The sequence below is a fragment of the Arachis stenosperma genome, chromosome 9 (assembly GCF_014773155.1).
Source record: "Arachis stenosperma cultivar V10309 chromosome 9, arast.V10309.gnm1.PFL2, whole genome shotgun sequence".
Lineage (NCBI taxonomy): Eukaryota > Viridiplantae > Streptophyta > Magnoliopsida > Fabales > Fabaceae > Arachis > Arachis stenosperma.
Window position 1 is genome coordinate 92,199,432 of NC_080385.1, and position 72,089 is coordinate 92,271,520.

Genomic DNA, 72,089 nt, shown 5'->3' on the forward strand with positions numbered 1-72,089 from the left:
GTCGATTCCTTTGCAGCAGCTTTTGAATGTAGAACATTTCCTCTAAAGGCGCGCGCTTTTATATCGGCATTTTGGGAACGTGCGAGGGTTTAATGCTTTCCTTAATTTTAGCATTAATTGCCCCGTTTCCTTTTGGCTCTTTTTTTCGATTTTTGAAAGCCCAGAAATGGTTTCTCTTTTTTTGCCCTTTTCATAACTTCTCTTCTCCGTTCTCTCCACTCTTCTATTTTTTTGTTTTGCGCCTCTCCTTTTCTGGCGTTTCTGGAGCTTCTGTTTTCGCCTGGAGTTTTACGTTTCTCCCTGCGACATTGCTCTTTGTTCGCGTTCTTTGTGAGAAGGTGTTCCCAGATTTCCATCTTCAGTTTCTTTGAAGCTCGCTGCCCTTTCCAGGTTGGTACTAGCTTTCTTGCTTCTTTCGTAGCTTCGTCTTTAGTTTTTTGGTGAAGTTCTATTTTTGCATGTTTGAAAGCTTTGAACCTTTTTGTGATCTTTGCTTTTGTTTCCTTCGCTGTAAACGTGTTTTCTTTCTTTCATCCTCTTTTTGGCATTTTCGTTGAGGCTTTTCTAGGGTTTTGTTGCTTCTGACAAAGAATCTGCATCTGTTCCTTGCTTTTGGAGGTTTGCTTTTTGCCTGATCTTTGAAAAAACGTTGCATCTTTAATGGTCTCTGCTTGGCGTGTTTGATGTTTGGGATTGCTTGGCAGGCTTGTAATGATTTGCTGTGTTTTTCTTTGGTGAAAAGCGTTTGTTGTTTTGAATCCTTTTTGAGAAATGCTAGGATGTGAGCTGTAGAGTACTTCTGGAAACCTGGCTTTGTTACTGCCTCCAAAGGATGCCCCAGGACTTTTGGTTTGAGTCCTGGGGTTTTCCTTTTCGCTATTTTATCTACTTGACCGAGTTGTTTTCTCCCTTTGTCCGAGATGTTTGTAGTAACCCTTATCTTCTTTTCTTACTTTGAAGGATTAGTTGGCCTCGTGTCTTCTCGCAATAACATTGCAGAGATGTCTTCCAGAGTTCCCGAGGGGATGTCTAATTGGCTGGACTCCCTTGTTTTGTTGTGTGTTTCTGTTGTGGATGCTGAATTTTGCACAGAGCTGAGGAAGCGCCATAGGATTTGTGGTAACATTGCCCGTGAGGAGGATTACGAGCTTGTTGCCCCTGATTCTGACGAGGGAGTGTGCTTTCCGACATCTTTTGAGGGAGAACGCCCCTTCTTTTATGCTTATGAATACTTTTTTAGCCAGTTGAACGTTTCTTTTCCTTTTACTGCTTTTAAGACTGATCTGTTGTGATCGTGTAACATTGCTCCATCCCAGTTTCACCCCAATTCCTGGGATTTTATTAAAATTTTCCAACTTCTCTGTAGTGAACTAGATGTAACACCTTCCCATACTCTTTTTCTTTACTTGTTTGTTTCTGCCAAGCCTGGCGGTTCTTCAAAAAAGAAAGCTTCTTGGGTTTCTTTTCGGTCCGCCCAGGGCCATAAAGTGTTTGCAATGTATGATGAGTCTTTTAAGGACTTCAAGAACTACTTTTTTAAAGTTCGAGCTGTTGAGGGGGCCCGCCCCTTTTTTCTTGATGAAAATGACGAGCCTGCATTTCCTCTAGAGTGGCAAAAGAATGTAAGAGTGCCACGTTACACATGGGAAATGCTTAGTGAGGTTGAGCGGGCTTTTGTAGTTGTTCTTGAAGATTTGTGGGGGAAGCCTCCCCATCTGGATACGAAGAGATTTTTGAATGATCCGTCCTTGGTTCGGCCTGCTTTGGGTATTTGTTTGTCTATTGGTCCGACTTGCCTCTATATTTATTTCCTTTTTTGTTCCTCTTTTGTAACTCTTTGTCGTGGTTGTTTTTGTGTTTGTAGAGATGTCTAAGAACAATGACTCCATGAAGGCCTTCAAGAAGGCGAAGAAGGCAACTGCTGCTTTAAACATTTCGGCCAAAGTGGTCGGCGAGGGGTCTTCCCAAGCTCCAGTTAAACCTCCTATTCCGAATTCTCCCGGGCCGAGGAAAGTAATTCCTATTCCTCGGGTTCGTCTGGTTGATCCTCTACAATCTTCTACAGCAGCTCCTGGTGCCCCTCCTAGCAAGAAGCAAAAAACATCCGAGCCTTTTAACTTGGATGCCCCAGACTTTGATGCCATTGAGTTTGTTGACCAGCAAATTGTCCCCTATGGTGGGTTTTCCATGGACGATGTGTCTCTTCTAAAGCATTTGTATTTTATTACCCAAAATAGTGTGAAGATGGCCCATATGGGTGCGGCTATTTTTCGAACAATTCAGGGGATTCCGGTTCATGGTACCAAATCTTTTATGGAGGAGGCCAAGTCAGAATTTGATCAAATCAAGGGTCTAAAGGAGGAGTTGGAGGTGAAGTTGGCCAAGGTGGAGAAGGAACTGGAGGGTGAGAAGGCCAGCTCTATTGCCCTTGCTGCTTCTCTAAAGCTGGCCGAAGACATGGCTTTGAAACACAAGGATAGCTATGTCTCGGCTTATAGGGAATTGATGCGTCTTCGGGAGGATTTGGAAATAGCTCGGGTTAATTATGGTGAGCTCAGGGTCACCTTGTGGGTAGCGTAACTGTTGCCTCTGAGAATCTGATAGAGCAGTTCCGGGTTGTAGCTCCTGATGCCGACTTGACTCTCATCAGTTTGGACAATGTTGTGAGAGATGGTAAGATTGTCCCTGATGACCAGGATGATGATGAGACTGATCCTCCTCCAGTGCCTTCTCTTAAGGTGTCGACCTCCTCTGTTCCTCCTGTTCCATCTGATCTGGATTGCCAGGTCCTGAACCGGGATGATGGAACTGTAGATACTGTGCCCCTGCAGACTCGTCCTCTTTCTCCCCATACTGATGCTGCTGGGAAGGCCTCTGATCTTAGTTGATATTTTTTCTTGGATATTTGTGTATATGGCCCGTTTTGTGGGTTTTTTGAACTGTTTATTATTTTGTTTGATTACTGACACTTTTCAGTTGCCTGCTTGGCAACTTTTACAAAAACAAAAGTAGCTTTCTGAGGTTGGCTTTTGGTGACCCCTTGAAGCTTTATCGTATTATGCATGATATCTTTTGGAATTTTACTGTCTGGCCCCTTTTAGGCTGCTTTCGTGCTTGTTGCTTGTAGCTTGGATCCTTTTGAGGCCGTGTATGTGGGGGGTCCAGCTTGTTTCTCGGTTTCCTTGCTCTTGTTTGTATTTTTAGTGCCTCGTAACCGATTTCTTTATGTTGGTCCCCTTTTAAGTTATTTTGTAATCCTCGTTCTTGGACCTTTATCAGATCTCTTCCAGGGACTATTTGTATAACTTTTTAGTAGCAGGAGTCCGACTTCGTTATGTCGGTCTCCTTTAAGTTATAGCGTAATCCTCTTTCTTGGATTTTTATCAGATCACTTTCAGGGACTACTTGTATAACTTTTTTAATGGTAGGAGTCCGACTTGGTTATGTCGGTCTCCTTTAAGTTATAGCGTAATCTTCTTTCTTGGATCTTTATCAGATCTCTTTCAGGGACTACTTGTATAACTTTTTTAATGGTAGGAGTCCGACTTGGTTATATCGGTCTCCTTTAAGTTATTTTTTGTAGTCCTCTTTCTTGGACCTTTATCAGATCTCTTTCAGGGACTACTTGTATAACTTTTTTAATGGTAGGAGTCCGACTTGGTTATATCGGTCTCCTTTAAGTTATTTTTGTAGTCCTCTTTCTTGGACCTTTATCAGATCTCTTTCAGGGACTACTTTTATAACTTTTTAGTTTGGTTGGCAGACCTCTTTCCAGGGTTTACTTATAACTTGGGTTGACTTGGTCCGACTTCTGAACGTCGGCCAGTCTTTTAGGTTATTATTAGCTATCCGTAAGACCTCGTCAGGTTCTTTTTTGGATTGCTTTCGATAACTTCTTACATTATTTGTGTTCATCTTTGCCGATTTGTAGAAAATGGTTGGCGTCTTAGATCGTTTTAGGTGAATCGCGTTTTCACCTTTATCGGACGATTGTCTTTATCGTGGTCGCATAGTGAATTTGTTTTTCACTTTCTGCCGACCTGTTGCTTTATAATCGGACGATGAATACTTCAGATTAATGCGTCTTGGATTCTTGTAGAATATCTAAGTAAACTTTATTCAAAGAAAAATGCAATATATACATGTGGGATTTCCTTGTCCCTTTAAGTCGGGTATGAGGTTCTACATGGTGCCTCATTAAAAAACCTTTTCAGGAAAAAGAGCGCATCCATTTAGTGAGATCCTTTACCTTTTCTAACTGTAGTACCTTCTTAGGTTGCAGGCGTGCCATGATCGATGAAGCTCTCGTCCATCAAGCTCGGACAGTTGTAGTAGCCCTTCCCAGTACTTCAATGACTCGGTAGGGCCTTTCTAGTTGCTGCCAGCTTTCCTTCTCCGGGTCGAGCTGTTCCAATGTCATTTCTGATTAGGATGAGATCATTCTCTGTAAAACTTCTCGGCACAACCTTTAGATTATATCTGGAAGCCATTCGTCGTTTTAGAGCTTCTTCCCTGATTCGAGCTCTTTCTTGGATTTCGGGTAACAAGTCGAGCTCTTCTCTCTGAAGTTGAGAGTTTGCTCGTTCATTGTAGTGGACTACTCGGGGAGATCCTTCTTCGATTTCTATTGGATCATTGCCTCCGTATGCCAGTCGGAATGGTGATTCGTTTGTAGTAGACTGGGGGGTTGTTCGATACGCCCATAGGACTTGTGGGAGTTCCTCGGCCCAAGCTCCTTTTGCTTCTTGTAGCCTATGCTTTAGTCCGACCAATATGACTTTGTTGGCCGCTTCGGCTTGTCCATTGGCTTGGGGATGTTCGACGGAGGTGAACTGGTGTTTTATGTTCAAGTCGGCCACCAATTTTCTGAAGCCTGCCTCTGTAAATTGGGTACCGTTGTCCGTGGTGATGGAGTATGGTACCCCGAACCTCGTAATAATGTTCCTATATAGGAATTTTCGACTTCTTTGAGCGGTGGCGTTGGCCAGGGGTTCTGCCTCGATCCATTTTGTGAAATAGTCTACTCCTACTATGAGGAATTTTACTTGTCCCGATCCCTGTGGGAAGGGTCCGAGAAGGTCGAGTCCCCATTTCGCAAATGGCCAGGGTGAGGTCATGCTGATGAGCTTTTCTGGTGGGGCAATGTGAAAGTTGGCATGCTTCTGGCATGGTGGACATGTCCTTACAAATTCTGTAGCCTCCTTTTGTAGAGTTGGCCAATAGAATCCCGCCCAGAGTATCTTTTTGGTGAGAGCTTGCGCTCCGAGATGATTACCACAAATGCCGCTGTGTACTTCCTCCAAGACTTCCTTTGTGTTGGAAGTTGGTACGCATTTTAGTAAAGGTGTTGATATCCCTCTTTTGTACAGTGTGTTGTTTATGATAGTGTAGTACTGTGCCTCCCTTTTCAGCCTCTTTGCCTCCTTTTCATTTGTAGGGAGTTCTTCTGTTTTGAGGTAGTTTATTATGGGGGTCATCCATCCTTGATCCCGACCTATTATGGCTAGGATTCTTTCTTCTTCCGCTATTGACGGGTTCTGTAATACCTCCTGGATGAGGCTTCTGTTGTTGCCCCCTGGTTTGGTGCTGGCTAATTTTGAAAGGGCGTCAGCTCGGGCATTTTGCTCACGAGGTATGTGGTGGATCCTATATTCCCCGAGTTGTCCGAGCTGTTCTTTGGTTTTATCCAAATATTTTTTCATGGTCGGATCTTTGGCTTGGTAGCTTCCCGTTATTTGTGAGGTGATGACTTGTGAGTCACTGTAGATGTTGAGTTTCTGAGCTCCAACCTCCCTAGCCAGCTTCAGACCAGCTAATAGTGCTTCGTATTCTGCCTGGTTGTTTGAGGCCGGGAATCCGAATTTAAGGGAGAGCTCAAGTTGAGTTCCTTGGTTGCTTTCAATTATCACACCCGCACCGCTTCCTGTTTTATTCGAGGATCCGTCTACGTATATGTTCCATTCTATGGGGATTTCCGGGATGTCTGTAAATTCTGCGATAAAGTCGGCCAGGTGTTGCGATTTGATTGCTGTACGTGCCTCGTATTGGAGGTCAAATTCGGACAACACGATTGCCCATTGTAGGATTCTTCCTGCTAGATCTATTTTCTACAATATCCCTATTATGGGTTGGTCGTTTTGCCACTTTAATGGTATGCGCTTGGAAATATGGGCGAAGCTGCCGGGATGTGAGGATCAGAGCGTAGGCAAACTTTTCTATTTTCTGGTAGTTCAGCTCGGATCCCTATAGTGCTTTGCTAATGAAGTAGACGGGTTTTTGCCCATGTTCGTCTTCTCTGACTAGTGCTGAGGCTATTGCCCGGCTCCCTACTGCGAGATATAATATGAGCGGTTCTCCTTCTCGTGGCCGAGATAGGATAGGTGGCCGTCCTAAGAACTCCATGAAGTCTAGGAAGGCTTGCTCACATTCTGTCGTCCATTCGAACTATTTTCCCTTTCTTAAAGTAGCATAGAAGGGAAGAGATCTTATCGCAGCTCCTGCTAAGAATCGGGATAGAGCGGCCAACCTCCCGTTGAGTTGTTGTACTTCTTTGATACAGGTTGGGCTCTTCATGTTGAGTATGGCTCGACACTTGTCTGGATTTGCTTCAATCCCCCTTTGTGTGAGCATGAAGCCCAAGAATTTGCCGGCTTCTACTGCGAAGGTGCATTTTGCAGGATTGAGCCGCATGTTGTGTTTCCTGATAGTGTAAAACACTTGAGTCAGGTCGGATAACAATGTATCTTCGCTTTGTGTCTTTATCAACATATCGTCTACATAAACTTCCATGATTTTTCCGATGTGATCTGAGAAAACTTTATTCATTAGCCTTTGATAAGTAGCTCCTGCGTTCTTGAGACCAAAAGGCATCACGATGTAACAGTAGTTTGCTTTTGGTGTTAGGAACGAGGTTTTTTCTTGATCTGGTGGATACATGGGGATTTGGTTGTACCCTGAATATGCGTCCATGAATGAGAGATACTTATATCCTGATGAAGCATCCACTAGAGCGTCGATGCTTGGGAGTGGGTAGGGGTCTTTTGGGCAGGCTTTGTTGAGGTCGGTGTAGTCGGTGCACATTCGCCACTTTCCATTTGACTTTTTCACCAAGACGACGTTTGCTAGCCATAGTGGATACTTGACTTCCCTTATGAACCCGGCCTCAAGTAGCGCTTGTACTTGTTCTTCTACAGCCTGAGCTCGTTCTGGTCCAAGTTTTCTTCATCTTTGTTGTACCGGCCGGGATCCCGGATAGACTGCCAATTTGTGGCTCATTAGTTTGGGATCAATACCTGGCATGTCGGCAGCTTTCCATGCGAAGAGATCAACATTATCTCGTAGGAACCGTATTAGTGATTCCTTTATGTCTCCTTTCAGGATCGTGCCAATATTAGTTGTTTTATCCGAGGTGTCTCCGATCTGGATTCTTTCTACTTCTCCTTCGGGTTGTGGTCGGAATTCTTCTCGCCTTTGAACTCCACCGAGCTCGATTGTGTGGAACTCTCCTCCTTCACCTCGGAGGTTTAGGCTTTCGTTATAACAGGGACGTGCCATCTTTTGATCTGCCTTTATCGTAGCTACCCCTTCCGCAGTTGGGAATTTCATACATAGATGTGGGGTTGAAACTATTGCGCCGAGTTGATTTAACGTTGTCCGACCTATTAAGGCATTGTAGGCTGAGCTTACGTCGACCACGATGTAGTCTATCTTGAGTGTTCTGGATTGGTTCCCCTTTCCGAAGGTTGTATGCAGCGATAGGTATCCCAGCGGTTGAACTGGGGTATCTCCTAGTCCGAATAGGCTGTTCGGGTATGCTCTTAGCTCTTTTTCGTCTAGACCGAGTTTGTCAAAGGCAGTTTTGAATAAGATGTCGGCAGAGCTTCCCTGGTCAATTAATGTACGGTGAAGGTTGGCGTTTGCCAGTATGATCGTAATGACCATGGGGTCGTCGTGTCCCGAGATGATTCCGGATGCGTCTTCCTTGGTAAACGTGATTGCTGGGATGTCTGGGGCTTCCTTTTTTCCTTTGACGTGGTATACTTCTTTGAGGTTTCACTTTTGGGATGATTTGGAGATTCCTCCTCCAGCAAATCCGCCGTGTATTACGTGAACGTGTCTTTCCGGTGTGCGAGGTGATCGTTCAGATCGTCCAACATCCTCATCCCTTCTTCTTTTTCTTGGTTCGTCATCCCGATTGGCCAAAAACCGATCTAGCTTTCCTTCTCTTACAAGTTTTTCTATGACGTTTTTCAAGTCGAAGCATTCGTTGGTGGAATGCCCTCGAAGTCGGTGATACTCACAGTATTCATTCCGATTTCCTCCTCGTCTTTTGCCTTTAAGTGGCCGAGCTGGAGGGATTTTCTTTGTATGGTAGACATTTTTGTAAACATCTACCAAGGATACCCTAAGAGGAGTATAGTTATGATATTTTTTGATTTTCTCTCCGGAGCGATCTTCCTTTTTCTTGGATTCTTTATCTTGGTAGGCAGAGCCGAACCTTGAGGTTTCGCCAAGTCGAGAGTTTTCCTCCATGTTGATGTATTTTTGTGCCCGTTCTTGTACTTCGTCTAAGGATGTAGGGTATCTCTTTGATATAGATTGGCTAAATAGTCCTTCTCGTAGGCCATTTATAAGGCCCATAATGGCAGCCTCTGTTGGTAGACTTTGTATGTCCATGCATGTTTTGTTGAATCTTTCCATGTAGTTGCGAAGGCTTTCCCGATCTCCTTGCTTGATCCCTAGTAGGCTAGGTGTGTGTTTGGCTTTGTCCTTTTGTATGGAGAATCGGGCCAGGAACTTCTTGGCCAGACCGTCGAAACTCGAGATGGATTTTGGAGGTAGGTTGTCAAACCATTTAATGGCTGTCTTGGTGAGAGTTGTTGGAAAGGCTTTGCAGCGGACTGCATCTGAGGCATCTGTGAGGTACATTCTACTTCGGAAGTTGCTGAGATGATGGTTGGGGTCCGAGGTGCCGTCATATAGAGTCATATCCGGAAGCTTGAAATCTTTTGAAATTTTGGTCTTCATAATTTCTCTGGTGAATGGATCTTGATCTTTCTGAGAGCTATCTTCTGCGGATGATCGAGTAGCTTTAGTTTTAAAATCGGCTTCGAGTTTTACAAGCTTATCTTCTAGTTCTCTGTGCCGCCTTATCTCTCGGCGTAGATCTTCTTCCTTTTCATGTCGATGTTGGGCTTCTTTCTCGAGTTGCTCCAATCGATTTTGAAGTGCTTCTATTACTCCTGGATTTGATGAATTTTTGTCTCTATTGGTTTCTGGAGTATCTTTGAGTATTGTGTTCGCGTTTTTATGCGGCGTTCTGTCTTCCAAACCTGAATCGTGGTCGTTGTCATGGTCATCTGCCATGTCAATGGGATGACTTCCAGGTTCCCCGGCAACGGCGCCAATGTTCCGAGGGTTACCTGAAACGGTAAGTCGATCTTGGATGAGATCGTCTGTGTTGGTCGGAACCGACGTGTCTGGCAGGTGGGTATCGGCCGGGGCTGGTGTGTCCGACTTGTTGGACTTGGTGGTGGTGCTGATCCTTCGTCCCCGGAGGGTGGGGGGTACCTGCAAGAGACTCCGATGCTTAAGTTAGCAAGGATATTAAGCAGGTATTAAGTAGAATCAGAGTATGAGTTATACCTGGGTGCTCCAGTGTATTTATAATGGTGAGATGTAGCCTCTTGCGGATAAGATAAGTTAGTTATCTTATCTTATCTTTATCTTTCAGTGAGGTCATCTTTTAAGGGAATGGTGCACGAATTTGTAATCCGCACAACTAACCAGCAAGTGCACTGGGTCGTCCAAGTAATACCTTACGTGAGTAAGGGTCGATCCCACAGAGATTATTGGTTTGAAGCAAGCTATATTTATTTTATTAATCTTAGTCAGGAGGCCAATAGGATTAAAAGTGAAATTACTAGATTTGATTATAAAAATAAAAGAGAATAAAAGTATTACTTGTTGTGCAGTAATGAGAAATATGTTGGAGTTTTGGAGATGCTTTGTCCTTTGAATTTCTACTTTTCCTTGAAATCCTCTTCCCACACGCAAGGTTCCTTCCATGGCAAGCTCTATGTAGGGTGTCACCGTTGTCAATGGCTACCTCCCATCCTCTCAGTGAAAACGTTCCTATGCTCTGTCACAGCACGGCTAATCATCTGTCGGTTCTCAATCAGGTTGGAATAGAATCCATTGATTCTTTTGCGTCTGTCACTAACGCCCAGCCTTCAGGAGTTTGAAGCTCGTCACAGTCATTCAATCCCAGAATCCTACTCAGAATACCACAGACAAGGTTTAGACTTTCCGGATTCTCATGAACACCGCCATCAATCCGGCTTATACCACGAAGATTCTGATTAAGGAATCTAAGAGATACTCATTCAATCTGATGTAGAACGGAGGTGGTTGTCAGGCACACGTTCATGGATTGAGAAAGGTGATGAGTGTCACGGATCATCACCTTCTCCATAATAAGCGCGAATGAACATCTTAGACAAGAACAAGCGTGTTTGAATGGAAAACAAAGGAATTGTATTAAATCATCGAGACGCTGCAGAGCTCCTTACCCCCAACAATGGAGTTTAGAGACTCATGCCGTCAAAAGGTATGTAATTCAGATCTGAAAATGTCATGAGGTACAAAATAATTCTCTAAAAGTTGTTTAAATAGTAAACTAGTAACCTAGGTTTACAGAATATGAGTAAACTAAGATAATTGGTGCAGAAATCCACTTCTGGGGCCCACTTGGTGTGTGCTGGGGCTGAGACTAAAGCTATCCACGAGTAGAGGCTTTTCTTGGAGTTAAACTCCAAGTTATGACGTGTTTTGGGCGTTCAACTCCGGATCATGACGTGTTTCTGGCGTTTAACTCCAGACAGCAGCATGTACTTGGCGTTCAACGCCACGTTACGTCGTTTATCTTCGCGCAAAGTATGGACTATTATATATTTCTGGAAAGCCCTGGATGTCTACTTTCCAACGCCGTTGAGAGCGCGCCAATTGGACCCCTGTAGCTCCAGAAAATCCATTTCGAGTGCAGGGAGGTCAGGATCCAACAGCATCAGCAGTCCTTTTTCAGCCTAAGTCAGATTTTTGCTCAGCTCCCTCAATTTCAGCCAGAAAATACCTGAAATCACAGAAAAATACACACACTCATAGTAAAGTCCAGAAATATGATTTTTGCCTAAAAACTAATAATATTTAACTAAAAACTAATTAAAACATGCTAAAATCTACATGAAATTACCCCCAAAAAGCGTATAAAATATCCGCTCATCACAACACCAAACTTAAACTGTTGCTTGTCCCCAAGCAACTAGATAAATAAAATAGGATGAAAGAATTTAAGAAGTAATAATATCTAAGAGTTTTAAATGGAGCTCAGATTCTTATTCAGATGAGCGGGGCTTGTAGCTTTTTGTTTCTGAACAGTTTTGGCATCTCCCTTTATCCTTTGAAATTCAGAATGATTGGCATCCATAGGAACTCAGAATTCAGATAGTATTATTGATTCTCCTAGTTTAGTATGTTGATTCTTGAACACAGCTACTTTATGAGTCTTGGCCGTGGCCCTAAGCATTTTGTTTTCCAGTATTACCACGGATACATAAATGCCACAGACACATAATTGGGTGAACCTTTTCAGATTGTGACTCAGCTTTGCTAGAGTCCCCAATTAGAGGTGTCCAGAGTTCTTAAGCACACTCTTTTGCTTTGGATCACGACTTTAACCACTCAGTCTCAAGCTTTTCACTTGGACCTGCATGCCACAAGCACATGGTTAGGGACAGCTTGATTTAGCCGCTTAGGCCTGGATTTATTTCCTTGGGCCCTCCTATCCATTAATGCTCAAAGCCTTGGATCCTTTTTACCCTTGCCTTTTGGTTTTAAGGGCTATTGGCTTTTTCTACTACTCCTTTTTTTTTTTTTGCAAGCTTTCTTTTTCACTGCTTTTTCTTGCTTCAAGAATCAATTTCATGATTTTTCAGATCATCAATAATATTTTTCGTGTTCCTCATTCTTTCAGGAGCCAATATTCATAAAATTCAAGATAAAAATTATGCACTGTTCAAGCATTCATTCAGAAAACAAAAAGTATTGCCACCACATGTAATTAATTATAATTTTTATTATTAAGAACTCGAAAAATATAGATTACTTCTTTATTCTAAAAAATCTACTACTTTATTCATGCCTGATGATGATGAGAAAAATAAATTATAGCTTAATTGGAAATAAAATCAAAATAGATATACTAATTACTACTACTATATATAACTTCTAAGGTAAAATCCTATAATAATACTATCACAGAGTTAAAGCTAGAATTAGAACTTAACAACCTGTATTTTGGGAAGTGGATGTTCCTCTAGTCTGTGGGGTGCCTTCAAGAATTAATTTCTGACGCTTTAGCTCCCTTAAGTTCACATCCTTGCTCTTCCTGTTCCCTTAGGTGCCATGATCTTGATGAGTTTTAGCTCAGTGATCATGGCAAATCACACCAAACTTAGAGGTTTGCTTGTCCTCAAGCAAAATAAAGGATAGAAGAGGAATAGAGGGAGAGGCAATTTCGAAATCCAAAAGATATGATGAGTTGAAAAAGATTTGAAAAGATTTGGATTGGAAAAAGATTTGTGTTTATAAATTAAGATACATTTGATATTTTTGAAAAGGGGATTTTAGAAATTAGGGTTTTTAGAAATTAGGATTAAAATTTTTGGAATTGAAGGATGATATTTTGAAACATGTTTATGCAAGAAATCATGAATTGAAACATAAAAAATTAGAAAAATTGTGAAGAAAAACGAATTTTACCTCCTCCCCACCATCCTGGCGTTAAACGCCCAAACGATGCATGTTTTGGGCGTTTAACGCCCAAATGCTGCTTCTCCTGGGCGTTCAACGCCCAGCTGATGCATCTTTCTGGCGTTGAACGCCAGGAAGTCCTTTGTTACTGGGCGTTTTTCTAAACGCCCAGGATGCTGTCAATCTGGCGTTAAACGCCCAGAAGGTGCTTCTTTCTGGCGTTTAACGCCCAGAAGATGCTCCTTTCTGGCGTTTAACGCCCAGAAGGCTACCCTTACTGGCGTTGAACGCCCAGTGGGTGCTTCTTTTGGGCGTTCAACGCCCAAAATGTTTCTTACTGGCTTTTTCACGCCAGTGAGCTTCCAATTTCCCTTATAACTCTGTGAATCCAACCAATTGCTATTTTACCTTGAAGATACCTTGACATATACCTGTAAAAATCAATTAAATACGAATAAAATTAAATTTTGTGATTGGCTGGGTTGCCTCCCAGCAAGCGCTTCTTTAATGTCATTAGCTGGACTATTACTGAGTTTTAATCAAGTCTCAGTTTTGAGCATTCTTGCTCAAAATTGCCTTCAAGATAATGTTTGACTCTTTGTCCATTAACAATGAACTTTTTGTTAGAGTCATTATCCTGAAGCTCTATGTATCCATATGGTGATACGTTTGTAATGACATATGGACCTCTCCACCTGGATTTTAATTTCCCGGGGAATAATTTGAGCCTAGAATTAAATAGCAGAACTTTCTGTCCTGGCTCAAAGACTCTGGATGACAATTTCTTATCATGCCATCTTTTCGCTTTCTCTTTGTAAATCTTTGCATTTTCGAAAGCATTGAGTCTAAATTCCTCTAGCTCATTTAACTGGAGCAATCGTTTTTCTCCGGCTAACTTGGCATCAAGGTTTAGGAATCTGGTTGCCCAATAGGCCTTGTGTTCCAGTTCCACTGGCAAGTGACATGCCTTTCCATACACAAGCTGGTATGGAGAGGTCCCTATAGGGGTCTTGAATGCTGTTCTGTATGCCCACAGAGCATCATCCAAGCTTCTTGCCCAATCCTTCTACGGTTAATTACAGTCCGTTCCAGGATTCTTTTGAGTTCTCTATTTGAGACTTCAGCTTGCCCATTAGTTTGTGGATGATATGGAGTAGCTACCCTGTGGCTAACTCCATAACGAACCAGAGCAGCATAAAGCTGTTTATTGCAGAAATGAGTGCCCCCATCACTAATTAACACTCTAGGGATACCAAATCTGCTGAAGATGTGTTTCTGGAAGAATTTTAACACTGTTTTAGTGTCATTGGTGGGTGTTGCAATAGCCTCCACCCATTTGGATACATAATCCACTGCCACCAGAATATAAGTGTTTGAGTATGATAGTGGGAAGGGTCCCATGAAGTCAATACCCCATACATCAAACAACTCAATCTCCAAGATCCCTTGCTGAGGCATGGCGTAACTGTGAGGTAGATTGCCAGATCTTTGGCAACTGTCACAATTAAGCACAAACGCTCGGGAGTCTTTATAGAGAGTAGGCCAGTAGAAGCCACTTTGGAGGACTCTTGTGGCTGTTCGTTCACTTCCAAAATGTCCTCCATACTGTGATCCATGGCAATGCCAAAGGATCTTCTGTGCTTCTTCTTTAGGCACACATCTACGGATTACTCCGTCTGCACATCTCTTGAAGAGATATGGTTCATCCCAAAGATAGTACTTTGCATCTGTGATTAATTTCTTTGATTGCACCCTACTGTACTCTTTGGGTATGAATTTCACTACCTTGTAGTTTGCAATGTCTGCAAACCATGGCACTTCCTGGATGGCAAACAGTTGCTCATCCGGAAAGGTTTCAGAGATCTCAGTGAGAGGGAGGGACGCCCCTTCCACTGGTTCTATTCGGGATAGGTGATCTGCCACTTGATTCTCTGTCCCTTTTCTGTCTCTTATTTTTATATCAAACTCTTGCAGAAGCAACACCCATCTGATGAGTCTGGGTTTTGAATCCTGCTTTGTGAGTAGATATTTAAGAGCAGCATGATCAGTGTACACAATCACTTTTGATCATATTAAATAGGATCTGAATTTGTCAATGGCGTAAACCACTGCAAGTAGCTCTTTTTCTGTGGTTGTGTAGTTCTTCTGTGCGTCATTTAGAACACGGCTAGCATAATAAATGACGTGCAGAAGCTTGTCATGCCTTTGTCCCAACACTGCACCAATGGCATGGTCACTGGCATCACACATCAACTCAAATGGTAAAGTCCAGTCTGGTGCAGAGATGATTGGTGCTGTAACCAATTTAGCTTTTAGAGTCTCAAATGCCTGCAGACACTCTTTATCAAAGATAAATGGCGTGTCAGCAGCTAGCAGGTTGCTCAGAGGTTTGGCGATTTTTGAAAAATCCTTTATAAACCTCCTATAGAATCCTGCATGCCCCAGAAAGCTTCTGATTGCCTAAACATTAGTAGGTGGTGGCAATTTTTCAATTACTTCTACCTTAGCTTGGTCCACCTCTATCCCCTTGTTCGAAATTTTGTGCCCAAGGACAATTCCTTCAGTCACCATAAAGTGACATTTTTCCCAGTTTAAAACCAGGTTAGTCTCTTGGCATCTTTTCAGAACAAGTGCTAAATGGTTAAGGCAGGAGCTGAATGAGTCTCCAAATACTGAAAAGTCATCCATGAAGACTTCCAGGAATTTTTCTACCATATCAGAGAAAATTGAGAGCATGCACCTCTGAAAGGTTGCAGGTGCATTGCACAGGCCAAATGGCATCCTTCTGTATGCAAATACTCCAGATGGGCATGTGAACGCCGTTTTCTCCTGGTCCTGGGGATCTACTGCAATTTGATTATAACCTGAATATCCATCCAGGAAGCAGTAGTATTCATGACCTGCTAGTCTTTCTAGCATCTGGTCTATGAATGGTAAAGGAAAATGATCCTTTCTGGTAGCTGTATTGAGCCTTCTGTAATCAATACACATACGCCACCCAGTAACTGTTCTTGTAGGAACCAGTTCATTTTTTTCATTATGAACCACTGTCATGCCACCTTTCTTAGGGACGACTTGGACAGGGCTCACCCAGGGGCTGTCAGAAATAGGATAAATAATCCCAGCCTCTAGTAATTTAGCGACCTCTTTCTGCACCACTTCCTTCATGGCTGGGTTCAGCCGCCTTTGTGGTTGAACCACTGGCTTGGCGTCACCTTCCAGTAAGATCTTGTGCATGCATCTAGCTGGGCTAATGCCCTTAAGATCACTGATGGACCACCCAAGAGCTGTCTTGTGTGTCCTTAGCACTTGAATTAGTGCTTCCTCTTCCTGTGGCTCTAAGGTAGAGCTTATGATTATAGGAAAGGTATCACCTTCTCCTAAGAATGCATATTTTAGGGAAGGTGGTAATGGTTTGAGCTCGGGTTTAGGAGGTTTCTCCTCTTCCTGAGGGATTTTCAGAGGTTCTACTATTTTCTCTGACTCCTCTAGATCAGGCTGAACGTCTTTAAAGATGTCCTCTAGCTCTGATTCGAGACTCTCAGCCATATTGACCTCTCTTACCAGAGAGTCAATAATATCAACACTCATGCAGTCGTTTGGGGTGTCTGGATGTTGCATGGCTCTGACAATATTCAACTTGAACTCTTCCTCATTGACTCTCAAGGTTACTTCCCCTTTTTGGACGTCAATGAGGGTTCGGCCAGTTGCTAGGAAAGGTCTTCCTAGAATGAGAGTTGCACTCTTGTGCTCCTCCATTTCCAGCACCACAAAGTCAGTAGGAAAGGCAAATGGCCCAACCTTGACAATCATGTCCTCAATCACACCTGATGGGTATTTAATGGAGCCATCAGCAAGTTGAAGACATATCCTGGTTGGTTTGATTTCTTCAGTTAAACCAAGCTTTCTGATAGTAGATGCAGGTATTAGGTTGATACTTGCCCCAAGATCACATAAAGCTTGCTTGGTGCAAGTACCCTCTAATGTGCATGGTATCATAAAGCTCCCAGGATCTTTAAGCTTCTCAGGTAAGCTTTTCAGAATGACTGCACTGCATTCTTCAGTGAGGTAAACTTTTTCAGTTTCCCTCCAATCCTTCTTATGACTTAAGATCTCTTTCATGAACTTAGCATAAGAGGGTATTTGCTCAAGTGCTTCTGCAAACGGAATCTTTATTTCAAGAGTCCTAAGATAGTCTGCAAAGCGGGCAAATTGCTTATCCTGTTCCGCTTGGCGGAGTTTTTGAGGATAAGGCATTTTGGCTTTGTATTCCTCAACCTTAGTTGCTGCAGGTTTATTACCTACAGAAGTGGGTTGGGAAGCCTTTCTAGAAGGGTTGTTATCAGCACTTGTATGTGACTGATTCCCCACTGGTATTTGAATGCCAGTGGTGGGAGCTGGAGTGGCGTTAGACGCCACTTCCTTGTTTGTTACTGGCGTTTGAACGCCAGAACCATGCTCCCTTTGGGCGTTCAACGCCGGATTCATGCTTGTTTCTGGCGTTGAACGCCAGGAATGAGCATGGTCTGGGCGTTCAGCGCCAGCTTTATTCCTCTCTGAGCTCTGATTGTCCTCAGAGGGATTTTGAGTATCCACCTGTTCATTTCTTGGTTTCCTGCTACTTTGAAGTGAGGTATTTAATGTTTTCCCACTTCTTAATTGAACTGCTTGGCATTCTTCTGTTATTTGTTTTGACAGTTGCTTTTCTGTCTGCTTTAATTGTACTTCCATGTTCCTGTTAGCCATTCTTGTTTCCTGTAATATTTCCTTGAATTCGGCTAGCTACTGAGTTAGAAAATCTAATTGCTGATTGAATTCATTAGCCTGATCCACCGGACTGAGTTCAGTAGTTACTGTTTTAGCTTCTCCTTTCATGGAAGATTCACTGCTTAGGTACAGATGTTGATTTCTGGCAACTGTGTCAATAAGCTCTTGAGCCTCTTCAATTGTTTTTCTCATATGTATAGATCCACCAGCTGAGTGGTCTAGAGAAATCTGAGCTTTTTCTGTAAGCCCATAGTAGAAGATGTCTAATTGCACCCATTCTGAAAACATTTCAGAGGGGCATTTTCTTAGCATCTCTCTGTATCTCTCCCAGGCATCATAAAGGGATTCATTATCTCCTTGTTTGAAGCCTTGGATGCTTAGCCTTAGCTGTGTCATCCGTTTTGGAGGGAAATAGTGATTCAGGAATTTTTCTGACAGCTGCTTCCATGTTTTTATGCTGTTCTTAGGCTGGTTATTTAACCACCTCTTAGCTTGATCTTTTACAGAAAATGGAAACAGTAGTAATCTGTAGACATCCTGATCCACTTTCTTATCATGTACTGTGTCAGCAATTTGCAAGAATTGTGCCAGAAACTCTGTAGGTTCTTCATGTGGAAGACCAGAATACTGACAGTTTTGCTGCACCATGATAATGAGCTGAGGATTCAACTCAAAGCTACTAACTCCAATGGAGGGTATACAGATACTACTCCCATATGAAGCAGTAGTGGGGTTAGCATATGACCCCAGAGTCCTCTTGGACTGTTCATTCCTACTTGCTTCCATGATGGAATACAAGGGATAATTTATATGTTGATATTATTATTATTAATTTTAATTTTTTTTTGAATTAATTTTTTATAAAATAAAATAAAAAAAACGAAATAAATAAAAGAAATTGGAAATATTTTGAAATTGAAATTTGAATTTTTATATGAAATTTTCGAAAAAAGTAGTTCAAAATTAGTTAGAAAATATAATTTTTTTTTTGAAATTTGAATTTTATGATGAAAGAGAAAAACATACAAAAGACACAAGACTTAAAATTTTTAGATCTAATGCTCCTTATTTTCGAAAATTTTGGAGGGAAAACACCAAGGAACACCAAACTTAAAAATTTTAAGATCAAGACACAGGAAAAACTCAAGAACACCTTGAAGATTCACAAGAACACCAAGAACAAAAGAAAGAACACCAAACTTAAAATTTTTAGAAAACCAAGATAATTTTTCGAAAATTATATTAAAATCAACAAGAAAACACCAAACTTAGAGTTTGGCACAAGATTAAATCAAGAAAAATTATTTTTGAAAAAGATTTTCAAAAGTACTGGTGCTCCCTCATCAAGAATATAAACCAATGCTTTAGCCAATTGGGCAGAAAAGGTAACAATTGTTCTGAATAGGTATATTCCTTTTGGAAGACTAATGCTTTGGATTAGTATAAGAAAAACAAGACAAGACACAGAACAAGAAAAATTAAAGATCAACCAAGAAAAGTGAACAAGAACAACTTGAAGATCAAGGAAGAACCTAGAACACTAACACGAAAAAAATTTTTAAAGAAAATATAAAATATGCAATTAACACCAAACTTAGAACAAGACACTAAACTCACGAAAAATTAACAATTAATAAAGAAAAATAATATTTTTGAAAAGAAATTTTTGAAAAGAAACTATCCTATCAGAATTTGATGACTCTATAGCAATAAAAATAATAAAAATAAATTATTCCTAATCTAAGAAATAAAATAAACCTTTAGTTGTTCAAACTCAAATAATCCCCGGCAACGGCGCCAAAAACTTGGTGCACGAATTTGTAATCCGCACAACTAACCAGCAAGTGCACTGGGTCGTCCAAGTAATACCTTACGTGAGTAAGGGTCGATCCCACAGAGATTATTGGTTTGAAGCAAGCTATATTTATTTTATTAATCTTAGTCAGGAGGCCAATAGGATTAAAAGTGAAATTACTAGATTTGATTATAAAAATAAAAGAGAATAAAAGTATTACTTGTTGTGCAGTAATGAGAAATATGTTGGAGTTTTGGAGATGCTTTGTCCTTTGAATTTCTACTTTTCCTTGAAATCCTCTTCCCACACGCAAGGTTCCTTCCATGGCAAGCTCTATGTAGGGTGTCACCGTTGTCAATGGCTACCTCCCATCCTCTCAGTGAAAACGTTCCTATGCTCTGTCACAGCACGGCTAATCATCTGTCGGTTCTCAATCAGGTTGGAATAGAATCCATTGATTCTTTTGCGTCTGTCACTAATGCCCAGCCTTCAGGAGTTTGAAGCTCGTCACAGTCATTCAATCCCAGAATCCTACTCGGAATACCACAGACAAGGTTTAGACTTTCCGGATTCTCATGAACACCGCCATCAATCCGGCTTATACCACGAAGATTCTGATTAAGGAATCTAAGAGATACTCATTCAATCTGATGTAGAACGGAGGTGGTTGTCAGGCACACGTTCATGGATTGAGAAAGGTGATGAGTGTCACGGATCATCACCTTCTCCATAATTAAGCGCGAATGAACATCTTAGACAAGAACAAGCGTGTTTGAATGGAAAACAAAGGAATTGTATTAAATCATCGAGACGCTGCAGAGCTCCTTACCCCCAACAATGGAGTTTAGAGACTCATGCCGTCAAAAGGTATGTAATTCAGATATGAAAATGTCATGAGGTACAAAATAATTCTCTAAAAGTTGTTTAAATAGTAAACTAGTAACCTAGGTTTACAGAATATGAGTAAACTAAGATAATTGGTGCAGAAATCCACTTCTGGGGCCCACTTGGTGTGTGCTGGGGCTGAGACTAAAGCTATCCACGAGTAGAGGCTTTTCTTGGAGTTAAACTCCAAGTTATGACGTGTTTTGGGCGTTCAACTCCGGATCATGACGTGTTTCTGGCGTTTAACTCCAGACAGCAGCATGTACTTGGCGTTCAACGCCAAGTTACGTCGTCTATCTTCGCGCAAATTATGGACTATTATATATTGCTGGAAAGCCCTGGATGTCTAATTTCCAACGCCGTTGAGAGCGCGCCAATTGGACCCCTGTAGCTCCAGAAAATCCATTTCGAGTGCAGGGAGGTCAGGATCCAACAGCATCAGCAGTCCTTTTTCAGCCTAAGTCAGATTTTTGCTCAGCTCCCTCAATTTCAGCCAGAAAATACCTGAAATCACAGAAAAATACACACACTCATAGTAAAGTCCAGAAATATGATTTTTGCCTAAAAACTAATAATATTTAACTAAAAACTAATTAAAACATGCTAAAATCTACATGAAATTACCCCCAAAAAGCGTATAAAATATCCGCTCATCAGGGAACCGCCTTTATCTCTATGGGCTTGGGCTGCCCTTGGATTTGGGGCACGTTCCTCTATTTGGGCCCTTCGTTTGGGCTTTCCCGTGACTTGGCCGAGCTCTTTGAGGAGAGGTCGGGTTGTCCTGATCTGAAGAGGTCGGTCGCTTTGTCTGTCGAACATCCCGGGTCGGATAGCTCGACCCAGGGTATGAACACTTAGTTTCATTGCTATTTGTTCATTACTTTTATTCAAGCTCGTTTACATTTCTCGTATTCAACCTCAAACACCAAGAGACTCCTAGCCAATGATTTGCACCTTAGGGCAACTCCTAGGGAGAACGACTCGAGACTAATACTCTCGGTTATTGATTTGAATTGTGGACACACTTTCTTTGTTTGATGCGTTATAGCTTATTGGTTTAGACTATCCTCACGACGAACTTATTTGTTATAATTCTATACCGACAAAATATAGCTCATCATTTATCTTGAGATCCTTACAGTGTTTTGTCTCTTAATGATTTTCAGGCATTGGCTCGCTACCAAGAAGTGACAGAAAGATATGCAAATTAAAAACAATCTGTATGTTCTTTCTATGTGCCGAGTACATAGATTGAAATTACTGTGACTGATTAGAATGAGATTAATAGCAATAATTTTGTGCCCTATCAATATCCTAAACCATCTCTTAAATCTGATTACTTTGACAAATATTAGTTGATGTTAATAAACCGTGTTCTTTGTTTCAGCTTGCTCTAGGTGCTGTAAATTCAGAGGTTCTTCTTGGAAGGTATGAGCTTTAAAATATTTACATGATTTTCATATGCAGTAATGTGCTATTTTTCAGGCCTGGTGTGTGGGGAAATGAAGGTGGTCAAGTGCAGTAATCCAGATTCTTGTAAACTCGTATAACTCATTTGAGATGAACCAACAAGTTCAAGCTGAAGTAGCAATGCTTTCTGAAATGGTATAAATTTTTTCAAAACTTAATGATATACCACAGTTGATCCAAAATTCACTGTAAGATATTCTTTTTTTTTATGTACAAATGAGATTTGAATGAGTTCCTGCAGGAAAGTATTTCCCAAAACAAGAAGAGAAGTCATGTTGGCTTTGTATTTAAAAGACTCCTCAACACTCTTGTCTGTTTCATTTGTTGTTTTCTCTTTTATTTATTACACTCTCTCTAACATGAAAGTGAAAGTGCATAAACTGTTTTCTTTTATGTAATGGCTACAGAATTCTATTTCCAGGGTTTTGGAACCTAAGTTCATTTACCACTTATTGATGGCTGTGAGAAGCTGAGAACGATTCCAGAAGGACTCAAGACTCTCACTTCTCTCAAGAAAATAAAAATTATAGGAATGCCGGTCGAATTTAAACATAGACTTCGAACTAATGATGTGCCGGAGTTCAAGTATGTTACTCCAGCAATTGAATCTTCCATGGACATTTTGGCAGTTGGTATGATGATTCGTTCACCAATGTTGCTTGGGGATTATTCTCTTTATATTTAGTTTAATTCTAGATTAGGTTTATGTTTATATTTAGGGTAATTCTGATAGTGGCTAGCTATAAGAGCAGATTGTTTTATACACCTTTAGTGTATGCTACAGTACAGATTTTACAGGTTTTCTTTTTTTTTTTTCAGTGGTATTTGTTTCGAATTATAGTTGATGTATCAATACACTTTGTTGATGTATGGTTGTTACTTATTATTATAGTTGATGTATCAATATACCTTGTTTATGTTTTGAATTATATTTACGATGAATTTGTTTATTTTTTGAAATATTATAAATATTCGAATTCAAATTAGATAAAAATTTATATTTATTAAATTTATATTTATTTTGTATAAAAATAGATTTATTTTGCAATGAAAAAATTAAAAAAAGTCTATTTTACCTTATTGACGGATTTACAAACGGATTTTCTGTCTGTATTAAGAGTTTGGAATGGTTTTCCAATACTCTAATTACAGACGGAAAATCCGTCGAAAAATTTGTCTGTAAATACTGACGAAAAATATGTCGGAAAATTTGTCTGTAGTTACCGACGAAAAATCCGTCTCTAATTACTGACGAAAAATTTGTCAGAAAGTTCGATATTTCAGGGAAATGGAAGGGAGAATTTACCGAGAAAAAATTTGTCGGTAACTGATAAAAATTCGTCGGTAATTTTCCGACCGAAAAAAATCCGTCGATAAATAATTCCAACGAGGCTTTTACAGAGGGACAAAATCCATTGGTAATTTCGTCGGTAACCAAAAAATTCATGTGTAATAAAGATGAAACCTGTTTGTATTAAGCAATTTTCTAGTTGTGGACGGACGATGGCAGCGTCTCCCTCATGCGGCTCTGGAGGCTACTACTAGAGTTTTGTTTTTTGGGGAAGAAAGCATCGTTTGAGAGAGTTTGAGAAGAGAAGGAGGCTACTGAACATCGGAAGGCTTTTATCCTTTTATTTTTATACAAACCGTAAAACCGCATTGTTTAAGAAATCCTAGCTTACCGTAGCTTTGTTATTGATGGTTTTTACAGGTTGAACTAAAACATAAAGACGTTCGGTTTGCAGTCGGGCCGGTCAGACCGATTGGTCCAGTTTAATTTTTAAAACCATACAAAAAATTTTTTTATTATCTACTTATAAATTATTATTTTTATAAATAATCATCAGATATATTTTTATTTTTGATACATGTTTATCTCGTTAAATTGTGTCAAACTGTGATACACAATTTTTGAATATTTCCATCACAGAAATTCTAAAAATTATTTTACAAAAAATCAAATTAATATAGATCTGTTAATCGTATCAAAATGCATAATAGTCCCAATTTCTATCTATCCTTACAAAATGTAAAAATGATCACTACTAAGTGCTTATCATAACGAAATTTACTTAAAATTAACTCATGGTGAAGTCATAAATGATCTTAATTATTACTCAAATAAATATAAGTTTAAGGGTGAAAAAAATGGCTGGATGTCATGCATATATGACCTGGAGGAAGACAATAGTAATCACATTCCCCTAACTGATCTGAACCCAAATACTGGAATTTGAATTCCACAATTTTTGGAATCCATCTAAAATGACACCTCATAATTAAATCCAGTAAATTCTCCCGCTTTTTTCTCCGAGAGTTTAGAGAGAAAACCTCACTCTTTTTTTCCTTTTTCCTTTTTTTTTTCTATTTTCCATTGCTAAACCAAAAAAAAAAAAAAAAAAAAACAAAAAAACATGCATGGTTTTTAATCTTCATTTCATCTTGTCTTGTTGCTTTAATTTCCTGGCCTTTTCTTTTAGTTTCCTTGCTACAACCCTCTCGTGGGGGTCCTTCAATGTGATTTGGGGGACCCTAGTCTTAATTTGATTTGGCCAATTCTTGTCAATTAAATTAACACAATACACCATCATTCAAGACAGATATTTTGTTTTGCCATTTGGTTTTATAGAACAAATTAAAGACTTAATTCTATAGAAGAGGAACATAAATTAATTAATCATTTTGTTAATTTAATTAACTTATTAATTAATTTGATCCTCTTGAATCGGAGCTGGAGGGGTGTTTATTTAATTTGATCTAGAATGGTTGATTGCCTGAATTGCTTCCCGTGTTTTAGCTCTCAGAAAAGTAAAAAGAGTAATAGCAAGAGGGAAGGGTCTCCTGCGGAAGATAATTTTGTTGCAAAACCACCTGGTAAGTTCCTTTGCATATCTATTTATTAGTCTGTCAACCAACATGATGAATAACTGAATATTAACATGCATATGGTTGGTTTTACTTTTGACGTACATGTGCTTAAGCTGGAAACTATTTTCCAGCTTGAGTTACATAACTAGGAGATAAGAAGTGGCGTAAGTGAACAAAGGGGTGGAGACAAGACAGACCAGTTCTCGTGCATAATTATAATAATTTGCGGCAGAAATTTGAATTTATTTATTAATTGATATGTTTCTTATTAAATCTATCCTCGTAGATATGAAAAATAAAAGACCTGAAGATGCAGCCGCAATTGATCCTGCAAACATAAAGGCAAAACATTACACATTCCGTGAGCTGGCAACAGCAACAAAGAACTTCCGTCAAGAATGCCTCCTTGGTGAAGGAGGCTTTGGCAGAGTCTACAAGGGCGTCATCCCTGCTACCGGCCAGGTTATGTCTCATTTCCCTCTTGTATAATTACACAGAAAGAAACAGATATTTATGTCTCTATTGTAACTAATTTTATGTAATTCATAGAAAAAGATCGTACGAGATAGAAGACAAAAATTAGGAATGGCCTAAAATAGATCGAAGCGTCAGAGACTTTTTTTAAATAACAATAATAATAATTTTGAGTTCTGTGTTTTGGGTGTTCAGACTGTGGCTGTGAAGCAACTTGACCGAAATGGTATGAATGGCAATAAGGAGTTTCTGGCTGAGGTTTATACGCTAAGTCAGTTGAACCATGAAAACATTGTCAACCTCGTTGGTTATTGTGCTGATGGTGATCAACGTCTATTGGTGTATGAGTTCGTTCAAGGCACTGCTCTAGACAAACGTCTTCTTGGTAGGTTCTCCTCTCTATATATTCACTTTATAACCTTACATCAAAATTATTAAGAGGAATTTAGTGAGATTCATAAATGCTCTCTTGAGCTGCACTTTTGTGTCTTTATTTTTCTCTATTTATATTTTGTTACAGAGAACAAAGGGGATCAACCTCCACTAAATTGGTACACCAGAATGAAAGTGGCAGCGTCGGCAGCCAGAGGGCTAGAGTACTTGCATGACAATGCCAATCCTCCAATCATATTCAAGGACTTGAAACCGTCTGATATACTGCTGGATGGAGACAATAATGCTAAGCTGTTTGGTTTTGGTCTCGGACAGCATGGAAATGACATGAACCTTGCACCTACAAGGGTTATGGGAACTTATGGTTACTCTGCTCCTGAGTATGTCAGGACGGGTCAACTTACCATGAAGTCTGACGTCTACAGTTTCGGGGTAGTATTGCTTGAGCTCATAACCGGACGCCAAGCAGTCGACACCACAAGGCCAAATGATGAGCAAAACCTTGTCTCTTGGGTATGTTACTATTAGTGAAATGTTTATATGGCTGATTTTTCTTTCTTCATTATTTACTCGTATAGTCATAGGGAGTACTCACTTTGTATCCAGCCATACAGTTTTTATCATTCAATTACATCCGGTTAACATGAGCTTTTGGTAAAATATTTCAAGTACTCAAAATCAACTTTTGATATTATATATGTTAAACATATGTTTGCATGCCTAAAAGTGAAAACTTTCTACCGAAGTTTTTAGCCGCTCTTAAGGAGTTAGAACAAGAAGTTTTCTGCAGTTAATTATAGCTACTAACTTGTTAACCACCGCTCTTAAGGAGGACTTTTTTTATTCATTGTACGTTCCAATTTAACGAATAAGCATTTTTCTTACATGTCGAATGAAAATATTTGTTAGGCACAACCCATATTCAAAGATCCAAAGAGATTTCCGGACATGGCAGATCCAAATCTTGGCAAAAACTTCCCAGAAAAGGATCTGAACCAAGCTGTTGCAATCGCAGCAATGTGCTTACAAGAAGAAGCCGAAGCGCGTCCTTTGATGAGCGACGTTGTCACTGCTCTGAGTTTCCTTTCCACTGTTCCTCCTCCGGGGGCTGTGCCGACTCCAAAGGCCCCCTCGGTGGCCTCCAAAAAGAACTCTAAAGGCAAAGAAGACCATAGCAAAAGGGAAAGCGAAAGGGAAAGCGAAAGTGAAAGCGAAAGTGAACGAGGAAGCCTCAGTGGAAGCGAGAGCTCTTACTCCCGTGCAAGTAGCAGGAAAACAATGAGTAGAACATACACTTCAGATTCAGATGGAAGCTATTCCTCCAGCAGCTATCAGAGCGAAAGCAGCATCCCCGACCACAAAGCAAGCACCAAGATAACAAGCAGAAAGCATTCTTCTAGAGACGCCAGCAAAAAGCATAGCAGCAGAAAACATTCTACCAAGGATATAAGCAAGAAGAGCACAAAGAAACCCTCTCTTGTTGAAAAGGGAGACAAAAAATCCTCTGAATTGAGGAAGAAGAGCACCAAGAAATCGTCCAAGGCTTCCGGCCACAAGAGCAGCAAAAAAACCTCTCTGAAAATCTTGAGCCAAAAGAGTAGCAAAAAGTCGGAAGATGAAAGCATCTCCATTAGCAGAAATAGCAGCAGCAGCAGCGTGATCTCGGCTGACGAGATACTGGAGCACATGGGAAGCAGGGAATACGGGAATATATCTTTTGGTCTTATAAGCAGCGAGAGTATTAACAGCAACAGATCTGAAGATTAAAGATTGCCGTATTTTAGATCAGTGGTGGGTGAAGGTTAACATTCGCCTCTCCGCCGGTTGGAAACTTTCAAGGCATGTGCAAAATACTTTAATTTTTTTCTGTCAAAGTAGCGTCTCTCTGGTTTTTTCTCTTTCCTTTCCTCTTTTTATTTTTTTGAGCAATGCAACATGTGTGGAATTCTTCTCGAAAATGAAACTTGGAAAGAAAGAAAGAAAGAAAGAAAAAGAATCTATTTGTATTTGTTTCGTTTTAGTAGGCTTTCATGTATATTTTATCTGTTATCTACCAGTGGTTCAAGAAATAGAGTCAAGATAGCCGTGAAATACTACCTTACGGCAAGTGTTTTGCCGTTATTGGAAGGGGTGTGATCCCGTTTTCTTTTCTCTTATCATGGCAATTCGTCTTTTCAATACCTTTTTGTTGCATATGTGTATGTTTCTGACAATTTAATCGTTTTGCTTAGATCAATTCATGCATTGGAGTGAGTTAGCCAATAAATATGAATGAATGAATATGTGCATGGATTTTTCTGTTCTTTAAGTTTAATTTAGGCTTCCTGCGGTTCTACTGGAAACAAAAATAAAAAAAGAACGTAGTAATAATAATAAGGGTTAAGTACTTTTTTCGTCGCTAAGGCTTAAGACCAAAATTAAAATTGTTTTTCACCTTTTTTTTGTTATTAAAATTATCCTCAACGTTATAAAACGTTATAAAATTATCATTTTCTACTTTAATTTTAATATTTTACCAAATTACCCTTAATAATTAATAAAAATAATAAAAATAATATTAAAAAACAAAAACAAAACACCCCTCCATAACCCACCCACCCTCCCCTTCGGGTATCTTTTCACTTTCTTCCCTTCCCATCCCATTCTTCCTACCCCTCTTCGGAACAACTCCCTCCCCAACTCCAAAGAAGTCCTCTCAGAGACACCCAAATGGAACCCACCACCAACCTTTTCCAAATTCCAACCCCAACAACCCCACAAACTCAAAACCTTCCATACAGAGAACAATAACATGATGAAAAATTACGAAAACGACGATGCTGATGCATTATTTGCAACAATAGGCACCACCAAATCCCAAGAGATCTCCCAACTCTCTGAGAAAGTTTGCAGCTTGAGCGAGAGTGTCTCCACCGCAACCTTCAACGAAGAAGAAACACGCCAAAGGGTAGTAAACAGATCACCCACCAGAACGTAGAAAAATCGCTCCTTTTTCGGTGACTTCGCCGCCAGGACGGTCGGGAAGTCTCCAGCTAGGAGGTTGGAACAATCTCCGGTGAGGAGGAATGGTGGGTCAGTGAGGCTTGTCCAGAGCAGGGATCAAATAGGGAACAGATTTATCAAGGAACTAGACTCGTCGCCGTGATGCCGGCAAGAATTCCAGCCGGCGTTCTAGGTCTCCGGCAAACCGGACCGACAACGGAGCAACTAGATCTATCGTGGGTCGGAACCCATCTAAGAGGAGAGGAATAAATTAGTCCCCTGCAAGGGTGAGGCACGCCGCTGCACCGACAGTTGAGAGTGGTGACCCGAAAATGGATAATCCGGCTATGGAGGAGGAAAAGTAATCATCTTCAGCTAATAATGAATCTCTGGAAGGGGATGGAGGAGGGGTTGGAGGAGGGGAATGGAGAGCGAAGAAAGTGAAGAGATACTGGGGGGGAGGGGTGGGTTAGGGGGTTGTTTTGTTTTTATTTTTAATATTATTTTTATTAATTATTAAGGGTAATTTGGTAAAAAAATTAAAAATAAAGTAGAAAAGGACGATTTTATAACGTTGAGGATGATTTTAATAACAAAAAAAGGTCAGGGACGATTTTGATTTTGGCCTCAAACGTTAAGGATGAAAAAAGTACTTAACTCTAATAATAAATAATAATAATAATAATAATAATAATAATAATAATAATAATAATAATAATAATAATAAGTCATACCCTGCCTTAACAAGCAAAGCCAGGCCCAACTAACAAAAAGGTCTACTAATAAAGATGACCTTTACAAATGTACCCGACCACTTTAAAGAGGTCGGAGACAAACCAAGGAAGCTCAACATTATCCGCCCAAAGCAGGTAACTGCCTCCAGAAGCCTCGACTGATATTCCTATCTTTCCCAAAAGATTGGCCCCAACAAACTCTCGAGAAAACAGGAAATAGTTATACATCAGATAAGATGGAACTACCACAATCAAGGAGGTCATCAACTCCACTATAAATACACTAGCACCCCCGGGTATAATTCACGTTCTAATATACCAAAAAGCAGCCTAAAGCCCTTGCTAACTTAAGTATCGGAGACCCTTGCAGGTACCATCCCTCACCTCCTCATGAAGAACTCGGACAAGCGGCACATTGGCACCAAACAAGTTGGACGCTGCCATCTAAAGGGATCTGGACCTCACGTTTAGTCTCAAATTAGCATTTCAGGAAACTCTCGGAACATTGGCGCTGTTGCCGGGGATCTGGAATTCACCTTTTGATAATGGCGGACCGCCAACATAAAGAATGCCGCACGACGTCTGAATCTGAAGCTGAACCCCAACCAGAGGGCAACGCCATTATACTACCTCTACCACACCAGACACATGGTCCTCCTGGGAAAGGGCCATCGGCCAACCCAGAGCCAAGGCAAATTCATTCGGAAGTCTATCACCCCAAAGAAGAAGAACCCCCGCAAACAGTAGAAATACTTGGTCTCATCCGAGGCTGGGGAGATCAGCTAGAGCAACTCGAATATCAGGTTGAGCGACAGCGAGAGGCTGAACGAGTGCTACAGAGAGAAGTAAGGCGACAGAGGGAATTAGAGGGAAAGCTCCTGAAGTTGGAAACCGGTCATTGAAAGCAAACTAATCGAATAGGTTAGGAAGACAGCCCATTGGGAGGAGAAGACCCATTCTCGAAAGAGATCATACGGGCCAAAGTACTCATGAACTTTAAAACCCCTGACATGGACCTCTACGATGGAACGACCGACCCTCGGCACCATGAAAGAGTATTTTCGTCGGTTAGGAATTTTCACAAAATAATTCCGTTGCTAGTATAGTTTCCAGCCAACAAACAACACTCAATCAAAGTTTTAAAAATGGTTGTCACAAGTACAAACCCCAATAAAAATAAACCGAGAGTATTTAAACCTCGGCCCGTCTCACAAGGAATTGCAATGAAGTGCTCAATCATTGGCTATAAAGGAACAAGGGGGTTTGATTTGGTAATTGGCAAGAAAAGTAAATAACAAGAAAGTAAATGACAATTAACTAATGAAGGAAAGGAAAATAACTCTTGGATAAGGCATGGAAATTGAGATCACCATCCTTGTCTACAAACCATATATTGATAATTATAAGGGACCAACCCATCAAGTCTACTTCTATGCTTGAAGTATGTCAAATAGGCTTGATCAACATCAACCTATAAGTCCTAACCTAGCTACTAATTAACTTAGTAGTAGGCTAGTGTTAATGGGTATCAAATTGACCACTAAGGGTTCTCAAATCACCAATTCAATGAGACCCAATGACTTAAGGTCACCCAATTCCCTAAGCCTAGGCCAGGATTGAAGAAAACTACTCTATAACTAGTGAAAACATTTTATCAAACACCTAGAGTGCAATAAAAGTAAACATCACAAATTGCAAGAATTAATGAAACCTATAACTAACACAAACAAGAAATCAATAATAGTAATTAAGATAAACATAAAAAAACATGGAAACATAAAATTGCATTAAAAGGGAATTACAATCTACAAGAGTTCATGAAAGTAAAAAATGGCAACATAAAGAAATTAACAAGAGAAACTACGAGGATTAAGACAATAGAACAATAAAATACGAAGAGAGTTGAACTAAAAATAAGAATTAAAACTTGAATCTATGAAAATTTGACCAAACTATCCTAAATTATAGAGAGAAAGGAGAGCTTCTCTCTCTAGAATTCTAACCTAAAACATGATCAAAAACTATATTATGACTACTCCCCCGATTCGCCTACAATTCTTAGGTTCAAAAGCATCAGAAATGAGTTGGATTTGGGCCTCCTTGAGCTCAGAAATCGCCCCCAGCGTGTTGCCCTTAACTTGGTCACGTGCTGCTTGTCACGCGTACGCATGAGCCTTGTATACGCGTCGCTTGCAACTTTCTATTTCATGCGTGCGCGTGGGTGATGCGTAGGCATCGCTGGCGAATCTCCTCCTCATGCATACGCGTGGGTGACACGTGCGCGTGGCCTTGAGTTCAGCAAATCCTTATTTCTTCATGAATTATCCATTTTTGCATGCTTTTTCTTCATTTTTTCATCCCAATTTTTGCCTTCTAATCCTGAAATCACTAACAAACACATCAAAGCATTGAATGGAATTAAAGTGAGTTAAATTTATTAATTTTTGGGCCTAAAAAGCATGTTTTTACTTTTAAGGACAAATTAGGAGAAATTCACAAAACCATACTATTTCATTGAATAAATGTGAGAAAAGTTGATAAAATCCCCTGAATTCAATACAAGACAAACCACAAAATTGGGGTTTATCAAACCTCCCCACACTTAAACTATGTCCTCATGCTAAACCAAGAAAGACTAGAAATGGGGTATGAACATTTATTCAATGCAAATAAACTATATGAACCTATCTACATACATGCAACTAAATGCAAGATTCTTTTACCTACTTAGTTAAAAGTAAATCAATCTTCAAGAACATATATGAACAAGTAGGACTAAGGTCATATGACATTTTATAAACTCCACCAATTTAAATATAAAAAATGAGGTATATACAAACTTGCAAAAAGAAATCTCGTGAAAGAAGGGAACAAGGAATTGAGCATCGAACCCTCACCGGAAGTGTATCCGCTCTAGTCGCTCAAGTGTATAGGGTTGATTAACTCAATTCTCCTCTAATAATGGTTTTCAAGATTTGTCTTTCATCTAAAATCAACAATTATCCAATGCATGCATACATTTATCATGAGGACTTATTCATAGGTTGTGATGGGGTTAGGGTAAAGGTAAGGATGCATATGGTCAAGTGAAATTAAAATTTGAATCTTTGATTAACCTAAGCTCTCACCAAACACATATAACAACCTATAAAATTCTAATACAATACCTAGCTACCCATGATTCCCACTTTTTTTTCACATACTCATGCATTCTCTTTAATTCACATTCCATATGCATTGTTATTATTACTTTACTTTGGGGCATTTTTGTCCCCTTTTTATTGGTTCCTTTTTCTATATATTTTTCTTTCTTTTATTTTTCTATTTTTTTACATTCTTTTTATTTTTCTTTTCTTTTTCTTCTTTTTTTTTCTATTTTTTTTTCAAGATAAAATATATACAAGAGTATCAATGCATATGGTTGAAACATTTAGTGCATGAATATGTACCCAATCCCATGATTTTCAACAAAAATACAAAATACACTTTTATCTCAACCAATGTTCCCAAGTTTCCCATACCCAAATGATACACACCCTCACTAGCCTAAGCTAATCAAATATCCAAATTAAGGGACATTTAATGTTTCTCACTAAGGGGTAGTGATGTGCTAAAATTAAGAACAAAAGGAATTGAATAGGCTCAAAATTGGCTAGCAACGATTGATGAAAGGTAGGCTATTTGGGTAAGTGAGCTAAATAAAATGATGGCATCAATCATATAAATTCATTCATACACGAAATAATGGACATAAAGAATCAAACAAATGAAAGATTGCAATCATAGAAAGAGAATAATGCACACAAGAATGGAAATAAGTGGTTATATGATGTAACCACACAATTGGGCTCAAATTTCTCATGCTTGTGTGTTCTTGGCTCAACAAATATGTTCAAAAATTAATTCCTTCAAGCAAGTTCAACACAAAATTTTTTTTATTTAAATTAGTGGTGTTCCCTGATGAGTCCATATTTGATGAGATATTTTGACTTGATTTGAGTGGATTTCATCACATAAACCTACACTTAAGCACCAAAATAGCTTATTTTTTGTGTTTGATCCCTAAATAGAACCCAAATGTGAAAACATGTGTTTTTGTGCTTAAATTGAGCAATTAAATTCCACTTTTATTCTATTTGATGCCATGACATATTTGTTGAGTGATTTCAGGCCTTAGAGGCAGGAATGGATAGCCAAAAGTGGAAGAAAGCATGTACAAGGGAGAAAACATGAAGAAAACAAGGAAAAACACACACAGCAAAGTGTGCGTGCCCACAACCTTACGTGCAGGCGCACAAGGAAGAATTTTCATGTGCGTCGCATAAGTACCTGTGCGTACGCACAGGTCAACTTTCAGCCGAGTGTGCATACGCCAGGTACCAGTGCATGCTTCCATTAAAAAGGCACGTGCACTCGCATTTTGGGGCTCTTTTTGGCCCATTTCTAAAGGCTTGAGGCTGAAATCAAAGGCTATATTAAGGGGGCAACTTAGAATAGGAGACCACATTTTTTAGGAGTAGTTTTAGGATAGTTTAGTTTAGGTTTTCTCTTAAGTTTTCTTAGGTATAATTAGGGATTGTAGAATTTTATACTTCAATTTTGGCTTTGGATTTTGCTATCTCATTGTAAGTATTTCTTTAATTTCTCTTTTAATTACTACACTTGTTCTACACTTTCTCATATTTTCATTTCTCTTGCTAATTTATATACTTGCCAATTTATATAGTTTTGCGATTTTGGATTTCTAGTTGTTGAATTTGATGTTTGATGCTTATTTTATGTTTGTTTGAGTTGCCTTTATTGATTTTGATCATTTATAGTTCATAGCTTTCATCAATTTACCAATTTTGCCATGTTTTATGTTTGTGCCCTCTATGTGTTTGATGAAATGCCAATTTTGATTATGGGGTAATTTTCACCCCTTGGCTTGGGAAAAATGAGTTCATGAATTGCTCGAGCCATAATGTCCAACATTTAATGATAATTCTTGGGTTGTTAGTTGTTATTGTTTCCACTAACGCTAACGTTTTACCAATTAATGGTAAGTTAGCTAGGATTTGTGGATTAATAACAATTATGCTCACTTGACTTATCCTTCGATGTTAATGGTTGACTTAGTGAGATTAATCCATCATAATTATCATAGTTGTGGTTATGGTAAGGAAAGAATTCCATAACTCATCCCAAGTCAAGGTTTCATTTATGTTTTGAACCATTTTTCCATCGCTTTATAGCATTAGTTGTTCACATTACATATATGGTTCTTTTGTTTTCCTATTACTTCGTTAATTGAAATTTTGTCTAGTTCTTTTATCTCTTTATTTGTTTGCTTCCTTATCATTGAAAACACCCTTTTGATCTTCACAACCAAAATTGTGTGCACTTGTTGGCATTAGTTCCTAGGGAAGACAACCCGAGGTTGAAAGACTCTCGGTTATAATTAGAAATTTTAAACTTTGATCGGACATTACCTGTTGGTTGAGAACTATACTTGCAATGAGGTTATCTCTCCTTTACCGAGAAGGAATTCTTAACCAACGGTTTTGCTCGCATCAAGTTTTTGGTGCCGTTGCCGGAGAGCTAGCATCATGAGTGCTATATTTTGGTTGTTGTTAATATGTGAATAGTGTGAATAGATACTTTTTGGTTATTTGTTTGTTTTTGCTATTAATTAGGATTTTGTTTCTTTGGTTAATTGATGTCTTTAGCTTTTATTTTCAATTTTTTCTATGAGTTATCACCCTCTTGGTTTGGAATTTGGTTTTGATCATTTTGTAGGGTTTGATAACTTCAATTTTGGATTGCATCATGGGATTGGAGCATCAATTTTGGAAGGAGCAATCTCCTCTACACTACAATGAGCCAAACCCTTCCCAATGCACATACCCAACCCAAGGATATGGTGGATTCTACTATGACTATACACCTCCACCACCATATGGCTATAACCAATACCCCCAACATCATCCTCAATCACCATATTTTCAATGACCATACCACCACCACCATACACCTTCTTACACACCACCTCAAAATGCTCATCGACATGAACTACCTCCTACGTATACAACCTTCTTCCCAAACAATGAACCTCATTTTTCACCACAATGTGAAGCTTTCCCACCCTTGGCCCAAGAACAACAAGACCTTCAAGCCTTTCTCCAAGAGCAAGAAGGATTCTGGAGGACACAAGGGCAATTCGTGGCAACCATAGCCGAGGCGGTGAACCGCTTAGTCCTCCTACGCTCATCCGATCATGACACTTCTCTTGAAGAATGTGAAGGATCAACTAAAGCTTCTAGTGAGGAGGAGAACATGGAGCCCCAAGGGAAAGAAGAAGGGTTAGAGCTTGAAGGAAAACTAGAGGAAGAAAGGGAAGTATGTGAACTGGATGAGAGAAAGGAGGAGTTGAGGGAGATTGATCAAGATGAGGATTCCATCATTGATGAATTTTTGTCCTCCTTGATCAATCCTCTTAATGACCCTAATGAGTCTCCTCCCATTGAGTTTGAGAGACATATAGAGGTAAATTTCTCACAACCTCCGTGTTATGATTTGAGTGATGGGAAAGAGGAGGAAGAGGTTGGTAAGGAAGAAAGAGTTGTCAACCAAGAACATATTGAGTGGGTGGCAATTTCACCTATGAGCTTCATTCCCACCAATATGCTATCTTGGAGATGGATTACCAACTCAAAGTCTTTCTTGGGTTGGTACATGGTGGAGAAAGGATTGTGGGTTGCAAAAAGAATCCAAGGCTCATCATGAAAGTCAATTTAAGACTTGGAGTTCAAGTACAGTGTGAAGCACAATTGTGTGATTTTCGGAGAATATTGGGTGGCTTCAAGGGTCATTTGAGAGCTTGTCCATCTGGCTTGAAGCATAAAGATCAACAAGAAGGTGACCGGGAAACTAGAACATGGGATCCCCGAGGACCTATGAAGTGCAAGCTTGGATGGAGATTCAAGGAGGAGTGGAAACACAAGCCACCCTAGCAAGAGTCTCCTAAAAAAAAGTCCAACTTAAGGACTATAAACCAAGGTGCTAGGTGGGAGACACCCCACCATAGTGACATCTTTCTTAGCCTTTCTCTTTGTTTATAGTCTTGTTTTATTGCATTTTAGCTTATCTTAGCTTAGCTTAGGTTAGTTTAATTTTGAGTTGGTAGGTTAATTTTCAAATGGATCATGCATTTATGGATTTTTGAATGATTTGGGGTTGAATTTTGGATGAGCTAAGGTGATGAGCGGATAATTTATACGCTTTTTGGCATTGGTTTTAGGTAGTTTTTAGTAGGATCTAGCTACTTTTAGGGATGTTTTTATTATTTTTTATGTAAAATTCATATTTTTGGACTTTACTATGAGTTTGTGTATTTTTCTGTTATTTCAGGTATTTTCTGGCTGAAATTGAGGGACCTGAGCAAGACTCTCATAAAAGGCTGACAAAGGACTGCTGATGTTGTTGGATTCTGACCTTCCTGCACTCGAAATGGATTTTTTGGAGCTACAAAACTCTAAATATCGCGCTCTCAACGGCGTTGGAAAGTAAACATCCAGAGCTTTCCAGCAATATATAATAGTCCATACTTTATCGAAAGTGGATTTCTACATCAATTACTTACTTCTGTAAACCCTAGTAGCTAGTCTAGTATAAATAGGACATTTTACTTTTGTACTAGGTGTCTTTGACCATTCGGTCTTTTGACCACATATCTGGTCCTTCTCCCTATTTTTGAATTTCACATCATATTTTGGGGGCTGGCCATTCGGCTATGCCTGGACCTTCATCACTTATGTATTTTCAACGGTAGAGTTTCTACACACCATAGATTAAGGGTGTGGAGCTCTGCTGTACCTCAAGTTTCAATGCAATTACTACTATTTTCTATTCAATTCAGTTTATTCATATTCTAAGATATTCATTGCACTTCACCATGATGAATGCGATGATCCGTGACACTCATCATCATTCTCACCTATGAACGCGTGACTGACAACCACTTCCGTTCTACCTTAGACCGGGCGCATAACTCTTGGATTCCTTAATCAGAATCTTCGTGGTATAAGCTAGAATTGATGGCGGCATTCATGAGAATCCAGAAAGTCTAAACCTTGTCTGTGGTATTCCGAGTAGGATTCAGGGATTGAATGACTATGACGAGCTTCAAACTCGCGATTGTTGGGCGTGATGACAAATGCAAAAGAATCAAGGGATTCTATTCCGACATGATCGAGAACCGACAGATGATTAGCCGTGCTGTGACAGAGCATTTGGACCATTTTCACTGAGAGGATGGGATGTAACCATTGACAACAGTGATGCCTTACATATAGCTTGCCATGGAAAGGAGTAGGAAGGATTGAAAGAAAATAGTAGGAAAGCAGAGATTCAACAGGAACAAGCATCTCTATGCACTTATCCAAAATTATCACCAATGATCTACATAAGTTTTTCTATCTTTATTTTCTGTTTATTTATTATTATTATTCGAAAACTCCATAATCAATTATTATCTGCCTGACTGAGATTTACGAGATGACCATAGCTGGCTTCATACCAACAATCTCTGTGGGATCGACCCTTACTCACGTAAGATTTATTACTTGGACGACCCAGTACACTTGCTAGTTAGTTGAGCGAAGTTGTGAAGTTATGTTTAGACCATGGTATTGAGCACCAAGTTTTTGGGGCCATTACCTGGGAATCAATTTGGAACAACAATTTAAGTATGAATTACAATTTTATCCACCAAGTTTTTGAAAACTTAAATTGTTGCTTGTCCACAAGCAACTGAAAATCAAATAAGATAAAAAGAAGAGAACATACTATAAATCTCAGAATATCAATGAATATTAATTCTAATTAGATGAGTGGGACTTGTAGCTTTTTGCTTCTGAACAGTTTTGGCATCTCACTTTATCCTTTGAAGTTTAGAATGATTGGCATCTCTAGGAACTTAGAATTTCAGATAGTGTTATTGATTATCCTAGTTAAGTTTGTTGATTCTTGAACACAGCTACTTTTATGAGTCTTGGCCGTGGCCCTAAGCACTTTGTTTTCCAGTATTACCACCGGATACATAAATGCCACAAACACATGACTGGGTGAACCTTTTCAGATTGTGACTCAGCTTTGCTAAAGTCCCCAGTTAGAGGTGTCCAGAGCTCTTAAGCACACTCTTTTTACTTTGGATCACGAATTTAACCACTCAGTCTCAAGATTTTCACTTGGACCTGCATCCCACAAGCACATGGTTAGGGACAGCTTGATTTCGCCGCTTAGGCCTGGATTTTATTTCCTTGGGCCCTCATATCCATTGATGCTCAAAGCCTTGGATCCTTTTTACCCTTGCCTTTTGGTTTTAAGGGCTATTGGCTTTTTCTGCTTCCTTTTTCTTTTTTTTTTCTTTCTATTATTTTTTTCGCCACTTCTTCTTTTTTTTCGCAAGCTTTTGCTATTCACTGCTTTTTCTTGCTTCAAGAATCAATTTCATGATTTTTCAGATTATCAATCGCATTTCTCTTTGTTCATCATTCTTTCAAGAGCCAACAATTTTAACATTCATAAACAACAAGATCAAAAATATGCACTCTTCAAGCATTCATTCAGAAAACAAAAATTATTGTCACCACATCAATATAATTAAACTAAATTCAAGGATAAATTCGAAATTTATGTACTTCTTGTTCTTTTGAATTAAAACATTTTTCATTTAAGAGAGGTGAAGGATTCATGGAATTATTCATAGCCTTAAGACATGGTTACTAAATACTAATGATCATGTAGGAAAGTACACAAACATAAATAACATAAAGCTTAAAAATCGAAAAACAGAAAAATAGAACAAGGAATGAGTCCACCTTAGTGGCGTCTTCTTCTTGAAGGACCAATAATGTCCTTGAGCTCTTCTATGTCTCTTCCTTGCCTTTGTTGCTCCTCCCTCATTGCTCTTTGATCTTCTCTAATTTCATGGAGAATAATGGAGTGCTCTTGATGTTCCACCCTTAATTGATCCATATTGTAACTCAAGTCTTCTAGAGAGTTGTTGAGTTGTTCCCAATAATTATTGGGAGGAAAGTGCATCCCTTGAGGCATCTCCGGGATTTCTTGGTGATGAGCTTCCTCATGCGTCTCTTAGGATCCATGAGTGGGCTCTCTTGTTTGCTCCATCCTCTTCTTAGTGATGGGCTTATCCTCCTCAATGGGGATGTCTCCTTCTATGATAACTCCAACTGAGTAACATAGATGGCAAATAAGATGAGAAAAAGCTAGCCTTGCCATGGTGGAAAAACAAAAAGCTATGCCTTTACCACACCAAACTTAGAATGTTGCTCGCCCTCGAGCAAGAGAAGAAAAAAAAGAAGAAGAAGAAGATAAAATATGGAAGAGAGTAGGGGGAAGGTGTATTCGGCCAAGGTATAGAAGAGGGGTTTGTGTTGTGTGAAAATGAAGAAGAATGGAGGGATATTTATAGTGGAGGGAGAGGGGTTAAGGTTCGACCATATTGGGCGGGTTAGGTGGTAAAGTGTTTTTGTATTTTGAAGGTAGATGGGGTTTATGGGGAAGAGTAGAAGGATGTAAGTGGTGAAGAAGTGATGGAGAAGAGAGATTGAGGTGATTGGTGAAGGGTTTTTGGGGAAGAGTGTTTATGGGATTGTGTGAAGAGGGGAGAAGGTGAGTTGAGGTAGGTGGGGATCCTGTGGGGTCCACAGATCCTGAGATGATCCTGTGGGGTCCACAGATCCTGTGGTGTTAAGGATTTACATCCCTACACCAATTAGGCATGTAAAACGCCTTTGCATACAATTCTGGCATTTGAACACCGGATTGATGCTTGTTTTGGGCGTTCAGCGCCCATCTGTAGCATGTTTCTGGCGTTGAACGCCAGTTTCATGCTTGTTTCTGGCGCTCAGCGCCAGCTTTCCTCAGTGTGTATTCCTGGCATTTAAACGCCAGGATGTTGCTTGTTTTTGGCATTCAACGCCAGATCCATGCTCTGTTCTGGCGTTGAACACCAGCCAGATGCTCCTTACTGGCATTTATACGCCAGTAAGTCCTTCCTCTAGGGTGTGATTTTTCTTCTGCTGTTTTTGATTCTTTTTTTAATTTTAGTATTTTTTTTCATGACTCCACATGATCATGAACCTAATAAAACATAAAAGAACAAAAAAGAAAAAGTAAAATTAGATAAATAAAAATTGGGTTGCCTCCTAATAAGCGCTTCTTTAATGTCAATAGCTTGACAGTGGGCTCTCATAGAGCCACATAGGTGATCAGGTCAATGTTGTAGACTCCCAACACCAAACTTAGAGTTTGGATGTGGGGATTCAACACCAAACTTAGTGTTTGGCTGTGTCCTCCCAACACCAAACTTAGAGTTTGATGGTGGGGGCTTTGTTTAACTCTGTACTGAGAGAAGCTTTTCATGCTTTCTCTCCATGTTTACAGAAGAACACCCTTGGGTCTTAAACACAAGGTAGTCTCCATTCAATTGAAGGACTAATTTTCCTCTGTTAACATCTATTACAGCTCCTGCTGTGGCTAGGAAGGGACTTCCAAGTATGATGCATTCATCCTCCTCCTTCCTAGTGTCTAAGATTATGAAATCAGCAGGGATGTAAAGGCCCTCAACCTTTACTAACATGTCCTCTACCAATCCATACGCCTGTCTTACTGACTTATCTGCCATTTGTAATGAAAATATGGCAGGCTGTATCTCAATGATCCCCAGCTTCTCCATTACAGAGAGTGGCATAAGATTTATGCTTGACCCCAGGTCACACAGAGCCTTTTCAAAGGTCATGGTGCCTATGGTACAGGGTATTAAGAATTTGCCAGGATCTTGTCTCTTTTGAGGTAAGGTTTGCTGAACCCATGTATCTAGTTCACCAATGAGCAAGGGAGGTTTACCTTCCCAAGTCTCATTACCAAACAACTTGGCATTCAGCTTTATGATAGTTCCTAGATATATTGAGCAACTTGCTCTCCAGTTACATCTTCATCCTCTTTAGATGAAGAATAGGCTTCAGAGCTCATGAATGGCAGAAGGAGGTTTAATGGAAACTCTATGGTCTCTATATGAGCCTTAGATTCCTTTGGGTCCTCAATAGGGAACTCCTTCTTGGTTGGGAGACGTCCCATGAGGTCTTCCTCATTGGGATTCACATCCTCCCTTTCCTCCTTGCATTCGGCCATATTGACTATATCAATGGCCTTGCACTCTCTCTTTGGATTCTCTTCTGTATTGCTTGGGAGAGTACTAGGAGGAGTTTCAGTGACTTTCTTACTCAGCTGGCCTACTTGTGCCTCTAAATTTCTAATGGGGGACCTTGTTTCACTCATGAAGCTTAAAGTGGCCTTAGACAGATCAGAGACTATATTTGCTAAGTTAGAGGTGCTCTGCTCAGAATTCTCTGTCTGTTGTTGAGAAGATAATGGAAAAGGCTTGCCATTGCTAAACCTGTTTCTTCCACCATTATTAAAGCCTTCTTGATGCTTTTGTTGATCCTTCCATGAGAAATTTGGATGATTTATCTATGAAGAATTATAGGTGTTTCCATAAGGTTCACCCATGTAATTTACCTCTGCCATTGCAGGGTTTTCAGGATCATAAGCTTCTTATTCAGAAGATGCCTCTTTAGTACTGTTGGATGCATTTTGCCATCCATTCAGACTTTGAGAAATCATGTTGACTTTCTGAGTCAACATTTTGTTTTGAGCCAATATGGCATTCAGAGCATCAATTTCAAGAACTCCCTTCCTCTGAGGCATCCCATTATTCACGGAATTCCTCTCAAAAGTGTACATGAACTGGTTATTTGCAACCATGTCAATAAGTTCTTGAGCTTCTGTAGGTGTTTTCTTTAGGTGATGGATCCACCTGCAGAATGGTCCAATGACATCTTAGAGAACTCAGATAGACCATAATAGAATATATCTATCATGGTCCATTCTGAAAACATGTCAGAAGGACATCTTTTGGTCATCTGCTTGTATCTTTCCCAAGCTTCATAGAGGGATTCACCATCTTTTTGCTCAGCTTTTGAGGGGGAAAGAATTTAGCCAAGAAGGCCATGACCAGCTTATCCCAGAAGTCCAGGCTATCCTTAGGTTGTAAGTCCAACCATGTTCTAGCTCCGTCTCTTACAGCAAAAGGGAAAAGCATGAGCCTGTAGACTTCAGGATCTACTCCATTAGTCTTAATAGTCTCACAGATCTGCAAGAACTCAGTTAAAAATTGGTAGGGATCTTCTGATGGAAGTCCATGAAACTTGCAGTTTTGTTGCATTAGAGCAATTAGTTGAGGTTTCAGCTCAAAATTGTTTGCTCCAATGGCAGGAATTGAGATGCTTCTTCCATCAAACTTGGAAGTAGGTGTAGTATAATCATCAAGCATCCTTCTTGCATTATTGTTGTTGGGTTCGGCTGCCATCTCCTTTACTTGTTCAAAAATTTCAACAAGGTTGTCTCTGGATTGTTGTAATCTAGCTTCTCTTAATTTCCTCTTCAGAGTCCTTTCAGGTTCAGGGTCAGCTTCAACAAGAATGCCTTTTTCCTTGTTCCTGCTCATATGAGAAAGAAGAAAACAAAAAAGGAAGAGGAATCCTCTATGTCACAGTATAGAGATTCCTTTATGTTAGTAGAAGAAGAAGGGAATAAAAGAAGGAGAATCCAAACACAAAGGTGAGGATAGGGGTAGTGATTGGAGATGAAGAGAAGTGTTAGTAAATGAATAAATAAATAAAATAAGATGAAAGAGAGAGAAATTTTCTAAAATAAATTTTGAAAAAGTAGTTAGTGATTTTCGAAAATTAAAGGAAAATAAAATTTAAAATTGAAATTTCAAACAATTAATTAATTAAAAAAATTTTTGAAAAAGAGGGAGGTATTTTCGAAAATTAGAGAGAGAAAAGTTATTAGGTGGTTTTGAAAAATATAAAAAATAAACAAAAAGTCAAATAGTTGGTTGAAAAAGATTTGAAAATCAATTTTGAAAAGATAAGAAGATAAGAAGATATTTTAAAATCAAATTAAAAAAAAAGATAAAATTTTGAAAAAGATATGATATAAAAGATAAGATAAAAAGATATGATTAAAATTAAAATTGATTACTTTACTAACAAGAAACTAAAAGATAAGATTCTAGAATTTAAAGATTGAACCTTTCTTAACAAGAAAGTAACAAACTTCAAATTTTTGAATCAAGCATATCAATTGTCAGCATAATTTTCAAAAATAAAGATAAAACTAAGAAAAAGATTTTTGAAAAATATTTTAAAGGATTTTCGTAAATTAATAAGAAAAATGAAAAAGATTTTAATTTTTGAAAAAGTTTTGAAAAGATAAGATTTTTAAAATTTGAAAATTTGACTTGACTTACAAGAAGCAACTAATTTTAAAAATTTTTGACTAAGTCAACCCAAATTTTCGAAATTTCGAGAGAAAAAAGGAAAAGATATTTTTTTGATTTTTGAATTTTTAATTATGAGAGAGAAAAACACAATTATGACCCAAAACATGAAAATTTTGGATCAAAACATATGATGCATGCAAGAACATTATGAATGTCAAGATGAACACCAAGAACATTTTGAAGATCATGATGAACATCAAGAACATATTTTTGAAAAATTTTTGATGCAAAAAAAACATGCAAGACAGAAAACTTAGAAATCCTTAATGTTTAGATACTATGAATGCAAAAAAATGCGCATGAAAAACAACAAAAGATATAAAACAAGAAAACATCAAGATCAAACAAGAAGACTTACCAAGAACAACTTGAAGATCATGAAGAACACTATGAATGCATGAATTTTCGAAAAATGCAAGAACAAGATGAATATGCAATTGACACCAAGCTTATAAATTGACTCAAGACTCAAACAAGAAACACAAAATATTTTTTTGTTTTTATGATTTTTTGAATTTTTTTGTATTTTATTTTAACTTTTTCGAAAACATATAAGAAAAAGGAATTAATGAATTCAAAGTCCTCAATAAAAATTCCAGGAATCATACCAGGTTAGTCTAAAGCTTGATGGCCAGCCAAGCTTCAGCATACCATTTTGAAACTCTAGAATTCATTCTTAAGAACTCTGAAGGATTTTTCGAAAACAGAGGGAGAAAATTTTTTTTGAAAGATTTTTGAAAAGAAAATTTTTTTTTTGAAAATAAATGAAAAAAATTACCTAATCTGAGCAACAAGATGAACCATCAGTTGTCCAAACTCGAACAATCCCCGGTAACGGCGCCAAAAACTTGGTGGACGAAATTGTGATTCATACTTAAATTGTTGTTCGAAATTGATTCCCAGGTAATGGCCCCAAAAACTTGGTGCTCAATATCATGGTCTAAACATAACTTCACAACTTCACTCAACTAACCAGCAAGTGTACTGGGTCGTCCAAGTAATAAACCTTACGTGAGTAAGGGTTGATCCCACAGAGATTGTTAGTATGAAGCAAGCTATGGTCATCTTGTAAATCTCAGTCAGGCGGATAATAATTGATTATGGAGTTTTCGAATAATACTAATAAATAAACAGAAAATAAAGATAGAGAAACTTATGTAGATCATTGATGAGAATTTCGGATAAGTGCATAGAGATGTTTGTTCATGTTGAATCTCTACTTTCCTATTGCTTTCTTTAATTCCTTCCTACTCCTTTTCATGGCAAGCTGTATGTAGGGCATCACCGTTGTCAATGGCTACATCCCATCCTCTCAGTGAAAATGGTCCAAATGCTCTGTCACAATATGGCTAATCATCTGTCGGTTCTCGATCATGTCGGAATAGAATCCCTTGATTCTTTTGCGTTTGTCATCACGTCCAACAATCGCGAGTTTGAAGCTCGTCACAGTCATTCGATCCCTGAATCCTACTCGGTATACCACAGACAAGGTTTAGACTTTCCGGATTCTCATGAATGCCGCCATCAATTCTAGCTTATACCACGAAGATTCTGATTAAGGAATCCAAGAGATATGTGCCCGGTCTAAGGTAGAATGGAAGTGGTTGTCAGTCACGTGTTCATAGGTAAGAATGATGATGAGTGTCACGGATCATCACATTCATTATGGTGAAGTGCAACGAATATCTTAGAATATGAATAAACTGAATTGAATAGAAAATAGTAGTAGTTTCATTGAAACTTGAGGTACAGCAGAGCTCCATACCCTTAATCTATGGTGTGTAGAAACTCCACCATTGAAAATACATAAGTGATGAAGGTCCAGGCATGGCCGAATGGCCAGCCCCCCAAAATATGATGTGAAATTCGAAAATAGGGAGAAGGACCAGATATGTGGTCAAAAGACCGAATGGTCAAGGACACCTAGTACAATAGTAAAATGTCCTATTTATACTAGACTAGCTACTAGGGTTTACAGAAGTAAGTAATTGATGCAGAAATCTACTTCCGGGGCCCACTTGGTGTGTGCTTGGGCTGAGCTTGAGCTTTACACGTGCAGAGGCTTCTTTTGGAGTTGAATGCCAAGTTGTAATATGTTTTTGGCGTTCAACTCTAGTTCGTGACGTATTTCTGGCGTTTGACTACAAAATGCAACATGGAACTGGCGTTGAGCGCCAGTTTGTATCGTCTAATCTTGAATAAAGTATGGACTATTATATATTGCTGGAAAGCTCTAGATGTCTAATTTCCAACGCCATTTAGAGCACGCCATTTGTAGTTTGGTAGCTCTAGAAAATCTATTTTGAGTGCAGGGAGGCAAGAATCCAACAGCATCAGCAGTCCTCTGTCAGCCTTTTATCAGAGTCTTGCTCAGGTCCCTCAATTTCAGCCAGAAAATACCTGAAATCATAGAAAAACACACAAACTAATAGTAAAGTCCAGAAATATTAATTTTACATAAAAACTAATAAAAACATCCCTAAAAGTAGCTAGATCCTACTAAAAACTACCTAAAAACAATGCCAAAAAGCGTATAAATTATCCGCTCATTATAAGGCTTGGCACCTTAGATTTTAAAGAAAAATTTTTGGAAAACAGGGCATCTGTGCGCGCGCACAAGCGCACACACTTGTGCGCGCGAACAAACTCTCCACATTTCGCGTCTTGTGCGTACGCACACTACCTTACATGCAGCGCTCGCATGCCTTGTGCGCGCGCATTTTCCTGTGTTTTGTGCCCTGTGCATGCGTACCATCCTGTGCGTACGCACACAATCCCTTTTCGCGCACCTTGTGTGTTCACACCCAGTTGTGCGTACGCACACGCTCTTGCACTCCCTCTGGTGGGAGCGCTCGCACAGCTTGTGCGCGTGAACACCCTATCCTTTTTTGCTTCTGTGCATGCGCACGAACCCGTGTACGCATGCACACATGATCCTTGTCAAAAAAAAGTGTCCTGTGCGCACGCACACGTCTTGGCACCCCTTCTGTTCGGAGCACTCGCACACCTTGTGCGAGCGCACACCTCCCACTTTTCAACTCGTGTGCGTACGCACGCGTACTCGTGCGTACGTGCAACTGCTGTTTTGGGCAAAATTTTTAATACACTTTCAATTAAGCCCTAAACACATCCGCCACCACCATCTCTCTTTTTTCTTGCTTTTTCCATGTTTATCTACTTGCTTTACTTAGTTTCCTTTGCATTTCATTTTCATTTTATTTATTATATTAGTTTTACTTTAGTTGTTTCTAATTAAATAAACTGCAAGTGTTTGCTTGATGTTGATAGGGTTGCTTGTTGATTGAATTTCATAAATGCACTTATAATTTGCCTTAATTTACTAGTACCTAATAGGTTTGAATATTCATGTTTTGATTGTAAAACTAGGACAAATTATGTAGGTGCATTGAACTAAGTGATTTGAGTTGAAATTACTAGTTCATCATGATTTTCATATTAAATTCATCACATGAGTGGTACTTGCTCCTTGTTAATGCTTTGCGTTTGTTTGAGTGACTTAACTTGATTTTTATCAAGCTTATCACTTTTTGTAACAATATCTTTACCATGTGACTCTTTCTTAATGTTCATGATGAAAAAGTATTTTTCTTTTCATTGATGGATTGGTTGTTGTTTATTGTGCAATTTTATATCAATCTTGCACTTTCATTTGCACAAGTTCAACATCCAATATCCCAATTACTCAATTCACTTTTGTGGTTACCTGAGTTTGTTTGTGTCTAAAATTTTTCTTATTCTTTAATTCCTACATAGGCCATCTAATTGAGAAGCACATGCTCAATTTTTCCTTGTGTGGATGCCCTTTTAACCGGCCGTTGTGTGTGTTCCAACCACGCGCATAATTGGAAAACACACACAGCTTATCTCATTTTCATCATACCACACCAGTATAGAAACTTCCACAATTAGATGCTTATTTACTCCCTCCTTTACCTTTTTGTGCTACTTACCCTATGCTTTTTACTTATAATTTATTCAGTCTTTTTGAGGATGAGACATAAAGGCAAGGAGCCGGGAGAAGAGGAGGAAACCGAAAAGGGAGATGCCAATAATGCATTGAGCTTGGCAAGTTTACTACAACTCGAGCCCCTGCATCCGCCAACTGAAGGTGGAGTGCTTAGAGACAATCCCCCCGGATTGTGTTCGTGCACGGAGGACCGTACAACGCTTAAGTGTGGGGGAGGATTCGTCATTTTAGGGTGTAAACTTTCTTTTTCAAACACTTTGTACTTTATTTTAGCTTCTTTTTATTATGTTTCTTGTAGATATTTGTAGTGTTTTTTATTGTTGCATTGCATTTTCTTCTAGTACATATATCTTAGTTTAGTCATAGTTTATATCTATTGCATTTTGCATCTTTTGCATGATATATAACTTATAGATAGAAGTTGTGATTAGATGATGTGAATAGCATAGTGCTTAGTTCAATTTTGTCCTAATTGTTCATGTTAATTTTTTCTTGTTGAAAATTAGGAGAGAACTAGAAAAAATTTTGAAAATTGCATCCATCACATACATACATACATATAGGAAATAATTTTGGTGAAAAACAACAAAAATTTTCAAGAATTTTGTTTCAAGGGAATTCTGTTGAATTGATTTGGAAAATTGTTTTTAAAACTTGCTTGAATGATTTTTTATGGAACATAGAAGAGAGATAGAACAAAATACCTTGTGAGTTTTTGAGCTTTAATGAGTTGTTACACATCTTAACCACTATTTTTGTTCATTGTGTGCTATGCTCCTTCTATGATTGTAATCTTGGTTTTGCTTAATTCTTTATTTCCAATATTTGATGTTTTGAATACATTTAGCATGATTGAGGCTGTTTTTGAATTAAACTCACTCACCCATATGGACCTACCCTTGCATCTACCTTTGTTAACCCTTTTGAGCCTCTTAATCTACTTTTTTCTAATTGTTAGCACATCACAACCCTAAGTGAAAAACCATGAATTACCTTGAACTGCATCTTTGATTAGCTTAGGTTGAAGAGTGTGTTTCATTTAAGTGTGGGGGGAATTTTGGGAAACATTGGTAGTGAATGAAAAAGTTTATATTGGGTATGCGTTGAGAAAGAAAATTTTGGAAAATGGGTGCACATTCATGTATCAATTTGCTTTAACCATATGCATTTATCATAGAAAAAGAAAAGAAATAGAAAAAAAATATATACTAAAAAAATAATAAGAAGGGACAAAGGTTGCCCCAAAGAAAAGAAAAAAAAATGATGAATAAGAAATGCATATGTAGACTTGGATGAAAAAGATGCATGAATGTGTATAAAAAGCATGAGTATGGGAAGTTAGGTTGCGTAGTTTGTGATTTGGTTGATATAGGTTGAGTTGAACACTTGATGCAAGGGCATCTTGGCCAGTTTCATTGACATTTTCTTTACTGTTTTTAGGGTAGTTTCATGCATTTCCTTAGGAAATAAGCTAGTTTTGGGTAGATATTCACTTACACCTTAATTCAAGCATATATTGTGCATTTTACATGATTTCATGAAGATTTTGCATCAATTTAGTGACAAATTATATGTTGCATTACCCATGACTTGGACTAGAACTTTGATGCACTCTATTGCTTGATTTCAGGACCAAAGGAAGCAAGGAGGAACCACTTAGCAGTCACGTTAATCTAATTAACGTGGCCACTAACGTGGAATGGGAGGTAACCTGCAAAGTTAATGAGAAAAGTGATTGCCAATAACGCTCTCAAAGCCATCATTGCCCACGTTAAGAGTCACGTTAACTAAGTTAACGTGAGCTCTAACGTGAAGAAAGGATTTTGAGCCAACGTTAGTGACACTTAACATTATCACTAACGTTGGCCAATGATCATAAGTGGCCACGTTAGAGTCCACGTTAACTTGGTTAACGTGGCCTCTAACGTCAACAAGGGGAAGGAAGCCAACGTTAGTGACATTCAACATTGTCAATAACGTTGGCCTAAGGTGCAATATACCACGTTAACTTCCACGTTAACTTGGTTAATGTGGGAGCTAACGTGAGAGGCAAGAATGGTCGACAACGTTAGTGACACCCAACATTGTCACTAACGTTGGAAGCAACCACAAAACCCCAAGGAGCCACGTTAACTTCTACGTTAACTTAGTTAACGTGGAAGCTAACGGCAATGAGTGAAAGATGAGCCAACGTTAGTGACACTCAACATTGTCACTAACGTTGGAAATGGTTTGCAAAGCCACGTTAGAAGCCACGTTAACCTAGTTAACGTGGACTCTAACGTGAATAGGGGCATATTGGAACGTTAGTGACAATGTTGAGTGTCACTAACGTTCTCGAAGATTGGCATGCCTACGTTGAAAGAGCCACGTTAACTAAGTTAATGTGGACTCTAACGTGGGAAAGGGGAGGCTCTCAACATTATTGGGAAAGTTGAGTCCCAATAACGTGTGCGAAGGACAAAGAGGCAACGTTAGTGGCAACGTTTGTGCCACTAACGTTGAAGTTAACGTGGCCTTTACTTGGGTAAGAAACGTTAGTGAAAAAGTTGAATGACACTAACGTTTTCGAACCCATTTTCTCACTGAATGTTAACACCTCTAACGTCTTGAGCTAAAGTCTCTGCCCAGTTCACACTTTCTCTCTGCAAGTAAAACCAAGCCTAAGTGAAGAAAAGAACTGCTTCAAACTCAAGATCCAAAGGCCCAAGACTTGAAGAACTAACTAGAAGCTGAGAAGAGTAGTATATATAGGAGTAGCTTTGAATTATTGGGGAGTTAAGGAGGTTGGAAGGAGAGCACTACTCTCTGTATTTTACTCTGCTTTTCTAGTTCCGTGATGTATTATCCATCTTTGTTTTCATTTTCTAGAGCTATGAACAACTAAACCCCTTTCATTGGGTTAGGGAGCTCTGTTGTAATTTGATGGATCAATACTAGTTTTCATTATTCTTCTTCTATCTTTTCTCTTGATTTTACTTGAAAGCTTTCGATCTTCATCCCATTGGGTAGTTATCTTGGAAAAGGAGCTATTTAAACTTGGATCTCTTCTGAGCCTTGAAAGAGGAATGAGGAGATCAAGCTAGAAATGCTTTCTCATGCTGGACCAAATTGGGTTTGGATGGATATATGACTATAATCCTCTCAATACTTGATTTGGGAAATGCATGTGGTATAATCAGTGACCACACTTCATCTCTTCTCATGAGCAATTGACCAAGGATTTGGCTATTGATCAAGATTTGAGAGATTAAATTACAAGAAATTGTAATTCAATCAATTAAGATTGCCAAGGAGATCAATGATTGCTTTGATTGAGGAAGAGATGAAAATGAACTTGATCCGGAGAATTGCAACATCTCCTGCACCCAACGAGTTCCCCAATTCTGATCTCACCCATTCTCTTTAATTTCTGCGTTTACTTTCATGAGCAAACACCCCATTCCCATTTACAATTCTGCAATTTATTTTCAGTCATTTACTTCCAGTTCTTCAATTCTAGCATTTACTTTTCCGTCATTTACATTCCCGCCATTTTATTTTCTGTAGCTCTCAACCCAAATTCTGAATTCGCTCAACTAGAGCATTCTTCTAATTAAAGTTGCTTGATCAATCAATCCCTGTGGGATTCGATCTCACTCTATTGTGAGTTTTTACTTGACGACAAATTCGGTACACTTGACGAAGGAAATCTGTTGAGAGATAGTTTCCACCTGCATTAAGTTTATGGTGCCGTTGCCGGGGATTGATTGTGCATCAACAATGATTAAATTGGAAGATTACTAGATTGAGCATTTTTGTTTTGATTTAATTTTCTGTTTGAGTAATTTACTTTCTGTCTTAGTTAACTTCTCCCCTTCCCCCTCTACTCTTTCGTTTTCCTTGTTATTTACCCTTCATTTTGCTAACCCACTAACTGTTTGATATATTGCATCACTCACAACTAACAGTAATTCTGACAGCAATACTATCTGCACATATTGTTACTTGTTGTTGATTGTATGACAGGGAGAAGAAGCGGGGCTTCAACTTCCTTCGATTCTGAACCAGAGAGGACCCTCCTTAGATTAAGGAGGGAAGCAAAAGGGAAACGTGCAATCGGTGCTGAAGAGGAGGAGGAACACTTTGAACTAAACATGGAAGGCAACAGAGAAAACCAACATGAAGAAGAGGCTAATAACCATGGGGGAGGATAGAAGAGTGTTAAGCTCTTATATCAATCCCAACCCAGGCAACTGTGGGAGCAGCATTCAGAAGCCCACCATACATGCCAACAATTTTGAGCTAAAACCTCACTTCATCACTCTTGTGCAGAATAATTGCTCATTTGGAGGAAGTGCTCAAGAAGATCCGAATCAACACTTGACCATCTTCTTGAGGATTTGTGACACAGTGAAGTCCAATGGAGTCCACCAGGATGTCTATAGGCTGCTCTTGTTCCCATTTTCTCTCAGGGACAAGGCATTCAAATGGCTTGAATCCTTCCCAAAAGAAAGCCTGACAAATTGGGAGGAGGTAGTGAATAAGTTTTTGGCAAGGTTTTACCCCCCTCAAAGGATCAACAGGCTGAGAACCAAAGTACAGACGTTCAGACAGCAAGATGGGGAGACACTTTATGAAGCTTGGGAAAGGTTCAAAGACCTAACGAGGAGATGCCCACCAGAGATGTTCAATGAGTGGGTCCAACTGCACATCTTCTATGAAGGCTTGTCATATGAATCAAAGAAGGCAGTAGATCATTCCTCTGGAGGATCCTTGAACAAGAAGAAGACCATTGAAGAAGCCATAGATGTCATTGAAACTGTAGCTGAGAATGACTACTTCTATGCTTCCGAAAGAGGGAACACTAAGGGAGTAATGGAGCTAAACAATGTAGATGCTCTGTTGGCTCAGAACAAGCTCATTACCAAGCAGTTAGCTGACCTCACCAAGAAGATGGAGAGGAACCACGTGGCAGCAATCACCACCTCATCAACAACCCAAGAAGAAGTTGAAGAAGAGGACCTTGAGCAAGCCAACTACATTGGGAATTCACCTAGACAGAACCATGATCCATACTCTAAGACATACAACTCTGGATGGAGGAACCACCCAAACTTTGGGTGGGGGAATCAGCAAGCGCAAAGCCAAGACCAGAGACGTTACAACTTCAACAACAATGCAGCTCATCAACAATTCACACAGAGGACATATCAACACCCCCACAACAACACCTCTCATCCTTCCACCTCTAATCCCAATTTGCCATCAATTGATGACAGACTCTCTAAGCTTGAAACCTTACTTGAAGGAATTTGCCAAGAGATTCAAGAAGACAAGGTGTTCAAAGAAGAGGTATGAGCCAACATTAAGAACCAAGGAGAGACCATCAAGAAGCTGGAATTCCAAGTGGGATGCTTAGCGGAGAAGATTCCCAAACCTACTGATGGCTTCCCAAGTGACACGGAGAAAAACCCAAGAGGAGAGGCAAAAAAAGTAAGATGGGAAGAATGTAAAATGGTCACTACAAGTGATCAAAAGGATGAAGACGAGCAAAGCAACCTCTCCCAACAACCTGAAAACAACTCAACAGAGGAGGAGGATAGAGATCACCAAGAACCAGAAATCTCACAACAAGAGTTGCTGAAGCTCTATGCACCATTTCCCCAACTGCTCAATGGTGCTGTGGGAAAGAGAATATACTCAAGGTTCCTAGACTTGTTTACATCTCTGCATGTGAACATACCATTCGTCAAGGCCATACAACAAATGCTTGCATTCATTAAGTATATGAAGGAACTTCATCCCAGGAAAAGCTCACACAAAGGAGGCCAAACTATAGTGTTAAACAAGGAATGTAGTGCCCTTATTCAACCTGAATTGCCTGCAAAAAGAAGAGACCCAGGGAGTTTTCACATCACTTGTGCCATAGGGGAAACAATGTTTGATAAAGCACTCTGTGATTTAGGGGCAAGCATCAACTTACTGCCCCTATCCCTGGCGAAGAGGCTGCAGATCAATGAGATAATGCCCACAGATGTGGTCATCAGACTGGCTGACAAGACTCGAAAGCAAGCAATAGGAGTGGTGGAAAATGTGTTACTAAAGGTTGGGAAATACTTTCTCCCAACAGACTTTGTCATTCTGGACATGGAAGAGAGTCACACTCACCCAATCATATTGGGGAGACCCTTCCTAGCTACGGCCAAAGCACTCATAGATGTGGAAAAAGGGGAGCTAATATTGAGGATCCATGATGAGCGACTCAGCTTTAATGTCTTCAAACTCTCACAAGAAGTAGACCAAGAGCACAAGGAACCAAGCAAAGATCATAATGAGATGCTGAAGGAGGAAGCAAGCATTGAAGCACACCCTATTCCACATCTGTGCGTACGTATAGGTACCAATGCATGCTTCCATTAAAAAGGCACGCGCACTCACATTTTGGGGCTCTTTTTGGCCCATTTTTGAAGGCTTGAGGCTGAAATCAAAGGCTATATTAAGGGGGCAACTTAGAATAGGAAAACACATTTTTTAGGAGTAGTTTTAGGGTAGTTTAGTTTAGGTTTACTCTCAAGTTTTCTTAGGTATAATTAGGGTTTGTAGAATTTTATACTTCAATTTTGGCTTTGGATTTTGCTATCTCATTGTAAGTATTTCTTTAATTTCTCTTTTAATTACTACACTTGTTCTACACTTTCTCATATTTTCATTTCTCTTGCCAATTTACATAGTTTTGCAATTTTGGATTTTTAGTTGTTGAATTTGATGTTTGATGCTTATTTTATATTTGTTTGAGTTTCCTTTATTGATTTTGATCATTTATGGTTCATAGCTTTCATCAATTTACCAATTTTGCCATGTTTTATGTTTATGCCCTCTATGTGTTTGATGAAATACCAATTTTGATTATGGGGGTAATTTCTATCCCTTGGCTTGGGGAAAATGAGTTCATGAATTACTAGAGCCATAATGTCCAACATTTAGTGATAATTCTTGGGTTGTTAGTTGTTATTGTTTCCACTAACGCTAGCCTTTTACCTATTAATTCGGTAAGTTAGCTAGGATTTGTGGATTAATAATAATTATGCTCACTTGACTTATTCTTCGATGTTAAGGGTTGACTTAGTGAGATTAATCCATCATAATTATCATAGTTGTGGTTATGGCAAGGAAAGAATTCCACAACTCATCCCAAATCAAGGTTTCATTTATGTTTTGAACCATTTTTCCATCGCTTTATAACATTACTTGTTCACATTACATATATAGTTCTTTTGTTCTCCTATTACTTCGTTAATTGTAATTTTGTCTAGTTCTTTTATTTCTTTATTTGTTTGCTTCCTTATCATTGAAAACCCACTTTTGATCTTCACAACCAAAATTGTGTGCACTTGTTGGCATTAGTTCCTAGGGAAGATGACCCGAGGTTGAAAGACTCTCGGTTATAATTAGAAATTTTAAACATTGATCGGACATTACTTGTTGGTTGAGAACTATACTTGCAACGAGGTTATCTCTCTTTTACCGAGAAGGAATTTTTAACCGACGGTTTTGCTCGCATCATTCCCTAAAACAGTTTTCTTGGAAAAGAAATAATTATTTTAGCCAAGTAGTACTAACAAGAAAGAAGTGGTGGAATATATACAAATTCTAACTAATATGCAACCTATCATGCAATGCAACAACTAACTAATAAAGAAAATTAAGAATAGGTGTTGGAAAAGGAAGTAGTTACCCACGATGGTCGATCCTCGACCTTCCCACCCTTAAAGATTGCACCGTCCTTGGTGCATACAAAGAAGAGAAGGGGTGGGTACAGGAAGTCGGACTCCTCCAAAGTGGGTTTTCATAACGGATGAGCTTCTACAAAGGATTGTGCAGAAGACTTGTTTGTTTGCCCTATTTAGAAGCTTTTCCCTTTCCCTCTTGGTGGCCAACCTAAAAGGAGAGAAAAAAGAAAGAAAATTAAGCCCAAAACAAAGATATGAAAGCAAATAAAACATAAGCGAGGGCTAATGCCAAATAAGAGTAGGGTTCTCAACTACATGGTAGCTACAACATGTAAGTGAGAAAACTATATAAGCTAAGGCATATCAACTAACACTCGATGCAAGAGTAAAGTCAAAGCACAAGAAAATAACTTGAAGAAAACACTCAAAAGCATCAAGTTCAAATAGGAATTGACACAAACAAGATTAGTGATAAGCATGAGAGCATTTGGTCCTATCCTAACTCAATGATAATGAGGCACAAGAATGAAGAATAATGAGTTAGGAAGGACTAAAGCACTAATCTTGTGTGTGGAACAAATATTACAATTAATGCCAAACAAGTCATGAAGCACCAAAATAAAGCAAGAAATTCTCAACAATTGAGTAGGAAAATTCAACACTAATGTTAAAATAACAAACTTAGAAAAGAAAATAGGAACAAGCTACAAAAACAAAATTAAAATGCAATGAATAAGAGTATGCAAATTCAATAAGCAAAAGAAAGTAAAAAATAAGAAAAATGAGACATGGAGTTTCGGAAAAGAAGAAAGTAAGAAAGGAAGAAGAGAGAAGAAGAGAGGAGAGAAGAAGGAAGAAGAAAGACGAAGAAAGGAACAAAAATAGGGCAGCTGAGGTGCGAAGGTGACGTGCACGCATGGGCTATGCGCGCACGCAAAAAGCAGAAAATGGAAGTGACGCGTACGCGTCGGCGTCAATCGTGCTCTTCGCACAAACACAGCACCACTCCAGCGCAACTCTCTAATTTTTGTACCAAGAGTCCTGATAGCGAAAGAATTCTTGTGTGGTTTGGAATCAATCAAAACAAGAATCAATTCGTTGGTAGCATAGTCCAAACCAACAATGAATTCTCACGATCAAATGCCAATCCAAAATAAATATAATTCAAGAGTTATAAATCCCAGGTCGTCTTCCCTAGGAGTTGCAATGAAATGTACATTTATTGGCTATGGAAGGAAATGGGGGTTGGATAGCAAGACAAGCAAGCAATGTAAAGGGTAAGAAAGTAAATGATCATGCAAGAAATTAAAGGAAAGCAATTAAAAGTAATGAAAATGGAATTTAAATACTAAAAGGATCCCTTGGTGAGAATTGGAGAATTTAAAATTCCTATCCTAGTTATGGACCACAAACATGGCAATTGTGTGGAATTAATCCAAATTAGTCAATCCTATTTGAGAATCAGTTAAAAGGGCATAATTGATTCCAATCCCTAAGTCCTAAGTCAACACTAGTGTGTTACTTAGAGTAAAGGGAAACCAAACCAATTAACAATCTTCACACAATGCAGAATGGACATCCACAACTGAATTCCACCCAAACACCGAATTTCTCAACGAACAGTGTGAAAACTAAACATGCAAGGAATTAAAAATCAAAGCAATAAAAGTCAAAGCAATTAAATGCAAGGAAAGGAAACTTCAAATGCAAGAAAACCTCTTGGCAAGTAATTAAGAGCTAAGGTTACCTATCCTAGCTATTGACCACAAACACATGATGATTATGAAGAGTTAATCCTACTTAATCAACCTTACATCGAAGATAAGTCAAATAGGCATAGTTGATTTCAATCCATAAGTCATATGTCAACACTTAGGGTCATATAGAGTCAATGGAAACCAAATCAACTAACTACTCTAATGTATCAAACAAGAATGGATATCAATGACTCAAGGATCACCAAAGTCAACAATTTCAAGCCAAGAATGAAGAAAAAACTGTGTAAAAACTAAGCCAAGCATTTTATCAAACACTTGGTGTGCATGAAAATAAAATAATATTAAATTGCATTAAAAATTAAAGCTAACTACCAAAAGCAAGAAAATGACAATAACAACTAAAGAAAGCAATAAATGACATGGAAACATAAATTTGCATTAGTTGGAATTAAAATAACAAAAGTGTTCATAACATGAAAAATTGACATAAAAGCGAAAATAACAAAAGATATGAAGAAGATAAAGACAAGAAAGCATAGAACATAAATGAAACTACATTAAAACAAGAAATAAAGACTGAAATTAAAGAGAAATTAACTAAACCTAATCTAATTCTAGAGAGAGGGGGGAGCTTCCCTCTCTAGAAACTAAGAGAAAACATAATAAAAGCTAAACATAATTGCCCCCCTTGTTTCCACTTGAATTGGGGTTGAAATAGCTTTAGAAATGAGTTGGACTGGGTTTTCGAGGCCCAAAATTTGCCCCAGTGATTTGCATTAATGAGCTCACGTGATTTGGGTCACGCGTACGCGTCGCCTAGCAAAAATCCATCCACGCGTACGCGTGTGCCTTACGTATGCGTCGCTCGCAAATCTCCCTTGTGCATAAGGACGCATACTTGTGCATACGCACACATGCTGGAATGTCCAAACTCCATTTCTTCATGGTTTCTTCCCTTTTGCAAGGTCTTTTCCTCACTTCTTCAACCCATACTTGCCTTGGAAACCTGAAATCACTTAGCAAATACATCAAGGCACCAAATGGAATTAAAGTGAATAAAATTTAGCAATTAAAAGGCCTAAAATGCATGTTTTCACTTTCAAGTACAATTTAGGAAGAAATCATAAAACTATGCTATTTCATTGAATAAGTGTAGGAAAAGTTGAAAAAATCCACCCAATTAGAGCAAATAAATACCATGAAATGTAGATTTACCACATCCCCACACTTAAACAATAGCATGTCCTCATGCTAAATACAAGAAGGAAACAAGGGGTATTACATTTATTCAAAGCAAGTAAAGTACCTATATGCAATCTATCTAAATGAATGCAACCACTTAGTTAAAATAAATCAATTTCCAAGAATACATATATGAACATAAAGGCTAAAGCAATCTAAATCAAGCCAAATTCATAAATGATTAGAGTTATGAAAAGCATTTACAAACTTGCAAGAAAGGAGATAACTGATAAATCCCAATTTTGTGGTTTATCTTGTGCCTATTTTGGGGGTTTTTATTAACATTTCTCACACTTATTCACAAGAAATGCATGGTTTTGTGTTCCCTTTCCAATGTTGCTCCATTGTAGAAAACATGCTTATTTTGCCTTAGAATTGCTATATTTTAATTCTTTTTATTGCCATTCGATGCCGTGACGTATTTGTTTAGTGATTTTAGAATTAGTAGGGTAAGAATGGCCTAGAAGAGAGAATGAAAGCATGCACAAGAGGAAGGAACATGAAGAATTGGATTTTGGGAACTGCAGCATCGGCGCGCACGCGCATATTACGCACACGCATGGATGAGGATGGCTGGAAGCGGCGCGCAAGCATGGATGCATCCGCGCAGGCCAAAGAATTTCCACCGACGCATACGCGGAACTGGCGCGCTAGCGTGGATCACAAAATCAATCGGCGCGGGCGCACGCATGGCGCGCACGCTGATAAACCCCATTTGTAGGTCTTATCTTATGCTTGATTTAGGGGATTTTATAACCTTTTACCCACATTTATTCAATGAAATAGCATGGTTTTGTATATTCTCCTTTAATTGTGCTTAAGAGTGAAAACATGCTTTTTAGGTCTTAAAATAGCTAAATCTAATTCTCCTTGATTCCATTAGATGCCTTGATATGTTTGTTAAGTGATTTAAGGTTTAGGAGGCAAATATTGGATCAAGGGAATGAAGAAAGAAAGCATGAAAAGTTGGAGAACTCATGAAGAAATGAAAGAACCGGAAAGCTGTCAAGCCGACCTCTTCACTCTTAAACGATCATAACTTAGGCTACAGAGGTCCAAATGATGCGGTTTCAGTTGGGTTGGAAAGCTAACATCCGGGGCTTCGAAACGATATAAGATTTGCCATAGTTGCATCGTGCACAGAGGCGCGCAAGCGCACGATACACGGACGCGCCGATGGTGGCACATGACCCACTTAATGCAACACGTGGCCAGCGATTTTAGAAGCCTTGTGGGCTCAATCCAACTCATTTCTGATGCTATTTAAGCCAAGGATTGAAGAGGAATCAACATACTTTTGATCATTAGTCATAGTTTAGCTTAGTTAAGTAGTTAGAGGTAGTTTCTAGAGAGAGAAGCTCTCACTTCTCTCTAAGATTAGGATTAGGATTAGGTTTAGTTCTTAGATCTAGGTTTTAATCCTTGCTTTCTTCCACTTCTATCTCTCAATCCCTTGTTGTCATATTCATTCTTCCTCTATTCTTTTGTTATAATTTCCTTTATGTTGTTCTTATGTTTTGTTGTAGATCTACTATTGTTCCTTCCATTTTCTTTCAATTCAATAAGAGGTAATTCATGTAGATCTTGTTTCCTTTAATTGTTGTTGTTAATTCTTTACATTTGAATGTTGTTAGATTCTATTCTTGTTGTTAATTTGCTTTGCTTTTCTTTTGTGCCTTCCAAGTGTTTGATGAAATACTTGGTTGGATTTTAGTGTAGGTTTTGTTCCTTTTGGCCTAGGTAGAGTAATTAGTGACTCTTGAGTTATCTAATTCCTTTGTTGATTGATAATTAGAAGTTGCTAATTGATTTGAGTGTCTCTAAAGCTAGTCATTCCTTTAGGAGTTGATTAGGACTTGAGGAATCAAATTGATTCATCCACTTGACTTTCCTCCATGGTTAGAGGTTAACTAAGTGGGAGCAATACACAATTCTCATCACAATTGAGAAGGATAACTAGGATAGGACTTCTAGTTCTCATATCTTGCCAAGAGCTTTGTTAGTTGTTAGTTTATTTTCTTTGCCATTTATATTTCTTGTCCAAAATCTTAAAAACCCCAAATATAACTCACAACCAATAACAAGACACTTCATTACAATTCCAAGGGAGAACGACCCGAGGTCCAATACTTCGGTTTATAAATTTAGGGGTTTGTTTTAGTGACAAACAACTTTTTGTATGAAAGGATTAGTGATTGGTTTAGAACTACGCTTGCAACGAGAATTTATTTGTGAATTCTAAACCGTCAAAAATCCAATCATCACACGCGCGGGAAGCTACACGTGACCTCATTAAAAGAAATCGTGCCTAGCAATTTCTGAGGCTCAATAGGCCCAAATTCAGGCTGCTTCTGCAAGGAAAATACCCAAGGATGCTAGGGAGAAAGGGGGGATCAATCATTTTACACTAAGACACAATTTTTCTAGTTTTTTAGGTTCCTTTATTCTCTAGAGGAAGAAACCCTTGTTCTTCTCTAGATCTATCTTTAATTTGATTTTCCCTTGTTAATTCTGGATTGGGTTTTGTTAATTGCTACTCTTGGTTGCTTAATTTGAATTTCTTAGTATATTTTCACTTATATCTTGTGCTAGTTTATGAGTTTTGTTAATTATCACTTTATACCCAATTCATGAATGTTATGAATCTTGACTTGTTGATGTTTGATTGATGATTTTCATGCTACATTGTGTTGTTTGAACTATTGTAAGTTGATATTTGATAGTGGGTATTTGTTAATTTCAATTCAATTGAAATTTAAACATGTCTTTTGTTAATGCTTACCAAGTGTTTGATGAATTGTTTACTTTGATTATGGAGTAGTTATTTTTACTCTTGGTTTAGGCCAATGGAATTGGGTAAACTTGAGTCATTGGGTCTAATGGAATTGATGATTTGAGAGTCCTTAGTGGTCAATTTGATATCTATTAACACTATTCTACTACTAGGTTAATTAGTAGTGAGGTGAGGCCTTATAGGTTGATGTTGACCAAACCATTTGACGTACTTCAAGTTTGGAAGTAGACTTAATGAGTTCGGCTCCTCATAATTGTCAAGGTATAGTTGTTAGACAAGGATAGTGACCCCAATTCCCATGTCTAACCAAGAGTTGCTTTTAACATTCATATTTGAAAACCAATTTCTCAATTGTCTTGCTTAGTTGTACTTATTGTTTAGTCAAGAGTAGAATTAGATTGAATATTGTTCCCTTAGTTTGAAATCATTCACATCTTGCTCATTGTTTGAATTAGTTCCTTACATTTTAGATTTTTTGTTTGCTAAGATTCTCAATTTACTTTCTTGTTAATAAATCACAACCCCGGATTTCCAACCAATGTTGAAGCACATGTTTGCTCATTCTTCGTGAGGCGACCCGAGGTTTAAATACTTCGGTTATTTTCATTGGGGTTGAACTTGTGACAACCAATTCCACTCTAAATTTGATCCGTGAGAATTGTTGTTGGTAGAGCTATACTTGCAACGCAACTTTCATTGAGAGAATCTCTTCCAATACGGTTCCCGCGTGCCTATCAAATTTTTGGCGCCGTTGCCGGGGAGTGGTTGCAACATATGCCTTAATATTGGTTGTGTGAATATGTGAATAGTGTAGATAGCTTGTTTGTTTTGTTTGTTTTCAATACTTAGTTATAGTTTAGCTTCTTTTAATTTTGGTGCTATGACTCTCAAGTGTGATGACTCGGTCCCAACCATATTCTAGCTTAGCCAATTTTGATCCTGAAATCGAAAGGACTTTGTTACACACTCGGCAAGCTCGACGGCGGTTGGACTACATGCCTAGTACTTCGGTTTCCCTTGAGGAACATACCGAATCACTAGACGATACCGAGAGCGACTTGGAGTCCTCTACTTCCTATTCTTCTGTTGGCATTACTAATACATCTTTGCATTCTACAGGTGAACCACACATGGCGGAACCACGCCGGATCACTATACATGAGCAAGGAGCTCTGGATATTGTGCATCAACCATTGCAAGCAAGGTATCCCAACCTTGATCTAAACTTTGAATTGAAGAGTAGCTTGATAAATATATTACCTAAGTATCACGGGTTGCCGGGTCAAAACCCCATCCGACATCTAAAGGATTTTCAAGTTGCTTGTTCTACTACTAGAAGGCATGGATCCGGTGAGGTGGCTATCATGGTCTTTGCTTTCCCCTTCTACCTTGAAGTGCAAGCAAAGACATGGTTTTATTCGCTACCGGATGAGATTGCTACCAATTGGGATTTCTTGAGAAGAGAGCTCTTAAACAAATTCTTTCCACCAGAGAAGACCGACTACATCCGGAAAGAGATGTCGGGCATAATGCAAAGAGATCAAGAGAGCTTGTATGAATATCTGTCTCGGTTCAAGAGGTTACTAGAGTCTTGTCCACACCATGGAATGAACACTCACTTTCTCATTAGTTACTTCACCGGAGGTCTTTGTGTGGAAGATAGAAGATTGCTCACCGCTTCTAGCGGTGGTTCCCTTTCGAAAAACAAAACGGAGGGAGAAGCTTGGAGTTTGATAGAGGATATTGCCGAAGCTACGTGGTGGACGAAATTGTGATCATCAACAATGGCTCCAAAGATTTGGTGCTCTCAAACGTGAATCTCACTTTGTCACAACTCCGCACAACTAACCAGAAAGTGTACTGGGTCGTCCAAGTAATACCTTACGTGAGTAAGGGTCGATCCCACAGAGATTGTTGGTATGAAGCAAGCTATGGTCATCTTGTAAATCCCAGCCAGGCGGATTTAACTGGATTAAGAGATTATTGGTTTAAATAAAGATAATAAAATCAATAGAAAATAAAGATAAAGTTACTCATGTAATTCAATGGTGGGAATTTCAGATAGGTGTATGGAGGTGCTGTGTTCCTTCTGAATCTCTGCTTTCCTACTTCTTCCTTCTAGTTTTTCATCACTCCTTTCTATGGCAAGCTGTATGTAGGGCATCATCATTGTCAATGGCTACATCCCATCCTCTCAGTGAAAATGGTCGAAATGCTCTGTCACAGCACGACTAATCATCTGTCGGTTCTCAATCAGGTTGGAATAGAATCCAGTGATTCTTTTGCGTCTGTCACTAACGCCCAGCATTCAGGAGTTTGAAGCTCGTCACAGTCATTCAATCCCAGAATCCTACTCAGAATACCACAGACAAGGTTAGACTTTCCGGATTCCCATGAATGCCGCCATCAATTCTAGCTTATACCACGAAGATTCTGATCAAGGAGTCCAAGAGATATGCGCCCGGTCTAAGGTAGAACGAAAGTGGTTGTCAGTCACGCGCGTTCATAGGTGAGAATGATGATGAGTGTCACGGATAACCACATTCATCAAGTTGAAGTGCAACGAATATCTTAGAACAGGAATAAATCGAATTGGATAGAAGATAGTAGTAATTGCATTAAAACTTGAGGTACAGCAGAGCTCCACACCCTTAATCTATGGTGTGTAGAAACTCCACCGTTGAAAATACATAAGTGAAAGGTCTGGGCATGGCCGAATGGCCAGCCCCCAGATCTAAGAACTAAACGTCCCAAGATTGAATAATACAATCAAAGATATCTAATAAACTAGTAAAAAGTTCTATTTATACTAAACTAGCTACTAGGGTTTACAGAGGTAAGTATTTGATGCATAAATTCACTTCCGGGGCCCACTTGGTGTGTTCTTGGGCTGAGCTTGATCTATCCACGAGCTGAGGCTTCTCTTGGAGTTGAACGCCAAGTTGTAACGTGTTTTGGGCGTTCAACTCTGGTTCGTGACGTGTTTCTGGCGTTTGACTCCATAATGCAGCATGGAACTGGCGTTGAGCGGTAGTTTACGTCGTTAAATCTCAAATAAAGTATGAACTATTATATATTGCTGGAAAGCTCTGGATGTCTACTTTCCAACGCCGTTAGGAACGCGCCATTCGGAGTACTTTAGCTCCAGAAAATTCATTTTGAGTGCAGGGAGGTCAGATTCCAACAGCATCAGCAGTCCTTTGTCAGCCTCCTATCAGAGTTTTGCTCAAGTCCCTCAATTTCAGCCAAGAAAATACTTGAAATCACAAAAAAACACACAAACTCATAGTAAAGTCTAGAAATGTGAATTTAGCATAAAAACTAATGAAAACATCCCTAAAAGTAACTAGATCATACTAAAAACTACCTAAAAATAATGCCAAAAAGCATATAAATTATCCGCTCATCACTACGCAACATACAAGAGTGAGAAGTAACCCTCTCAAGGGTGTGGTAGAACCGTCCCCCTTGGAAGCAAGCCTAACCAAAGTACTCGGGGTTATGACCACCATTCTCACCCAAATACGAAAGGATCAAAAGGAGTTCTACTTTATCCAAGCTGTCCAAGCCCCACCTCTAGTTGCCCAACTTGAAGGCCCTCCTAGGATTTGTGGTTTGTGCTCTAGCACCACTCATTACACTGATCAATGCCATCAAATTCAAGAGGAGCATGCCCTTGTAGTGGCCAATGTGAATTACAACAATCGTCCACCCTACCCTTCTCAAAGCCAAAATCACTACTCTCATGGTGGTAATCAACACCAAGGGTGGAGAGATAATGCACAAGGGAACAACCAAATCTAAAGATGGAACAACTCTTCTTCTCACCACAATAACAATTACCAAGCCAACCAAAACCACCACAACCAAAACCAAAACAACTACACCGAGTACCAAGCACCACACCATAGACCACAATTCAACCACACCTCTCCACCTCCCACCAACCAAATTGAAGAGCTTAAAGCCACTGTGAAGAGAAGGGATGAGCGCTATAAGGCTCAATTTGAGGCTATGAATTCCCAATTAGCCAATCTTGCCGAAATGAATTCAAAGATGTCCATGACTCCTTCCAACAATACCAATCAACCCTCAAGTTATTTTAACCTTCCATCCCAACTCCAACCAAACCCAAAGGGCTGTCTCAACGCCATCACTCTACGGTCAGGAACTACATTGGAGGAGATACCTCCAAGGATCTTGGAAGACATTCATGAGGAAGAAGTGATTGTTGAAGCTCCACATGAAGAGGAGGAGGTAGGCAAGAGGCATGAAGAGAAAGGAGTAAACCTCAAGGAACCTAAGAGGAAAGCTCTAGTGGATGAGTCCATCCCAATTCCATTCCCTTCCATGGTGAAGAAAGCAAAGAAGACGCCGGAGTTTGACATGAACATGCTTCAAGTGCTCAAAAAGGTTGAGGTAACCATACCACTTCTTGATGCTATTAAACAAATTCCAAAGTATGCAAAATTCTTCAAAGACTTGTGTACACATAAGGATAGGATAGGAGAATTGGAGATATTATCCTTGGGAAGTTCAATCTCTTCCTTAATGGAACCCATACCAAAGAAGTGTGATGATCCTGGGCCTTGTTTGGTGTTTTGTACGGTTGAATTTAGCTCCATTGAAGAGGTCGGCAGCGAGGTTTGCCTTGGCCGATAAAAGTGTGATCACAGTAACAGGAATAGCCAAAGATGTACTTGTGGGAATCAAGGATTTGATCTTTCCGGTTGACTTTTATATCCTTGAAATGCCCCCAATAGAGAATAGAAGCTCATCCTCTGTTCTACTTGGTAGGCCTTTCCTTAAAACCTCTAAATTCAAGGTAGATGCCTTCACCAGTACATATTCCTTTGAGGTTAGGGACAAAACTATCAAGTTCAATTTGGAAGAAGCCATGAAACATCCTCCCGAAGAGCATTCTGTTCTCCGATGTGATGTAATCGATGAAGTGGTAGCGAAAGTGCAAGACGAAGACCATAACAAGTTATGCCACCAAGCCATTGAGGAGACGGATGACGAAGAAGATGAATTTGAGGAAGTTGTTGAAGATGAAGCTCGTGAGCTTGATAAAAAAGAACCTCAGCTTGAAACAAAGAATGAATTGAAGCCACTTCCATCTCATTTGAAATATGCTTTCTTAGAGAATAACGGAAAGTTTTCAGTCATTATTGCTAGTGAGCTCTCTAGTGAGGAAGAAGAGAAGCTCCTAGATGTTCTCAGAAAGTACAAGAAAGCGATTGGTTGGAGCCTAGCCGATATTGTGGGGATCGACCCTCACAAATGCATGCACCGTATATTTCTCCAAGAAGGAGCTAGGCCAGTTAGACAACCGCAAAGAAGGCTCAACCCAACCATCCTCGATGTGGTAAAGAAAGAGGTCACTAGGCTACTTGATGCGGGTATCATATACCCAATTTCTGACAGTGAGTGGGTAAGCTCGGCTAGGTTGTTCCAAAGAAATCAGGCATTACTGCGGTCACAAAGGATGATGGTGAAGTGGTCACCAAGAGAGTACAAAATGCATGGCAAGTGTGCATTGACTATAGAAGGTTGAATGCCTCTACAAGAAAGGACCACTACCCTTTTCCCTTTATTGACCAGATGCTGGACCGTTTGGCAGGTAAATCCCATTATTATTTTCTTGATGGATTCACTAGTTACTTCCAGATTCACATTGCTCCTGAAGATCAGGAAAAGACCACATTTACTTGCCCTTTTGGCACCTTTGCCTACAAAAGGATGCCATTTGGACTATGTAATGCACTCGCTACCTTTTAGCGGTGCATGACTAGTGTCTTTTCTGATCTAATGGAGAATTTTCTGGAAGTCTTTATGGATGACTTCAATGTTTATGGAACTTCTTTTGATTATTGCTTGGAGAACTTGGCCAAGGTCTTGGCTAGATGTGTTGACACCAACCTTGTCTTAAATTTTGAAAAATGCCATTTTATGGTAAGACGAGGTATAGTGTTAGGACATGTAGTGTCTCATGAAGGAATTTCTATAGACCTGGCCAAGGTCGATGTTATCACCACTTTATCTCACCCCTCATCTGTGAGGGAGGTCCGCTCATTTTTAAGACATGCAGGATTCTATAGGCGCTTTATCAAAGATTTCAGCAAGATTGCTTTACCATTGTCGCGCCTACTCCAAAAAGATGTGAATTTTGTGTTTGATGATGAATGTGCCAAAGCTTTTGAAGAGTTAAAGAGAGCTCTTACCACAGCACGGATTGTGCGAAGCCCCAACTGGACGTTTCCATTTGAGATAATGTGCGATGCGTCAAATCAAGCTATATGTGCCGCACTTGCACAGCGTGATGGCAAACTCCCTTATGTCATTGCATACTCTTCTAAGACACTTGATGTAGCACAATCCAACTATACCACTACTGAGAAGGAACTCCAAGCTATTGTTCATGCTTTAGATAAATTTAGATCTTATTTGCTAGGATCAAAGATAGTGGTATACACGGATCATGCAGCTCTGAAATACTTATTGTCAAAGAATGAGTCAAAACCTAGACTCATACGTTGGATCTTGCTTTTACAAGAATTCGACATTGAGATTAGGGATCGAAATGGATCTGAAAATGTGGTTACGGATCATTTAAGCTGCCTTGAGAATTTAAAATCTGATCCATTTCCGATCAATGACTCATTCCCATTGGATAGTTTGCATGTTGTGTCGGATAGTTTTCCTTGGTTTGCCCCAATGGCGAACTACTTGGTTGCGAAACTCTTCCCTCTTAACTTTTCCAAACACCAAAGGGATAAGTTGAGGAGTGATTCCAAATATTACATTTGGGATGACCCTCACTTGTGGAAGAGGGGAGTGGACCAAGTAATTCAAAGATGTGTCCCGGAGTTCGAAATCCAACCCATTCTTGAAGCTTGTCATTCGTCCGAGTGTGGTGGCCACTTTGGCCCACAAAAGACCACAAAAAAGGTGTTGGATTGTGGATTCTGGTGGCCAACCTTATTCAAGGATGCTAACCAATTATGTATGTCTTGCCATCAGTGTCAAAAGTCGGGAAACACATCCCAAAGGGATGAAATGCCTCAGCAACCTATGTTGTTTTGTGAGATATTTGATGTGTGGGGCATTGACTTTATGGGACCATTTCCTAACTCAAGTGGGTATCTATATATTCTGTTAGCGGTTGACTACGTGTCAAAGTGGGTAGAAGCAATACCTACCCGCCTTGACGACGCCAATACCGTCATTTCTTTCATTAGGAATAACATTGTGTGCCATTATGGGTCGCCACGAGCAATCGTGAGCGACCAAGGATCCCACTTTTGTAACAGGAAGGTAGAGGCATTGCTCAAGCGCTATGGAGTAGTGCATAAGGTTGCCACCGCTTATCATCCGCAAACCAACGGACAAGCGAAAGTATCCAACCGGGAAATTAAATGAATTTTGGAAAAGGTAGTCAATCCGCAAAGGAAGGATTGGAGCATCCAGTTAGGAGATGCACTATGGGTGTATAGGACGGCCTACAAGACTCCTTTAGGGATGAGTCCCTTCTAGATTTTCTATGGGAAGGCATGTCACCTTCCAGTGGAAATTGAGCATAGAGCCTATTGGGCAGTAAAGCAATGCAACATGGATTTGACCCAAGCAGGAGTAGCCAGAAAATTACAGCTAGAGGAGCTCGAATGTTTGAGGAATGAAGCATAGAAGAATGCCCAGATCTACAAAGAGAAAACCAAAGCATTCCATGATCACCACATCCAGAAGAAGGATTTCCAAGAGGGTGATGAGGTGCTCCTCTATAATTCGAGGCTTCGTTTCATGCCTGGCAAGCTCCGTTCTAGATGGGAAGGACCTTTCAAGGTAAAAGAGATAAAGCCCTATGCGGTGGTGGAGTTGTTTGATCCTAAAAGTGAAGCAACCTTCAAGGTGAATAGACATAGAGTGAAGAAGTACCATGGCTACAAGCTCCCAAGGGAGCTAGAGGTGTTCCTATTGGAGGATGCACCTAAAGAAGGAGAAGTTTGAGAAACTGACCGTCTAACTTAAGGACGTTAAAGAAAAGTGCTTGGTGGGAGGCACCCCACCATGGTAAGATCTTCCTTGTGTATACCATCTGCTTTTTGTTTAGATTTTTGAGAATTTTGTGATTTCTTGATGTTGTTGATTGCATAGGAATTCTAGTTGTTGTTATTTCTGTTGGTCAACTAGGATGTTTAGATAAATTTCATCATTTTGGTATGGATGACTTGTTGGAATAGAGATAATGCTATGTTTTGAATGATACATGAATTTGTGAAGTGTTCTCTTGCATACTAGCTAAGACACCTACCAAAACAAAAAAAAGAGAAAGAGAGAAGAAAACAAAAAAGAAAAGGCAGCTTGGACACCGGTGTGCCAGCGCACTGCGCGCGTCCGTGCCGATGGTGCATTTCTACCCTTGGGCCTAAAACCCGAGAGTCATGCCCATCTCATGCCCATATCATGCCAGATTCTGCATGCCAGCATACACACCGCCAGCGCGCCAACTTGCGACCTGGCCATCGACGCGCCAGCGCACTTCCCGCGTGCGCGCCGATGGTATGACCTGATCTCTCTGGTACAAAATCTAGAGAGTTGTGCCATGTTTGTGCCCAGCCTGTGCCTGAACTGATGCGTCCGCGCGCTTCGCGTGCCTGCGCCAGTCACCAACACCATCATGCACGTGTTAGCGCAGTGTGCGCGTCCGCGCGCCTGAGCTGCACGCCAACTCTGGTATAAAAACCAGAGAGTTATGCTAACACTGTGCCAGAGGCACATCTGAGCTTGCGCGAACGTGCCAAGGACTTTAAAGCTTCGCACCCTGCTTCTTTCTCCCTCTCCTATTTTCTTTCTTAACTCCTTCTTCTTCTTTCTCCATTACCTCTCTTACCCTCCTCTCTCGTACTCCACCACCATTGTCTCCGGTTACTCACCGGCAACAACCACCTTCTCCGGTGGCACTACATCTCTTCCATCTCTTTCTTATCTTCAACAAGAACATTAACATTATTCTTTTACATCTTTCAAGGTTCTACCTCCTCCCTATCTCATCCATTGTTTTCTTTGCATTATTCCTTTTTCTAGTTAGATTTTTCTTGTTGTCTTGCTTAGTTTCTCTTCTAGTTGCTTGTTATACTACTTTCTTTTTACTTGTTTGCTATTCTTCTTTTTGTTTTGCCATGGATATTGAATTTGAACTTTGATTACTTTGATGGATCTTCTTGATTGATGTTATTATCTTTGTGATGATGTTGTGTGATGATTACTGCTTCATTTTGGACTTCTAATTGGTTGAGCATCTCTTAAAATGTTCATTTCTTGTTAATTGCACGCCAAGTGTTCGAGGAAATGCACATATGCCATTTTGGGTTATAATCATATATCTTTAATTTAGTGCTTCCTCCTCATTCACTTGCTATCTTCTAAGTGCATTGAACACATTCTACTTGTTACTTGCCAATTAGATACCCATTGAATATGACTTGCTCTTTATTTTGGATGCTTGAGATCATTCCTCTAATGCCATATCGCATGCTTTACTTTCTCATGAATCCCATGCCAAATGTTGTCACCCATGCTTATATGATTACTTTGTTACACTATCTCTTTTGGGCACACATTCTACTTACTTGTTTATTAAGCTGACACTTTGGGTTTGACAATTTCCTTCTTTCCCTTCCCTTTCAGGATGGCCACCAAGAAAGGCAAGGAGATAGCTTCAAGGAAACTAGCCGCAAAGAGGGCACCCCCAAAGTCACGCCCTATGGCACACTCTTCATTAGGAGCCAAACCTCTATCTAAAAAGGCGAAAGCACCCGCTCCTATTGATGATAATGAAAAGAGCAAACCAGCAAAAGACCCTTCAAGGTTCCCAACCGCTTCTGTGAACTTATGTTCCCCTTCATGGTTGAGAGGAACTATCATGCTGAGCATCTACTTGCTCCATCGGACAAAGTTGCTCCTTACATTCTACCCCACATTGAACAACGAGAATGGGAGTTTCTTCTGAGAAAACCACAAGAGGTCAACCTCTCATGGGTGGTAGAGTTCTACACTAACTACCATCTTCCTTCTCTTCAATCGGTATATGTGCGCCGGAAGCAAGTCTCAGTGTCAGAAGAGGCTATTCAGCAAGTGCTTAATGTCCTACCGGTACCAAGTGACATGGATGGCTACCAAGAGGTCTTACGTCAGCGGGAGAAGTTTGGATTTAATTGGAACTTAATCCTCCAAGTCATTGCTGAACCAGAAGCATCTTGGACCCATGGTCGACTGCGGATGCGACCCAAGTGTATTGATGCACGTCACCTCACTGTGGAAGCTAGGGCTTGGGCTCAGATCCTATCTCACTATGTCCTACCTAGCACCCACAAGTCATCCTTCACGGCGGATCTTGCCTTGCTTGTTTGGTGTGTTCTCATTGGGAGACCGGTGAGTATTCCACTTCTTGTCAAGTAAGCGATGGGTCAAATCCACGACCGGGGCAATTTGCCATTTCCAGCTTTGGTATCTAATTTAGTTGCTGCTGCGAGTGTTCCTTGGGAAGCCACGAATGTGAAAGCTATAATTCCAGCTAAGGGCGATGTGGTCCCTACCGGAAAATATTTACACCTTTCCATGAACAACCCAAGCCTTGACATAGCCCCACCGCCTATTGTTCCTTCCATCTCATCATCACCACCGCAGCAAAGATCCATTCATCAAAGGATAGAAGATCTACATCGAAAGATTGATAGATATGAGCGGCGCAACCAACGCCGATACACTCACATCAAGAAGCTTCTGTGTTGTGTTACCCCTAGCATGGAAGAACCTGAAATATCCACATCCACCTCCAACCCAAGTGATGAATGCTCTGCGGAAGAGGATAGTGAAGGTTCCGGTTCTGACCATCCCTTGCGCATTCTTAGTAGCACGGAGGACCGTGTTAAATTTTAAGTGTGGAGAGGTCGTTCGACCGATCTCCATGGGTAACACTCTCTTCTTTTCAATACTCATGGATTTAATTCTTGGTTAGTAGTTAGTACATTGCATGTGTAGTTAG

General features: G+C 39.4%; 2 protein-coding genes across 2 annotated transcripts; both read left to right on the forward strand.

Moving 5' to 3' along the window:
- Positions 1–24,158: 24,158 nt before the first annotated feature.
- LOC130947986 (probable serine/threonine-protein kinase PBL26) lies at positions 24,159–27,669 on the forward strand. The gene is made up of 5 exons (XM_057876697.1): positions 24,159–24,601; positions 24,882–25,057; positions 25,265–25,454; positions 25,590–25,975; positions 26,372–27,669. Exons 1-5 carry the CDS (start codon positions 24,490–24,492, stop codon positions 27,227–27,229), a joined length of 1,722 nt encoding a protein of 573 aa, XP_057732680.1. The 5' UTR covers positions 24,159–24,489; the 3' UTR covers positions 27,230–27,669.
- Positions 27,670–53,075: 25,406 nt separating this feature from the next.
- Positions 53,076–53,981, forward strand: LOC130949726 (uncharacterized). The gene has a single exon (XM_057878372.1). The coding sequence runs from the start codon at positions 53,076–53,078 to the stop codon at positions 53,979–53,981; it is 906 nt and encodes a 301-aa protein (XP_057734355.1).
- Positions 53,982–72,089: the final 18,108 nt, after the last annotated feature.

Bases quoted from the DNA above. Each gene is read 5' to 3' on its own strand.
- LOC130947986 (XM_057876697.1), top strand. From the start codon at position 24,490: ATGGTTGATTGCCTGAATTGCTTCCCGTGTTTTAGCTCTCAGAAAAGT. The intron at 24,602-24,881 runs GTAAGTTCCTTT...CTATCCTCGTAG, and splicing joins TTTTGTTGCAAAACCACCTG to ATATGAAAAATAAAAGACCT. The intron at 25,058-25,264 runs GTTATGTCTCAT...TTGGGTGTTCAG, and splicing joins TCATCCCTGCTACCGGCCAG to ACTGTGGCTGTGAAGCAACT.
- LOC130949726 (XM_057878372.1), top strand. From the start codon at position 53,076: ATGGTCACTACAAGTGATCAAAAGGATGAAGACGAGCAAAGCAACCTC.